The 72,089-nt window shown below is 42.6% G+C and overlaps 1 protein-coding gene and 1 pseudogene across 1 annotated transcript in view; both read right to left on the bottom strand.

Moving 5' to 3' along the window:
* LOC139417918 (serine/threonine-protein kinase DCLK1-like) overlaps positions 1-10,650 on the bottom strand; it is a 125,869-nt gene extending 115,219 nt beyond the window's left edge. Inside the window, exons 1-2 of the mRNA XM_071166909.1 lie at positions 10,586-10,650; positions 9,218-9,613 (exon numbers count right to left, since the gene is read on the bottom strand). Of these exons, the coding sequence (XP_071023010.1) occupies positions 9,218-9,578 (361 nt within the window). The 5' untranslated portion in view covers positions 9,579-9,613; positions 10,586-10,650. The remainder of the gene's footprint in view (positions 1-9,217; positions 9,614-10,585) is intronic.
* Positions 10,651-37,185: 26,535 nt separating this feature from the next.
* LOC139419792 (cyclin-A1-like) lies at positions 37,186-47,475 on the bottom strand (annotated as a pseudogene).
* Positions 47,476-72,089: the final 24,614 nt, after the last annotated feature.

Below are 72,089 nucleotides of genomic sequence, written 5' to 3'. Positions count from 1 at the left end.
TTCTGCTGTAACTTCTGTGATGCATACAAGGCCCTATCCCCGACCTCCTTTTGGCAAAAATCAACCATGACTCCATCTTGTATCTTCCCTTCCAATAGGCAGAAACTAAAACAGGAAACGCCCATGCTGGTCCGATCATGTAGACTGGAACATGTTCTGGATAGCCTCAGAGGATAACATTGACGTAAACGCTGACGTGGTGAGCGAGTTTATAAGGAAGTGTATGGGAGATGTTGTGCCCACTGTGACTATTAAAACCTTCCCTAACCAGAAACCGTGGATTGATGGCAGCATTTGTGAAAAACTAAAAGCACTTACTACCACATTTAATCACAGCAAGGCGACAGGAAACATGGCAAAATGCAAACAGTGTAGTTATTCCCTCCGTAAGGCAATCAAACAAGCAAAACGTAAGTACAGAGACCAAGTAGAGTCGCAATTCAACGGCTCAGACACGAGATGTATGTGGCAGGGTCTACAGTCAATCACGGATTACAAAAAGACAACCAGCCCCACCGTGGACAACAACGTCTTGCTTCCAGACAAATTAAACAACCTCTTTGAGTGTTTTGAGGACAATACAGTGCCACCAACGTGGCCCGCTTCCAAAGACTGTGGGCTTTCCTTCTCCATGGCCGACGTGAGTAAAACGTTTAAACGTGTTGCCGAGACGGCATCCCTAGCCACGTCCACAGAGCATGCGCAGACCAGCTGGCTGGTGTGTTTACGGACATATTCAATCAATCCTTATCCCTGTCTGCTGTTCCCACATGCTTCAAGATGGCCACCATTGTTCCTGTTCCCAAGAAAGCTAAGGTAACTGAACTCAATGAATAACACTAGTTCCTCTATGGAGATGGGAGAACCTTCCAGAAGGACAACCATCTCTGCAGCACTATACCAATCAGGCCTTAATGGTAGAGTGGATAGACGGAAGTCACTCCTCAGTAAATGGCACCTGACAGCCCGCTTGGAAAAAAGGCTCCTCAAGACTCTCAGACCATGAGAAACAAGATTATCTGGTCTGATGAAACCAAGATTGAACTCTTTGACCTGAAAGCCAAGTGTCAGGTCTGGAAGAATCCTGGCACCATCCCTATGGTGAAGTATTGTGGTGGCAGCATCATGCTGTGGGGATGTTTTTCAGCAGCAGGGACTGGAAGACTAGTCAGCATCGAGGCAAAGATGAAAAGAGCAAAGTACAGAGAGATCCTTGATGAAAACCTGCTCCAGAGCGCTTGGGACCTCAGACTGGGGTGAAGGTTCACCTTCCAACAGGACAACGACCCTAAGCACACAGCCAAGACAACACAGGAGTGGCTTCGGGACTAGTCTCTGAATGTTCTTGAGTGGCCCAGCAAGAGCCCGGACTTGAAACCGATCGAACAGCTCTGGAGAGACCTGAAAATAGCTGTGCAGCGACGCTCCCCATCCAACCTGACAGAGCTTGAAAGGATCTGCAGAGAGGAATGGGATAAATTCCCCAAATACAGGTGTGCCAAGCTTGTAGCATCAAACCCAAGAAGACTTGAGGCTGTAATCGCTGCCAAAGGTTCGTCAACAAAAGTAACAAAGTAAAGGGTCTGAATACTTATGTAAATGTGCAAAATTTTTATATAAACCTGTTTTTGCATTGTCATTATGGGGTATTGTGATGTCATTATGGGGTATTGTGATGTCATTATGGGGTATTGTGATGTCATTATGGGGTATTGTGTGTAGATTGATGAGGGGAAAAAAACATTTCAATCCATTTTAGAATAAGACTAACGTAACAAAATCTGGGAAGACACTATATAACAATGTGGACACTATATAACAATGTGGACACTATATAACAATGTGGACACTATATAACAATGTGGACACTATATAACAATGTGGACACTATATAACAATGTGGACACTATATAACAATGTGGACGCGGAAGTCGTCTAGTCACTCCTCTATGACAATGTGGATACGGCCCTAGTCTAGTCACCTCCTCTATGACAATGTGGATACGGCCCTAGTCTAGTCACCTCCTCTATAACAATGTGGATACGGCCCTAGTCTAGTCACCTCTTCTATGACAATGTGGATACGGCCCTAGTCTAGTCACCTCTATAACAATGTGGATACGGCCCTAGTCTAGTCACCTCCTCTATAACAATGTGGATACGGCCCTAGTCTAGTCACCTCCTCTATAACAATGTGGATACGGCCCTAGTCTAGTCACCTCCTCTATAACAATGTGGATACGGCCCTAGTCTAGTCACCTCTATAACAATGTGGATACGGCCCTAGTCTAGTCACCTCTATAACAATGTGGATACGGCCCTAGTCTAGTCACCTCTATAACAATGTGGATAAGGCCCTAGTCTAGTCACCTCTAAAACAATGTGGATACGGCCATAGTCTAGTCACCTCTTCTATGACAATGTGGATACGGCCCTAGTCTAGTCACCTCTTCTATGACAATGTGGATACGGCCCTAGTCTAGTCACCTCCTCTATAACAATGTGAAAACGGCCCTAGTCTAGTCACCCCCTCTATGACAATGTGGATACGGCCCTAGTCTAGTCACCTCTATAACAATGTGGATAAGGCCCTAGTCTAGTCACCTCTATAACAATGTAGATACGGCCCTAGTCTAGTCACCTCTATAACAATGTAGATACGGCCCTAGTCTAGTCACCTCTATAACAATGTGGACATGACCCTAGTCTAGTCACCTCCTCTATAACAATGTGGATACGGCCCTAGTCTAGACACCTCTATAACAATGTGGATACGGCCCTAGTCTAGTCAACTCCTCTATAACAATGTGGATACGGCCCTAGTCTAGTCACCTCTATAACAATGTGGATACGGCCCTAGTCTAGTCACCTCCTCTATAACAATGTGGATACGGCCCTAGTCTAGTCACCTCTTCTATGACAATGTGGATACGGCCCTAGTCTAGTCACCTCTATAACAATGTGGATACGGCCCTAGTCTAGTCACCTCCTCTATAACAATGTGGATACGGCCCTAGTCTAGTCACCTCCTCTATAACAATGTGGATACGGCCCTAGTCTAGTCACCTCCTCTATAACAATGTGGATACGGCCCTAGTCTAGTCACCTCTATAACAATGTGGATACGGCCCTAGTCTAGTCACCTCTATAACAATGTGGATACGGCCCTAGTCTAGTCACCTCTATAACAATGTGGATAAGGCCCTAGTCTAGTCACCTCTATAACAATGTGGATACGGCCATAGTCTAGTCACCTCTTCTATGACAATGTGGATACGGCCCTAGTCTAGTCACCTCTTCTATGACAATGTGGATACGGCCCTAGTCTAGTCACCTCCTCTATAACAATGTGAAAACGGCCCTAGTCTAGTCACCCCCTCTATGACAATGTGGATACGGCCCTAGTCTAGTCACCTCTATAACAATGTGGATAAGGCCCTAGTCTAGTCACCTCTATAACAATGTAGATACGGCCCTAGTCTAGTCACCTCTATAACAATGTAGATACGGCCCTAGTCTAGTCACCTCTATAACAATGTGGACATGACCCTAGTCTAGTCACCTCCTCTATAACAATGTGGATACGGCCCTAGTCTAGACACCTCTATAACAATGTGGATACGGCCCTAGTCTAGTCAACTCCTCTATAACAATGTGGATACGGCCCTAGTCTAGTCACCTCTATAACAATGTGGATACGGCCCTAGTCTAGTCACCTCCTCTATAACAATGTGGATACGGCCCTAGTCTAGTCACCTCCTCTATGGCAATGTGGATACGGCTCTAGTCTAGTCACCTCTTCTATAACAATGTGGATAAGGCCCTAGTCTAGTCACCTCCTCTATAACAATGTGGATATGGCCCTAGTCTAGTCACCTCCTCTATGGCAATGTGGATACGGCCCAAGTCTAGTCACCTCCTCTATAACAATGTGGATACGGCCCTAGTCTAGTCATCTCCTCTATAACAATGTGGATACGGCCCAAGTCTAGTCACCTCCTTTATAACAATGTGGATACGGCCCTAGTCTAGTCACCTCTATAACAATGTAGATACGGCCCTAGTCTAGTCACCTCCTCTATAACAATGTGGATACGGCCCTAGTCTAGTCACCTCCTCTATGCCAATGTGGATGCGGCCCTAGTCTAGTCACCTCCTCTATAACAATGTGGATACGGCCCTAGTCTAGTCACCTCCTCTATAACAATGTGGATACGGCCCTAGTCTAGTCACCTCCTCTATGGCAATGTGGATACGGCCCTAGTCTAGTCACCTCCTCTATGGCAATGTGGATACGGCCCTAGTCTAGTCACCTCCTCTATAACAATGTGGATACGGCCCTAGTCTAGTCGCCTCCTCTATAACAATGTGGATACGGCCCTAGTCTAGTCGCCTCCTCTATAACAATGTGGATACGGCCCTAGTGTAGTCACCTCCTCTATAACAATGTGGATACGGCCCTAGTCTAGTCACCTCCTCTATAACAATGTGGATACGGCCCTAGTCTAGTCACCTCCTCTATAACAATGTGGATACGGCCCTAGTCTAGTCACCTCCTCTATGGCAATGTGGATACGGCCATAGTCTAATCACCTCCTCTATAACAATGTGGATACGGCCCTAGTCTAGTCACCTCTATAACAATGTGGATACGGCCCTAGTCTAGTCACCTCTATAACAATGTGGATAAAGCCCTAGTCTAGTCACCTCTATAACAATGTGGATACGGCCCTAGTCTAGTCACCTCTATAACAATGTGGATACGGCCCTAGTCTAGTCACCTCTATAACAATGTGGATACGGCCCTAGTCTAGTCACCTCTATAACAATGTGGATAAGGCCCTAGTCTAGTCACCTCTATAACAATGTGGATACGGCCCTAGTTTAGTCACCTCCTCTATAACAATGTGGATAAGGCCCTAGTCTAGTCACCTCCTCTATAGCAATGTGGATACGGCCCTAGTCTAGTCACCCCCTCTATGACAATGTGGATACAGCCCTAGTCTAGTCACCTCCTCTATCACAATGTGGATACGGCCCTAGTCTAGTCACCCCCTCTATGACAATGTAGATACGGCCCTAGTCTAGTCACCTCTATAACAATGTGGATACGGCCCTAGTCTAGTCACCTCCTCTATAACAATGTGGATACGGCCCTAGTCTAGTCACCTCCTCTATAACAATGTGGATACGGCCCTAGTCTAGTCACCTCCTCTATAACAATGTGGATACGGCCCTAGTCTAGTCACTCCTCTATAACAATGTGGATACAGCCCTAGTCTAGTCACCTCCTCTATAACAATGTGGATACGGCCCTAGTCTAGTCACCTCCTCTATAACAATGTGGATATGGCCCTAGTCTAGTCACCTCCTCTATAACAATGTGGATACGGCCCTAGTCTAGTCACCTCTATGACAATGTGGATACGGCCCTAGTCTAGTCACCGCCTCTATAACAATGTGGATACGGCCCTAGTCTAGTCACCTCCTCTATAACAATGTGGATACGGCCCTAGTCTAGTCACCTCCTCTATAACAATGTGGATACGGCCCTAGTCTAGTCACCGCCTCTATAACAATGTGGATACGGCCCTAGTCTAGTCACCTCTATGACAATGTGGATACGGCCCTAGTCTAGTCAGCGCCTCTATAACAATGTGGATACGGCCCTAGTCTAGTCACCTCCTCTATAACAATGTGGATACGGCCCTAGTCTAGTCACCTCCTCTATAACAATGTGGATACGGCCCTAGTCTAGTCACCTCTATAACAATGTGGATACGGCCCTAGTCTAGTCACCTCTATAACAATGTGGATACGGCCCTAGTCTAGTCACCTCTATAACAATGTAGATACGGCCCTAGTCTAGTCACCTCTATAACAATGTGGATACGGCCCTAGTCTAGTCACCTCCTCTATAACAATGTGGATACGGCCCTAGTCTAGTCACCTCCTCTATAACAATGTGGATACGGCCCTAGTCTAGTCACCTCTATAACAATGTGGATACGGCCCTAGTCTAGTCACCTCCTCTATAACAATGTGGATACGGCCCTAGTCTAGTCACCTCCTCTATAACAATGTGGATACGGCCCTAGTCTAGTCACCTCCTCTATAACAATGTGGATACGGCCCTAGTCTAGTCACCTCCTCTATAACAATGTGGATACAGCCCTAGTCTAGTCACCTCCTCTATAACAATGTGGATACGGCCCTAGTCTAGTCACCTCCTCTATAACAATGTGGATACGGCCCTAGTCTAGTCACCTCCTCTATAACAATGTGGATACGGCCCTAGTCTAGTCACCTCCTCTATAACAATGTGGATACGGCCCTAGTCTAGTCATCTCTATAACAATGTGGATACGGCCCTAGTCTAGTCACCTCCTCTATAACAATGTGGATACGGCCATAGTCTAGTCACCTCCTCTATAACAATGTGGATACGGCCCTAGTCTAGTCACCGCCTCTATAACAATGTGGATACGGCCCTAGTCTAGTCACCTCTATGACAATGTGGATACGGCCCTAGTCTAGTCACCGCCTCTATAACAATGTGGATACGGCCCTAGTCTAGTCACCTCCTCTATAACAATGTGGATACAGCCCTAGTCTAGTCACCTCCTCTATAACAATGGGGATACGGCCCTAGTCTAGTCACCTCCTCTATAACAATGTGGATACGGCCCTAGTCTAGTCACCTCCTCTATAACAATGTGGATACGGCCCTAGTCTAGTCACCTCCTCTATAACAATGTGGATACGGCCCTAGTCTAGTCATCTCTATAACAATGTGGATACGGCCCTAGTCTAGTCACCTCCTCTATAACAATGTGGATACGGCCATAGTCTAGTCACCTCCTCTATAACAATGTGGATACGGCCCTAGTCTAGTCACCGCCTCTATAACAATGTGGATACGGCCCTAGTCTAGTCACCTCTATGACAATGTGGATACGGCCCTAGTCTAGTCACCGCCTCTATAACAATGTGGATACGGCCCTAGTCTAGTCACCTCCTCTATAACAATGTGGATACGGCCCTAGTCTAGTCACCTCCTCTATAACAATGTGGATACGGCCCTAGTCTAGTCACCTCTATAACAATGTGGATACGGCCCTAGTCTAGTCACCTCCTGTATAACAATGTGGATACGGCCCTAGTCTAGTCACCTCCTCTATGACAATGTGGATACGGCCCTAGTCTAGTCACCTCCTCTATAACAATGTGGATACGGCCCTAGTCTAGTCACCGCCTCTATAACAATGTGGATACGGCCCCAGTCTAGTCACCTCTATGACAATGTGGATACGGCCCTAGTCTAGTCACCGCCTCTATAACAATGTGGATACGGCCCTAGTCTAGTCACCTCCTCTATAACAATGTGGATACGGCCCTAGTCTAGTCACCTCCTCTATAACAATGTGGATACGGCCCTAGTCTAGTCACCTCCTCTATGACAATGTGGATACGGCCCTAGTCTAGTCACCTCCTCTATAACAATGTGGATATGGCCCTAGTCTAGTCACCTCCTGTATAACAATGTGGATACGGCCCTAGTCTAGTCACCTCCTCTATGACAATGTGGATACGGCCCTAGTCTAGTCACCTCCTCTATAACAATGTGGATACGGCCCTAGTCTAGTCACCTCCTCTATAACAATGTGGATACGGCCCTAGTCTAGTCACCTCCTCTTGTTGCTAAACGACCAACCCATCCGTTTTGTTGCTAAACAACCAACCCGTCTACACTGAGTGTACAAAACATTAGGAACACCTGCTCTTTCCATGACATAGACTGACCAGGTGAATCCAGGTGAAAGATATGATCCCTTATTGATGTCACCTGTTAAATCCACTTCAATCAGTGTAGATGAAGGGGAGGTGACACGTGGTTAAAGAATGATTTTTAAGCCTTGAGACAGTTGAGACATGGATTGTGTGTGTGTGTCATTCAGAGGGTGAATGGGCAAGACAAACTATTTAAGCGCCTTTGAACGGGGTATGGTAGTAGGTGCCAGGCGCTCCGGTTTGTGTCAAGAACTGCAACGCTGCTGGGTTTTTCCTCACTCAACAGTTTCCTGTGTGTATCAAGAATGGTCCAACACCCAAAGGACATCCAGCCAACTTGACACAACTGTAGGAAGCGTTGGAGTCAACATGGGCCAGTATCCCTGTTGACACAACTGTAGGAAGCGTTGGAGTCAACATGGGCCAGTATCCCTGTTGACACAACTGTAGGAAGCGTTGGAGTCAACATGGGCCAGTATCCCTGTTGACACAACTGTAGGAAGCGTCGCAGTCAACATGGGCCAGTATCCCTGTTGACACAACTGTAGGAAGCGTTGGAGTCAACATGGGCCAGTATCCCTGTTGACACAACTGTAGGAAGCGTTGGAGTCAACATGGGCCAGTATCCCTGTTGACACAACTGTAGGAAGCGTTGGAGTCAACATGGGCCAGTATCCCTGTTGACACAACTGTGGGAAGCGTTGGAGTCAACATGGGCCAGTATCCCTGTTGACACAACTGTAGGAAGCGTTGGAGTCAACATGGTCCAGTATCCCTGTTGACACAACTGTAGGAAGCGTTGGAGTCAACATGGGCCAGTATCCCTGTTGACACAACTGTGGGAAGCGTTGGAGTCAACATGGGCCAGTATCCCTGTTGACACAACTGTAGGAAGCGTCGGAGTCAACATGGGCCAGTATCCCTGTTGACACAACTGTAGGAAGTGTTGGAGTCAACATGGGCCAGTATCCCTGTTGACACAACTGTAGGAAGCGTTGGAGTCGACATGGGCCAGTAGTTGACACAATGGGAAGCGTTGGAGTCAACATGGGCCAGTATCCCTGTTGACACAACTGTGGGAAGCGTTGGAGTCAACATGGGCCAGTATCCCTGTTGACACAACTGTAGGAAGCGTTGGAGTCGACATGGGCCAGTATCCCTGTTGACACAACTGTGGGAAGCGTTGGAGTCAACATGGGCCAGTATCCCTGTTGACACAACTGTGGGAAGCGTTGGAGTCAACATGGGCCAGCATCCCTGTTGACACAACTCAATAATAGAAAGGTGTTCTTAATGTTTTGTTCACTCAGTGTATAGGCACTAATTTATCATCAACCATACTCTACCCAGATCCAATGAGAGAGAGCGAGACAGAGAGACAGCGAGAGAGAAACAGTTTTGCAAAGTAATTAAAGCATTATATTACCCTCCAACAGTTGATCGGTGCTGGTGATCTTTTTGGTTCCGTCCGCAGAGTAAATGGTCCTGACGCCCTGCGGCAGATTCACATTATCAGACAGCGTGCGGGTTAGGTCCGCCAGCAGCGCGTCAAACGACCGGAACCGCTCCACTGAGATGGCGTACACTATCCCGTTAAAGTAGCGGTCCCCGTTGCGGTAGAAGCGGACCTTCTTGGCCTTCTTCTCTGAGCTGAGGTTCTTGAGTGTCCGGGAACGGTAGAGGCTGCAGTGGGCGCTGTGTGTCGGACTGGTCACCCCGTTCAGCCTGCCCCCTCCTCGGCTGTTCCGTTGCGATTTATCCCGCTCGTCGAAATGCTCCAGCTCCATCTCACTGCCGAAGGTCACAAGCACAGCTACACTATCTAAATAAAGAAATAGATAATTAGGACGAAAAATGTAACCAACTAAACAAACATGTCCCGTGATAATCAGAGAGATATTCCGGATAAAATGTGTAAAAATGGTGTCCAAACAACACGCGTTTTAGTTTCAATTAACCGGTTTGTCCAGAAAGCCGCGGTCTATCTCTGTTAGCCAGGACTAGTGTCCGCGGTCTCAAAATAACTTGCTAATGACAGATTATGTATAGTAGGCTTGGCTAGGCATGGTATGTCATGGGGTTGCAAGGGAAGCAGAGAATTAGTGACTGGTCTTAGTCCGATAGCCATGTGCTTTCTGTTGCTTTATAAATATGTAAATGCTGCGCACAGAGACCAGAGCAGAGATACTGCAGGGAGTCTCCGCTTGAACACAATCACTACCTATCCAATTGTTTACGAAGCTCTTCGATTACAATTCAAACATATACAAAAACGTCAGACAAAAAAGATGAATGATAAACAAGATTAATATTACATCTAAAAAAAAATGGATTGTGAACAATTGACAACATAGAGGTTTCACATTGTCCAATAAGTGCAGGGAGACCACTTTCAACTGTTTCGAACAAACTGATCAACATTAGAGTCATATCAACGAATCAACAATGATTTTCTACCACAGTGACGGATTTGTGAATGACACACCTCTAATAATGGTGCGGCTGGTAGCCTAGTTACAGCGGTGGGCCAGTAACCCGAAACGTTGCTGGGTCGAATCCCCGAGCTGACAAGATAAACATCTGTTGTTCTTCCCCTGAACAAGGCACTTCCCCCGGTAGGCCGTCATTGTAAATACACATTTGCTGTTAAATGACTTGCCTAGTTTAATAAAGGTTACATTAAGTTAAAAATAACAGCTGCATAGAAAATGAGAGCGAAATGGATAGAAGCGATGCGTTTTTTTGTGTTGCTTATATCAATGCAATAAATGATTGTTTTTCATAGTTTGCTTACCTACGTGATTCACTAAGGATTCTGTCGCCTCCAGTCTTGCTGCGTGTATTTCCCCAGAAAACAGAATAATGGGTTTCAGTAAACAGTAGCCAGTAAAGTGTAGACTCGGGACCGTTGCCTCTTTCCTGACGGTTATCAGACACCGCAGCTGCCACAGAACAGAACAGCGCAGACAGGCACTTTTGTTTTTCCTTCTCCCCTCCACCACCATCACTACCAGTGAGATTGTGTGTGCATGGGCGTGAGAGAGAGAGAGAGAGTGCGTGCGTGGAGGCTGGGCACACCTCGGGCTAATGGCCCGCACCCGCTCAACCCCCTCATGCGCAGCACGCCCCCCCAGCCTCGAGCTGTCAGGGCAGCTTTAACTCCGTCATTATCAATAAAAGACGTCTGGACTAGAGCAGGATGGGGAGGAATGTGTACCGGCACCTCCTGCAATTAGCCTCCTGTACATTGACTTAGTACCTGTACCCTCTGTATATAACCTCCCGTACATCAGGAGCCTTCTGTAGATTGACTCAGTACTGGTACCTCCAGTATATAGCCTCCTGTACATTAACTCAGTACTGGTACCTCCAGTATAAAGCCTCCTGTATATTAACTCAGTACTGGTACCTCCAGTATATAGCCTCCTGTATATTAACTCAGTACTGGTACCTCCAGTATAAAGCCTCCTGTACATTAACTCAGTACTGGTACCTCCAGTATATAGCCTCCTGTACATTAACTCAGTACTGGTACCTCCAGTATAAAGCCTCCTGTACATTAACTCAGTACTGTGAAGGAGGAGTGTGTGTGTTGGGAAGGAGGAGTGTGTGTGTGGTGTGAAGGAGGTGTGTGTGTGTGGTGGGACAGAGGTGGGCTGTTTTAAATATTTTCATATGACCTGCCTCAATCCCAGCTGCAGTGAAGCAGTGAAGGGGGAGTGATGGGGGAGAGATGGAGGAGAGATGGAGAGAGAGATGGAGGAGAGATGGAGAGAGAGATGGAGAGAGAGATGGAGGAGAGATGGAGGAGAGATGGAGAGAGATGGAGAAGAGATGGAGGAGAACTGGAGAGAGAGATGGAGGAGAGATGGAGGAGAGATGGAGAGAGAGATGGAGGAGAGATGGAGAGAGAGATGGAGGAGAGATGGAGGAGAGATGGAGAGAGAGATGGAGGAGAGATGGAGAGAGAGATGGAGGAGAGATGGAGGAGAGATGGAGAGAGAGATGGAGGAGACGATGGAGAGAGAGATGGAGAGAGAGATGGAGGAGAGATGGAGAGAGAGATGGAGGAGAAATGGAGAGAGAGATGGAGAGAGAGATGGAGGAAAGATGGAGAGAGAGATGGAGGAGAAATGGAGAGAGAGATGGAGGAGAGATGGAGAAAGAGATGGAGGAGAGATGGAGATGAAATGGAGAGAGGGATGGAGAGGGAGATGGAGAGAGAGATGGAGGAGAGATGGAGGAGGAATGGAGAGAGAGATGAGGGAGAGATGGAGGAGAGATGGAGTGAGAAATGGAGGACGTAGGTTGGGCAATCTGACGGTAATGAAGTAGCTTCTACCCCCACCTATACCCCGAGCTATGTTAACAACCCACTGGTAGATTAGAGCCTACACACAGTCAATTATAGGCTGTTACAAGGCTATTATGCTTAAATCCTCTCTCTCTTTCTGTTGCTGTTCTGACCATCCCATCTTAACTCCTCTATCTCTCTTTCTTTCTGTTGCTGTTCTAACCATCCCGTCTTAAGTCCTCTCTCTTTCTGTTGCTGTTCTGACCATCCCATCTATGACTGATTCAAGTATTTTTAGCCAAATCCTAATTGGTATGTTGAAATTTATGTTCCTTTTGATGGCATAGAATGCCCTTCTTGCCTTGTCTCTCAGATAGTTCACAGCTTTGTGGAAGTTACCTGTGGCGCTGATGTTTAGGCCAAGGTATGTATAGTTTTTTGTGTGCTCTAGGGCAACAGTGTCTAGATGGAATTTCTGTGACATGTTTCTGTGGACATTATGGATATTATTTGGAATATACGTCTGCGTTGTTGTGACCGCTCTTTCCTGTGGATTTCTGAACATAACGCAACAAACAAACAGAGGTATTTTGGGTATAAAAATAATCTTTATGGAACAAAAGGAACATTTGTTGTGTAACTGGGAGTCTCGTGAGTGAAAACATCCGAAGATCATCAAAGGTAAACTATTTTTTTTGATTGCTTTTCTGATTTTCGTGACCTAGCTACTTAATGCTTAGTGTACATAATGTTATGCTATGCTATCGATAAACTTACACAAATGCTTGGATTGCTTTCGCTGTGAAGCATAATTTCAAAATCTGAGACGACAGGTGGATTAATAAAAGGCTAAGCTGTGTTTTCCTATATTGCACTTGTGATTTCATGAATATGAATATTTTTTAGTAATATTATTTGACTGTGGCGCTATGCTATTCAGCGGTTGCTGATGACAATTACCCCACTAAAGACTGTTGACATCTAGTGGAAGATAGTGAAATTGCAATCTGGGAGCCGGAATTACATAAAACCCATTATAAGAGCCTGGGACCTCAAACAAAAAAATGTCTGGTTGGTTTTTCTTTGGATTTTCGCCAAATGAATTATGTTATAGTTCAGATATTATGTTAACATTTTTAGAAACGTAAAAGTGTTTTCTATCCAATGCTACCAATTATATGCATATCCTGGCTTCTGGGCCTGAGCAACAGGCAGTTTACTTTGGGCACGTCAGTCAGGCAGAAATTCTGAAAAAAGGGGCCTAGCCCTAATGAGTTTTAAAGTATCGTCCTTTCTTAAACAAGCCATACAAACCTGGTTACAATTTCAGTTTGATATCCAGAAATGATAGAACAAGTATTACAACAAATGTTATGGTTAAACTAAAAAATATATACTGATTAATGGGGGGAAAAAAAATCTAAATTTGTATTATATTTATTAATGATATTATGAATAGAAATGGATGAGTGAATTTCACATATGCATCTATCAAAAATATGTCTGCTCAATCCAAAGCTACAACCAACTGATTGCAGCATTACTGCGGAGGTGGCAAGTGGAAGAGATAAAATACAGGGAACTTGTTCTTCTTAAAGACACAAAATATCTGAAAAGGATTGGCATAAATTGAAAAAAAATACCAGTTTCATTTGAGGACAAAAAATACCTCAACTTTCTTCTCCTCTCCTCTCCTCCCCTTCCCCACTCCTCCATACCTCAGCTCTCCTCTCCTCCCCTCCCTTCTCCACTCTCCTCTTCTCTCTTCTCCTCTCCTCTCCTCTCCTCCATACCTCAGCTCTCTTATCCTCTCCTCCTCTCCCCACTCCTCCATACCTCTCCTCCTCTCTCCTCCTCTCTCCTCCCCTCTCCTCTCCTCTTCTCTCCTCTTCTCTTCTCTTCTCCTCTCCTCTCCTCTCCTCTCCTCTCCTCTCCTCTCCTCTCCTCTCCTCTCTATACCTCAGCTCTACTCTCCTCTTCGTCCCCCTCTTTCTTCTTCACTTCCCTCTTTTCCCCCTCTTCTTCCTACCCTTCCTTTCTCTTAATCCTCATTTTCCTTATCCATCTTCCTCCTCTTCCCTTTCTTCCTCTTCCTTCTTTTCCTCCTCTTCCTCCACTTTCATCTCCTCTTCTTCCACTCCAATTTGGCTCCTCTTCTGTGTGCTGAATTTCAGAAAAGAGAGAGAGGGAACGAACGGATGGATTAATGGATGAATTAATTAATTAAACAAAATTGACATCAACGTAATAATTTGAAGATTTTATTAATGTTTATTTTTTAATCAACATAACTGCTGATGGTCTGCAGTGTTCAGGTAAATACAGTTGAAGTCGGAAGTTTACATACATCTTAGTGAAATACATTTAAACTCAGTTTTTCCACAATTCCTGACATTTAATCAGAGTAAAAAATGACCTGTCTTTGGTCAGTGAGGATCACCACTTTATTTGAAAGTCAGAATAATAGTAGAGAGAATTATTTATTTAAGCTTTTATGTCTAACATCACATTTCCAGTGGGTCAGAAGTTTACATTCACTCAATTAGTATTTGGTAGAATTGCCTTTAAATTGTTGAACTTGGGTCAAACGTCTCGGCTAGCCTTCCATAAACTTACCAGAATAAGTTGGGTGAATTTTGGCCCATTCCTCCTGACAGAGCTGGTGTAACTGAGTCAGGTTTGTAGGCCTCCTTGCTCACACACGCTTTTTCAATTCTGCCCACACATTATCTATGGGATTGAGGTCAGGGCTTTATGATGGCCACTCCAATACCTTGACTTTGTTGTCCTTAAGCCATTTTGCCACAACTTTGGAAGTATGCTTGGGGTCATTGTTCATTTGGAAGACTCACTTGCGACCAAGCTTTAACTTTCTGACTGATGTCTTGAGATGTTGCTTCAATATATGTACATAATTTTCCTGCCTCATGAAGCCATCTATTTTGTGAAGTGCACCAGTCCATCCTGCAGCAAAGTACCCCCACAACATGATGCTGCCACCCCCGTGCTTCACAGTTGGGATGGTGTTCTTTGGCTTGCAAGCCTCCCCCTTTTTCCTCCAAACATAACAATGGTCATTATGGCCAAACAGTTATATTTTTGCTTCATCAGACAAGAGGACATTTCTCCCAAAAGTACGATTTTTGTCCCCATGTGCAGTTGAAAACTATAGTCTGGCTTTTTTATGGCGGTTTTGGAGCAGTGGCTTCTTCCTTGCTGTGTGGCTTTTCAGGTTATGTCGATATAGGACTCGTTTTTACTGTGGATATAGATACGGTTGTACCTGTTTCCTCCAGCATCTTCATAAGGTCATTTGCTGTTGTTCTGGGATTGATTTGCACCTTTCTCACCCAAGCATGCTCATCTCTAGGAGACAGAACGCGTCTCCTTCCTGAGCGATATGACGGCTGCGTGGTCCCATGGTGTTTATACTTGCGTACTATTGTTTGTACAGATGAACGTGGTACCTTCAGGCATTTGGAAATTGCTCCCAAGGATGAACCAGACTTGTCTACAATATTTTTTCTGAGGTCTTGGCTGATTTCTTTTTATTTTCCCATGATGTCAAGCAAAGAGGCACTGAGTTTGAAGGTGGGCCTTGAAATATATTGACTGGTACACCTCCAATTGACTCAAATTATGTCAATTAGCCTATCAGAAGCTTCTAAAGCCGTGACATCATTTTCTGGAATTTTATAAGCTGTTTAAAGGCAGTCAACTTAGTGATGTCAATTAGCCTATCAGAAGCTTCCATTACATTTTTCTGAAATTTTCCAAGCTGTTTAAAGGCACAGTCAACTTATTGTATGTAAACTTCTGACCCACTGGAATTGTGATACAGTGAATTAAAAGTTAAATAATCTGTCTGTAAACAATTGTTGGAAAAGTTACTTGTGTCATGCACAAAGTAGATGTCCTTACCGACTTGCCAAAACTATAGTTTGTTAATTAACAAGAAATATGTGGAGTGGTTGAAAAACGAGTTTTAATGACTACAACATTTGGTATGTAATCTTCCAACTTCAACTGTACTACCTTGCATAATGAACTAACTAGTAAATACTACCTTACATAATGAATTAACTAGTAAATACTACCTTACATAATGAACTAACTAGTAAATACTACCTTACATAATGAAATAACCAGCATTGAAAAGTAGATTTTAATATGTATTCTGCCTTTGACAACTCAAGCCGGTTGCCTTTAGTGAGTTGTCAACTCAAAGTCAAGTTCCCAGTCATAGCTCCAATATGTGGCCTCTACTTTAGCACCAATATGTGGCCTCTACTTTAGCACCAATATGTGGAATCTACTTTAGCACCAATATGTGGCCTCTACTTTAGCTCCAATATGTGGCCTCTACTTTAGCACCAATATGTGGCCTCTGCTTTAGCTCCAATATGTGACCTCTACTTTAGCACCAATATGTGGCCTCTACTTTAGTACCAATATGTGGACTCTACTTTGGCACCAATATGTGGCCTCTACTTTAGCTCAAATATGTGGCCTCTACTTTAGTAACAATATGTGGCCTCTACTTTAGCACCAATATGTGGCCTCTACTTTAGCACCAATATGTGTCCTCTACTTTAGTACCAATATGTGGCCTCTGCTTTAGCTCCAATATGTGGCCTCTACTTTAGCACCAATATGTAGCCTCTACTTTAGCACCAATATGTGGCCTCTGCTTTAGCTCCAATATGTGGCCTCTACGTTAGCACTAAAACCAAGTAGTCATTGTGAACAGGTACTGTGTATTATAAATACTATGTACTACATGACAACAATGTGTGTCTATACTGTACTTACATTGAAACTATCATCCAATACTGAACAATTATGTATTGGAATATATTTCAATAAAATTAAAATGTATTGGGAAAATGTATTTATCAAATATATAAATAAGATACTCACACCTCACAACCTTCTCTACCCAATGATAATGTTGAGTCTCTTCATGATGTTCTTGGGTTCCCAAAATGGTGTTTTGCAAAAGTTGATTGAGTGATTGAGTTGAACAGTTGATACTGCAGCTATTGAGGTACATTGCCTTCAGGACGTATTCCCACTCCTTTAGTATTCCCACTCCTTAAGTATTCCCACTCCTTTAGTATTCCCACCTCCTTTAGTATTCCCACTCCTTTAGTATTCCCACTCCTTTAGTATTCCCATCTCCTTTAGTATTCCCACCTCCTTTAGTATTCACACTCCTTTAGTATTCACACTCCTTTAGTATTCACACCTCTTTAGTATTCCCACTCCTTTAGTATTCCCACCTCTTTAGTATTCCCACTCCTTTAGTATCCCCACTCCTTTAGTATTCCCACTCCTTTAGTATTCCCACTCCTTTAGTATTCCCACTCCTTTAGTATTCCCACCTCTTTAGTATCCCCACCCCTTTAGTATTCCCACTCCTTTAGTATCCCCACTCCTTTAGTATCCCCACTCCTTTAGTATTCCCACTCCTTTAGTATCCGCACTCCTTTTGTATTCCCACTCCTTTAGTATTCCCACTCCTTTAGTATTCCCACTCCTTTAGTATTCCCACTCCTTTAGTATTCCCACTCCTGTAGTATTCCCAACTCTTTAGTATTACCACTCCTTTAGTATTGCCACTCCTTTAGTATTCCCACTCCTTTAGTATTCCCACTCCTTTAGTATCCCCACTCCTTTAGTATTCCCACTCCTTTAGTATTCCAACCTCTTTAGTATTCCCACTCCTTTAGTATTCCCACCTCCTTTAGTATTCCCACCTCCTTTAGTATTCCCACTCCTTTAGTATTCCCACTCCTTTAGTATTCACACTCCTTTAGTATTCCAACTCCTTTAGTATTCCCACCTCTTTAGTATTCCCACTCCTTTAGTATTCCCACCTCTTTAGTATTCCCACTCCTTTAGTATCCCCACTCCTTTAGTATTCCCACTCCTTTAGTATTCCCACTCCTTTAGTATTCCCACTCCTTTAGTATTCCCACCTCTTTAGTATCCCCACCCCTTTAGTATTCCCACTCCTTTAGTATCCCCACTCCTTTAGTATCCCCACTCCTTTAGTATTCCCACTCCTTTAGTATCCCCACTTCTTTAGTATTCCCACTCCTTTAGTATTCCCACTCCTGTAGTATTCCCAACTCTTTAGTATTACCACTCCTTTAGTATTCCCACTCCTTTACTATTCCCACTCCTTTAGTATTCCCACTCCTTTAGTATTCCCACTCCTTTAGTATCCCCACTCCTTTAGTATTCCCACTCCTTTAGTATTCCTACCTCTTTAGTATTCCCACTCCTTTAGTATTCCCACTCCTTTAGTATTCCCACTCCTTTAGTATCCCCACTCCTTTAGTATCCCCACTCCTTTAGTATTCCAACTCCTTTAGTATTCCTACCTCTGTAGTATTCCCACTCCTTTAGTATTCCCACTCCTTTAGTATTCCCACTCCTTTAGTATTCCCACTCCTTTAGTATGCCCACTCCTTTAGTATGCCCACTCCTTTAGTATTCCCACTCCTTTAGTATTCCCACTCCTTTAGTATTCCAACTCCTTTAGTATTCCCACTCCTTTAGTATTCCCACTCCTTTAGTATTCCCACCCCTTTAGTATTCCCACTCCTTTAGTATTCCCATCCCTTTAGTATTCCCACTCCTTTAGTATTCCCACTCCTTTAGTATTCCCACCTCTTTACTATTCCCACTCCTTTAGTATCCCCACTCCTTTAGTATTCCCACTGCTTTAGTATTCCCATCCCTTTACTATTCCCACTCCTTTAGTATCCCCACTCCTTTAGTATTCCCACTGCTTTAGTATTCCCATCCCTTTAGTATTCCCACTCCTTTAGTATCCCCACTCCTTTAGTATCCCCACATACATTGCATACATTAGTAGTGGGTGCATACATTAGTAGTGGGTGCATATATTAGTAGTGGGTGCATATATTAGTAGTGGGTGCATATATTAGTAGTGGGTGTATCTATTAGTAGTGGGTGCATACATTAGTAGTTGGTGCATAGTTAGAGAATGTATCAATTCGTTTCCTCATCTGGCTCTCTGGTTCTCTGTGTGGCTGGACAGGGTACTGTTGGTGCTCTGTGTGGCTGGACATGGGGAATTGTTGGTGCTCTGTGTGGCTGGACGGGTACCGTTGGTTCTCTGTGTGGCTGGACGGGTACCGTTGGTTCTCTGTGTGGCTGGACGGGGTACCGTTGGTGCTCTGTGTGGTTGGACGGGGTACCGTTGGTGCTCTGTGTGGCTGGACAGTGTACTGTTGGTGCTCTGTGTGGCTGGATGGGGTACCGTTGGTTCTCTGTGTGGCTAGACGGGGTACCGTTGGTTCTCTGTGTGGCTGGACAGGGTACCGTTGGTGCTCTGTGTGGCTGGATGGGGGACCGTTGGTTCTCTGTGTGTCTGGACGGGTACCGTTGGTTCTCTGTGTGGCTGGACGGGGTACCGTTGGTGCTCTGTGTGGCTGGATGGGGTACTGTTGGTGCTCTGTGTGGCTGGATGGGGTACCGTTGGTGCTCTGTGTGGCTGGACGGGGTACTGTTGGTGCTCTGTGTGGCTGGACGGGGTACCGTTGGTGCTCTGTGTGGCTGGACGGGGTACTGTTGGTGCTCTGTGTGGCTGGACGGGGTACCGTTGGTGCTCTGTGTGGCTGGACGGGGTACTGTTGGTGCTCTGTGTGGCTGGACGGGGTACCGTTGGTGCTCTGTGTGGCTGGACGGGGTACTGTTGGTGCTCTGTTTGGCTGGACGGGGTACCGTTGGTGCTCAGTGTGGCTGGACGGGGTACTGTTGGTGCTCTGTGTGGCTGGACGGGGTACCGTTGGTGATCTGTGTGACTGGATGGGGTACTGTTTGCTCTCTGGCGCCTTCTCCCTTCTTGGCTAAACCTGGTACTGTCACCTGGTGGCATCTAGAGTTGATGACAACTGTGACAGACAGAAAGACCCCTGTATGTGAGTGAGTGTGAGTGTGAGTGTGTGCCCTATATTACAGTGTCTGTAGTAAAATAGACCAATGATGATGGTTGAGTCATCAAAAAAGTCAACACCCACCCTCTCCAACTACACAATGTTCTCTCTATATCTTTCATTGTGGCAGGTATTCATAGATCAGCAGTCAATAAGTGTGTGTATGTATGTATGTATCGTGTCAGCTCGGGGATATGAACTTGCAACCTTTCGGTTACTAGTCCAACGCTCTAACCACTAGACTACCCTGCCACCACATAAACAAACATACAGTCAATAACACAATAGAAAAAGTATATATACAGTGTGTGCAAATGAGGTAAGATAAGGGAGGTAAGGCAATAAGTAGGCCATAGTGGTGAAATAATTACAATTTAGCAATTAAAACACTGGAGTGATCGATGTGCAGAAGATGAATGTGCAAGTAGAGATACTGGGGTGGAAAAAAGCAAAAAATAAAATAATAAATCAATAACAGTATGGGGATGAGGTAGTTGGATGGGATATTTACAGATGGGCTGTGTGCAGGTCAAAATCAAATCAAATTTATTTGTCACATACACATGGTTAGCAGATGTTAATGTGAGTGTAGCGAAATACTTGTGCTTCTAGTTCCGACAATGCAGTAATAACCAACGAGTAATCTACCCTAACAATTCCAAAACTACTGTCTTATACACACAAGTGTAAAGGGATAAAGAATATGTACATAAAGATATATGAATGAGTGATGGTACAGAACGGCATAGGCAAGATGCAGTAGATGGTATCGAGTGCAGTATATACATATGAGATGAGTATGTAAACAAAGTGGCATAGTTTAAAGTGGCTAGTGATACATGTATTACATAAGGATGCAGTAGATGGTATAGAGTACAGTATATACATATGAGATGAGTAATGTAGGGTATGTAAACATTATATTAGGTAGCATTGTTTAAAGTGGCTAGTGATATATTTTACATCAATTCCCATTATTAAAGTGGCTGGAGTTGAGTCAGTGTGTTGGCAGCAGCCACTCAATGTTAGTGGTGGCTGTTTAACAGTCTGATGGCCTTGAGATAGAAGCTGTTTTTTAGTCTCTCGGTCCCTGCTTTGATGCACCTGTACTGACCTCGCCTTCTGGATGATAGTGGGGTGAACAGGCAGTGGCTCGGGTGGTTGTTGTCCTTGATGATCTTTATGGCCTTCCTGTGACATCGGGTGGTGTAGGTGTCCTGGAGGGCAGGTAGTTTGCCCCCGGTGATGCGTTGTGCAGACCTCACTACCCTCTGGAGAGCCTTACGGTTGTGGGCGGAGCAGTTGCCGTACCAGACGGTTATACAGCCCGATAGGAAGCTCTCGATTGTGGATCTGTAAAAGTTTGTGAGTGCTTTTGGTGACAAGCCGAATTTCTTCAGCCTCCTGAGGTTGAAGAGGCGCTGCTGTGCCTTCTTCACGATGCTGTCTGTGTGAGTGGACCAATTCAGTTTGTCTGTGATGTGTATGCCGAGGAACTTAAAACTTGCTACCCTCTCCACTACTGTTCCATCGATGTGGATAGGGGGGTGCTCCCTCTGCTGTTTCCTGAAGTCCACAATCATCTCCTTTGTTTTGTTGACATTGAGTGTGAGGTTATTTTCCTGACACCACACTCTGAGGGCCCTCACCTCCTCCCTGTAGGCCGTCTCGTCGTTGTTGGTAATCAAGCCTACCACTGTAGTGTTGTCCGCAAACTTGATGATTGAGTTGGAGGCGTGCATGGCCACGCAGTCGTGGGTGAACAGGGAGTACAGGAGAGGGCTCAGAACGCACCCTTGTGGGGCCCCAGTGTTGAGGATCAGCAGGGTGGAGATGTTGTTACCTACCCTCACCACCTGGGGGCGGCCCGTCAGGAAGTCCAGTACCCAGGTGCACAGGGCGGGGTCGAGACCCAGGGTCTCGAGCTTGATGACGAGTTTGGAGGGTACTATGGTGTTAAATGCTGAGCTGTAGTCGATGAACAGCATTCTCACATAGGTATTCCTCTTGTCCAGATGGGTTATGGGAGTGTGGTTGAGATTGCGTTGTCTGTGGACCTATTTTGGGCGGTAAGCAAATTGGAGTGGGTCTAGGGTGTCAGATAGGGTGGAGGTGATATGTTCCTTGACTAGTCTCTCAAAGCATTTCATGATGACGGAAGTGAGTGCTGAGTCATTTAGCTCAGTTAGCTTTCTTGGGAACAGGGACAATGGTAGCCCTCTTGAAGCATGTGGGAACAACAGACTGGGATAGGGATTGATTGAATATGTCCGTAAACACACCAGCCAGCTGGTCTGCGCATGCTCTGAGGACGCGGCCGGGGATGCCGTCTGGGCCTGCAGCCTTGCGAGGGTTAACACGTTTAAATGTTTTCCTCACGTCGCTGCAGTGAAGGAGAGTCCGCATGTTTTAGTTGCGGGCCGTGTCAGTGGCACTGTATTGTCCTCAAAGCGGGCAAAAAAGTTATTTAGTCTGCCTGGGAGCAAGACATCCTGGTCCGTCTTGGGGCTGGTTTTCTTTTTGTAATCCGTGATTGACTGTAGACCCTGCCACATACCTCTTGTGTCTGAGCCTTTGAATTGTGACTCTACTTTGTCTCTATACTGAGGCTTAGCTAGTTTGATTGCCAGTGATATGGTACAGTGATCTGTGAGCTGCTCTGACAGCTGATGGTTAAAGTTAGTGAGGGAGATATGAGTCTCCAACTTCAGTGATTTTTGCAGTTCGTTCCAGTCATTGGCAGCAGAGAACTGGAAGGAACGGCGGCCGAAAGAGGAACTGGCTTTGGGGATGACCAATATACCTGCTGGAGCGCGTGCTACGGGTTGGTGTTGCTATGGTGACCAGTGAGCTGAGATAAGGTGGGGTTTTATTCAGTCCCATTCAAAATCCTATTTTCCTTAACCCCTAACCCGTAACCTAACCTTAACCCTAAAACCTAACATTAACCTTAACCCTAGCTCCTAACCCTAAAAATTAACCTTACCCTAAAACCTAACCTAACCCTAAAACCTAACCTTAACCCTAGCTCCTAACCCTAAAACCTAACCTTAACCCTAAAACCTAATCTTAACCATAAAACCTAACCTTAACCCTAACCCTAAAACCTAACCTTAACCCTAAAACCTAACCTGAACCCTAACCCTAAAACCTAACCTTAACCCTAAAACCTAACCTTAACCTTAACCCTAGCTCCTAACCCTAAAACCTAACCTTAACTCTAAAACCTAACCTTAACCCAAAAACTAACCTTAACCCTAAAACCTAACCTTAACCCTAAAACCTAACCTTAAACCTAAAACCTAACCCTAAAACCTAACCTTAACCCTAACCCTAAAACCTAACCTTAACCCTAAAACCTAACCTTAACCCTAAAACCTAACCTTAACCTTAACCCTAGCTCCTAACCCTAAAACCTAACCTTAACCCTAAAACCTAACCTTAACCCTAAAACCTAACCTTAACCCTAAAACCTAACCCTAAAACCTAACCTTAACCCTAACCCTAAAACCTAACCCTAACCCTAAAACCTAACCTTAACCCGAAAACCTAACCTTAACCTTAACCCTAGCTCCTAACCCTAAAACCTAACCTTAACCCTAAAACCTAACCCTAAAACCTAACCTTACCCAAAACTTAACCTAACCCTAAAACCTAACCTTAACCCTAACCCTAAAACCTAACCCTAACCCTAAAACCTAACTCTAAAACCAACACTAACTCTAATCTTAGCCATTAACCTCCCCATGTGGGGACCAACAAAATGTCCCCGGTTGGTCAAAGTTTTGTTTGTTTACGTCCACACACACACACACACACACACACACACACACACACACACACACACACACACACACACACACACACACACACACACACACACACACACACACACACATACACACGCACACACACACACACACACACACACACACACACACAGTATACCACACACACACACACACACGCACACACGCACGCACACACGCACACACACACACACACACACACACACACACACACACACACACACACACACACACCACACACACACAGACACACACACACACACACACACACACACACACACACACACACACACACACACACACACACATACACACACAGACACACAGACACACATACACACACACACACACAAACACACACACACACATACACACACAGACGCACAGACACACACACACACACACACACACACACACAGACACACACACACACACACACGTCCACACACGCACGCAAGCGCACACACACACACACACACAGAGTCCTAACTGTTGCCCTATATAGCCAGAGACTAATCAGATGAACTGACGATATGTTGACGTGTGTGTGTGTGAGTGTGTGAGTGTGTGTGTGTGTGTGTGTGTGTGTGTGTGTGTGTGTGTGTGTGTGTGTGTGTGTGTGTGAGTCACCATTAGGCCTTTCAGGAGGTGATTATAGATTAGTGGGTGCTATAATACTGACCACTATTAGTCTTATTCTCATCAACGTGACACTGTTTTCTCAACAGAGAGAACAATAAACAAAGAAACAGATGGAGAAACAGTGCTGATGGTACTGAACAACACACTGACAGGGAGGAGAGGGAGGAGGGGGGAGAGGGGAGGGGAGGAGGGAGGGGGAGGGGGGAGAGGGGGAGGGAGGAAGAGGAGAGGGGGAAAGAGAGGGGGAGGGGGAGGGGGGGGAGGGGGGAGGGAGAGGGGAGGGAGGGGAGGGGGAGTGGGAGGTGGAGAGGGAGAGGGGGGAGGGGAGAGGGGGAGAGGGGGGTGAGGGAGGGGGGAGGGGGAGGGTGGAGAGGGAGGGGGGGAGGAGGAGAGGGGGGGAGAGAGGGAGAGAGGGAGGGGGGAGGGAGAGGGAGGGGGGAGGAGGAGAGAGAGGGAGAGGGGAGGGAGGGGAGGCGGAGTGGGAGGTGGAGTGGGAGAGGGGGGAGGGGAGAGGGGGAGAGGGGCTGAGGGGGGGAGAGGGATGGGGAGGAGGAGAGGGGGGGAGAGAGGAAGAGAGGGAGGGGGGAGGGGAGGGGGAGTGGGAGGTGGAGAGGGAGAGGGGGGAGGGGAGAGGGGGAGAGGGAGAAACACAGAGACAGACAGGGAGGAGAGGGGGAGTGGGAGAGGGAGGGGGAGGGGGAGAGGGGGAGAGAGGGGGGGAGAGAAGGAGAGGGGGATGAGGGGGAGGGGGGAGAGGGGGAGGAGAGGGAGAGGGGGAGGAGAGTGGGGGGAGGAGAGAGGGGGAGAGGGGGGAGGGGGGGGGAGAAACAGAGAGAGAAAGACAGACCTACCCTCCTGTTCGATCCTTAGTCTGCAGTCTGCAGCTGACCCCTGCAGCGCTGCCTTCTCATTGGTCAGAATGTTCAGCCTCTGTCTCAGTGCATCCTGGGAAATAGAGTCAGACACGCAATGACCACCATCTGAACAGGAACAACTCACAGTCCAGTTTTTAGATAGAACTAGACCTACAGGGCCCAGATAGAACTAGACCTTCAGGACCCAGATAGAACTAGACCTACAGTGCCCAGATAGAACTAGACCTACAGGACCCAGATAGAACTAGATCTTCAGGACCCAGATAGAACTAGACCTACAGGGCCCAGATAGAACTAGACCTACAGGACCCAGATAGAACTAGACTTACAGGGCCCAGATAGAACTAGACCTTCAGGACCTAGATAGAACTAGACTTACAGGGCCCAGATAGAACTAAACCTTCAGGACCCAGATAGAACTAGACTTACAGGGCCCAGATAGAACTAGACCTTCAGGACCCAGATAGAACTAGACCTACAGGGCCCAGATAGAACTAGACCTTCAGGACCTAGATAGAACTAGACTTACAGGGCCCAGATAGAACTAGACCTACAGGGCCCAGATAGAACTAGACCTTCAGGGCCCAGATAGAACTAGACCTACAGGGCCCAGATAGAACTAGACCTTCAGGGCCCAGATAGAACTAGACCTACAGGGCCCAGATAGAACTAGACCTTCAGCACTTATTTATAAAACCCTCTCAGGCCTCACTCCCCTCTTTCTGAGATACCTACTGCAGCCCTCATCCTCCACATACAACACCCGTTCTGCCAGTCACCTTCTGTTAAAGGTCCCCAAAGCACACACATCCCTGGGTCGCTCCTCTTTTCAGTTCGCTGCAGCTAGCGACTGGAACGTGCTGCAACAAACACTCAAACTGGACAGTTTTATCTCAATCTCTTCAAAAGACTCAATCATGGCCACTGTTACTGACACTGTTCTTAAACTGACTTGTGTAACAGTATAACTTTAGACTGAGGCTAGAGAACAGAATGAGGTCAGTGAGGATAGCTAGCATCGTGCTGCTAGGCTAGAGAACAGAATGAGGTCAGTGAGGATAGCTAGCATCGTGTTGCTAGGCTAGAGAACAGAATGAGGTCAGTGAGGATAGCTAGCATCGTGTTGCCAGGCTAGATAACAGAATGAGGGTCAGTGAGGATAGCTAGCATTGTGCTGCTAGGCTAGAGAACAGAATGAGGTCAGTGAGGATAGCTAGCATCGTGTTGCTAGGCTAGAGAACAGAATGAGGTCAGTGAGGATAGCTAGCATCGTGTTGCCAGGCTAGAGAACAGAATGAGGTCAGTGAGGATAGCTAGCATTGTGCTGCTAGGCTAGAGAACAGAATGAGGTCAGTGAGGATAGCTAGCATCGTGTTGGCTAGAGCACAGAATGAGGTCAGTGAGGCTAGACAGCAGAATGAGGTTAGTGAGGCTAGACAGCAGAATGAGGTCAGTGAGGCTAGACAGCAAAATGAGGTCAGTGAGGCTAGACAGCAGAATGAGATCAGTGAGGCTAGACAGCAGAATGAGGTCAGTGAGGCTAGACAGCAGAATGCGGTCAGTGAGGCTAGACAGCAGAATGAGGTCAGTGAGGCTAGACAACATAATTAGGTTAGTGAGGTTAGCTAGCATCGCACTGCTAGGCTAGAGAACAGAATGAAGTTAGCGAGGCTAGACAGCAGAAAGAGGTCGGTGAGGTTAGCTAGCATCGCACTGCTAGGCTAGAGAACACACAGCAGCCATTATGGTTTGGTCCCACTAAGATACTTAACCTTCTGTAGCTAGCCTAGTGCTAAATAGGAAACAACTGACTACATACAACAGGTAGAAAGAAAGCTTTCTCCTTCTCTCTCATTATATCCCTTCATCTCTAGGCTAGGGAAAACACAGCAACCGTTATGAGTACATAATAACAGATAGAATGTGAAATTCTCTCTCTTTACTAGTGAGCGTTAGCAGGCATTGCCTCTTACTCTCTCTGTCTCTCTCTCTCTCACACACACACACACACACACACACACACACACACACACACACACACACACACACACACACACACACACACACACACACACAGAGTAATCCGTGTATGGTTAAGCGTGTAATCCAGTGATTAGTATATCTGAAGAGTGTGAATGTTAAATCAGAGCATGTACAGACCAGCTGGCTGGAGTGTTTACGGACATATTCAAATCTCTCCCTACCCCCAGTCTGATGTCCCCACTTGCTTTATGTACGTTCACTATTGTTTCTCTACACGAGAAAGCTAAAGGTAACTGAACTAAATGACTCATGAAGTGCTTTGAGAGACTGGTCAAGGACCATATCAACTCCACCTTATCGGACACCCTAGACCCACTACAATTTGCATAATGCCCCAACAGAACCACGGACAATTGACCTCGCACTGCACACTGCCCTATCCCAGCTGGACAAGAGGAATACCTATGTAAGAATGCTGTTCATTGACTACAACTCAACTCGACTTCAACACCATAGTACCCTCCAAGCTCGTCACTAAGCTATGGCTATGCACGTCTCCAACTCAATCATCAAGTTTACGACACAACAGTGGTAGGCTTGATTTACAACAATGACAAGAGCCTACAGGTTAGGAGGTTAGAGCCATGGCGGAGTGTTGCCAGGAAAATAACCTCTCTCTCAACGTCAATGAAACGAAGGAGCTGATTGTGGACTACAGGAGACAGCAGAGGGAGTACGCCCCTATCCACATCGACGGGCTTCAGGTTCCTAAGCGTGTACATCACTGAGGACTTGTTCACACCACACCGCCTCTTCAACCTCAGGCGGCTGAAGAAATTCAACTTCTACCGATGCACTATTGAGACGATTCTGTTGGGCATCACCGCCGGCGACTGTACTGCCCTCAACAGCACGTCTCTCACCTGGAGCACGCTGCCTGTCCTCCAGGACATCTACAACACTCGTCGTCACAGGAAGGCCAAGAAGATCATCAAGGACCTCAGCCCCTCGAGCCACGGCCGGTTCACCCTGCTACCATCTAGAAGATCATCAAGGACCTCAGCCACCCGAGCCACGGCCGGTTCACTCTGCTACCATCTAGAAGATAATCAAGGACCTCAGCCACCCGAGCCACGGCCGGTTCACCCTGCTACCATCTAGAAGATAATCAAGGACCTGAGCCACCCGAGCCACGGCCGGTTCACTCTGCTACCATCTAGAATGAGGAAGTACAGGTGCATCAAAGCTGTAAAAAAGAGACTGAAAAACAGCTTCTATCTCCAGGCCATCAGAGGGTTAAAAAGATGAATAGCTAGCCAGTTCCTGCCTGGGACTCTGCCCTGCACCTTATTGGGGCAGTATTTACCTGGGACTCTACCATGTACCTTATGGAGGAAGTATTTAACTGGGACTCTACCATGTACCTTATGGGGGCAGTATTTAACTGGGACTCTACCATGTACCTTATGGGGGCAGTATTTACCTGGGACTCTACCATGTACCTTATGGGGGCAGTATTTACCTGGGACTCTACCATGTACCTTATGGGGGCAGTATTTACCTGGGACTCTACCATGTACCTTATGGGGGCAGTATTTACCTGGGACTCTACCATGTACCTTATGGGGGCAGTATTTACCTGGGACTCTACCATGTACCTTATGGGGGCAGTATTTACCTGGGACTCTACCATGTACCTTATGGGGGCAGTATTTACCTGGGACTCTACCATGTACCTTATGGGGGCAGTATTTACCTGGGACTCTACCATGTACCTTATGGGGGCAGTATTTACCTGGGACTCTACCATGTACCTTATGGGGGCAGTATTTACCTGGGACTCTACCATGTACCTTATGGGGACAGTATTTACCTGGGACTCTACCATGTACCTTATGGGGGCAGTATTTACCTGGGACTCTACCATGTACCTTATGGGGGCAGTATTTACCTGGGACTCTACCATGTACCTTATGGGGGCAGTATTTACCTGGGACTGTACCATGTACCTTATGGGGGCAGTATTTACCTGGGACTCTACCATGTACCTTATGGGGGCAGTATTTACCTGGGACTCTACCATGTACCTTATGGGGGCAGTATTTACCTGGGACTCTACCATGTACCTTATGGGGGCAGTTTGTACAAAAAGTGCTGTAATATATGGAGAAATTGCGAAATTTATGGAGAAGTGAAAGCAATTTTTGTAAATACTGCCCCCACAAAGTACATGGTAGAGTCCCAGGTAAATACTGCCCCCATAAGGTACATGGCCCTTTTTACATCAGCTCATATCTCAAAGTGCTGTACAGAAACCCAGCCTAAAACCTCAAACAGCAAGCAATGCAGGTGTAGAAGCACGGTGGCTAGGAAAAACAATCACTGACCCAACACCATATTTCACCGTGGGTATAAGGTGCCTCTCCTTGTATGCATCTCTGTTTCAACGCCAGACATGCCGATGCTGCATCTGATCAAAACGCTCAATTTTGGTCTCATCTGCCCAGAGCACCTTCGTCCAGTCATAATTGAAATGACGTTTGGGAAACTCCAAGCGCTTGCTTCTGTGTCTGGAGGTCAGAAAGGGCTTTCTTCTGGCAACCCTTCCAAAGAGCCTGTGGTTGTGGAGGTGGCGTCTGATGGTGCCATCCCCCTCCCTATCTTGGGGGGCAAAATGCATCAAAAGATCTTTTAATCTTTAGATTTTTTTAATAATTGTCCTGACATTGCTCAGTGGTATAGTCAATCGTTTGTGGATCTTCTTGAAGCCATTACCAGATTGATGAAGGTCTACGACCATCTGTCTCTTTTTCAACAGCCGGTTCTTTTGTTTTCTTCATGGTGTTGGATCACAGAGGGATGTTGCATGTGTGTTACCTCATTTTGATACCCTAGTGAAACAGGAAGTGATGTAATGGCTCAACATAGTTCCTTAAGACTTAGATAACCTTAAATAAGTGGAATTTAATTCCTGGTTTAATTTTGGTAGATGTTAATTACAATCATCTGTAAAGGTGCCATTAATTGTGGAACCCTGATTTTGGAGGACATTGATTTTAAATTAAATCAATAAATTATTTTGTTGGGTTCCATTGAAACATTAATAAAGTACAGTATTTATCACATGTTGGTATTTTGAGTTTATCTCTGTAATTATTTTGTTGGGTTCCATTGAAACACTAATAAAGTACAGTATTTATCACATGTTGGTATTGTGAGTTTATCTCTGTAATTATATTGTTTATATTTATTTTAAGTGTTTGTTCATTGCCAGTCAGAGGTGCCAGTAATGTTTGGAGCCCGCTGTACATACTTTACGTATTCTCATACATACCTATTGCTGTGTATCTACACCTTCTCCTTCTATCTATACTGCCTATACACTGGGTATACCAAACACACACACACACACACACACACACACACACACACACACACACACACACACACACACACACACACACACACGGTGGCAGGCTCTGGTCTACAGACATCACCTAATCTGGAACACAAGGGACATACTGAATACACTTATTGGAACTCATTCAATCCTTTGTTTGTTTTTTTATCCCAGAGAGTTAAACCAGATACTAACATACAGATGCCGTATCTTAATTTGATACAGTTTCACACAGCAGTAAATAATCCTACAGCAAGAGGACATGTTGCATTGTTATGTGGATTATAACTAACAGACATGTTTTTGTAAAGTGTTGATACGCTTTTTTAAAAAAAACTTTAAATACACTACACGTTTGCATTTACTGGTGTGCTGGGAAATTCCTGCAACAACAGGATGATCAAATTAAGATACAGCATGTGTAGGATTAAACAATCACTAGCTCCCTTTCTACTGTGGGCTAAACCTGGTGCTTGTTGGTTCCAGAGTTCCTAGAGTCCATGTCCATTGTGTTGTCCTAGGCCATAATAACAGGGTTTATCCAATATCTCTAGTCTAGACCAAGTGCTTAAGTTCCATGCAGAAGTTCCTGGGCTGAGATTATTGGGCTTCAAGCCCTAGTCGAAAAGGTATTGTGATGTGCTGTGTAGGTTGAGGAGAGCCAATAGAGCATACCCACCAGAGAAAGTTGGGTTGAGGGAGCCAATAGAAGCACTCGCCAGAGAAAGCTGGGTTGAGGGGAGCCAATAGAGCATACCCATCAGAGAAAGTTGGGTTGAGGGAGCCAATAGAGCACTCAATAGAGCCAGAGAAAGCTGGGTTGAGGGGAGCCAATAGAGCATACCCATCAGAGAAAGTTGGGTTGAGGGAGCCAATAGAGCATACCCACCAGAGAAAGTTGGGTTGAGGGGAGCCAATAGAGCATACCCACCAGAGAAAGTTGGGTTGAGGGGAGCCAATAGAGCATACCCACCAGAGAAAGTTGGGTTGAGGGGAGCCAATAAAGCATTCCCACCAGAGAAAGTTGGGTTGAGGAGAGCAAATAGAGCATTCCCACCAGAGAAAGTTGGGTTGAGGAGAGCCAATAGAGCATACCCACCAGAGAAAGTTGGGCTGAGATTATTGGGCTTCAAGCACTAGTCGAAAAGGTATTGTGATGTGCTATCTAGACCAAGTGCTTATGAAGTTCCAGGCTGAACGGCTTGGGCGGTATACCGTATACACTGTACTGAATCCCGGGGAATCTGGGAAATAACCACGGGATGGTTTTTCAAAATTATAAATACAGTTGAAACTATTTCTTTGAAGTTTTTCCGATACATTTGAATATTTGTAGCTACTTTTTAAGTAAATATATGCAGTCAGCGTGTGCAATACGTTAGGAGATAAAGCAGATGTCTTTGGCTGGATGTCCTTTGGATGGTGGAGTATTCTGGATACACGCAGGAAACTGTTGAGCATGAACAAACCCAGCAACGTTGCAGTTCTTGACACAAAGCGCTGCGCCTGGCACCTACTACCATAACCCCGTTCAAAAGGCGCTTAAATATTTTATCTTGTACATTCATCCTCGGAATGGCACACATACACAATCCATGTCTCAATTGTTTCAAGGCTTAAAAATCCTTCTTTAACCTGTCTACTCCCTTTCATCTACACTGATTGAAGTGGATTTAACAGGTGACATCAATAAGAGATCATAGCGTTCACCTGGATTCACCTGGTCAGTCTGTTATGGAAAGAGCAGGTGTTCTTAATGTTTTGGACACTCAGTGTATGATAAACAGAGGAGCACCAGCGTATGTGAATAGTGTGAAAGTGTCTGTGTGTGTGTGTTGGAGTGTGTGGTGTCAATATGAATGTGTGTGTCATTGTGTGTAGAGTGTGTGTGTGTGTTGGAGTGTCAGTGTAGTGTGTGTGAGTGTGTGGTGTCAATATGAATGTGTGTGTCATTGTGTGTAGAGTGTGTGTGTTGGAGTGTCTATGTGTGAGTGTGTGGTGTCAATATGAATGTGTGTGTCATTGTGTGTAGTGTGTGTGTGTTGGAGTGTCTATGTGTGAGTGTGTGAGTGTGTGGTGTCAATATGAATGTGTGTGTCATTGTGTGTAGAGTGTGTGTGTGTGTGTGTTGGAGTGTCAGTGTAGTGTTTGTGAGTGTGTGGTGTCAATATGAATGTGTGTGTCATTGTGTGTAGAGTGGGTGTGTGTGTGTTGGAGTGTCTATGTGTGAGTGTGTGGTGTCAATATGAATGTGTATGTCATTGTGTGTAGAGTGTGTGTGTGTGTGTTGGAGTGTCAGTGTAGTGTGTGAGTGTGTGGTGTCAATATGCATGTGTGTGTCATTGTGTGTAGAGTGTGTGTGTTGGAGAGTCAGTGTAGTGTGTGTGAGTGTGTGGGTAGAGTCCAGTGAGTGTACATAGAGCCAGTGCAAGAGAGTCAGTGTAGTGTGTGTGTGGGTAGAGTCCATTTTGAAGCCTTTTGATGAACTGTTCAGGAGTCTGATGGCTTAGGGGGGGGGCAGAAGCTGTTCAGCAGTCTGATGGCTTGGGGGCAGAAGCTGTTCAGGAGTCTGATGGCTTGGGGGGGGGGGGGGGGGGGGCAGAAGCTGTTCAGGAGTCTGATGGCTTGGGGATAGAAGCTGTTCAGGAGTCTGATGGCTTGGGGGCAGAAGCTGTTCAGGAGTCTGATGGCTTGGAGGTAGAAGCTGTTCAGCAATCTTAATGGCTTGGGAGTAGAAGCTGTTCAGCAGTCTGATGGTTTGGGGTAGAAGCTGTTCAGCAGTCTGATGGTTTGGGAACCTGACGGCCTAGGAACCTCCATCTCCTATCTATCCAAGTAGTAGTAGTTCTAATATAGAACACCAACCTCCATCTCCTATCTATCCAAGTAGTAGTAGGTCTAATATAGAACACCAACCTCCATCTCCTATCTATCCAAGTAGTAGTAGGTCTAATATAGGATACCAACCTCCATCTCCTATCTATCCAAGTAGTAGTAGGTCTAATATAGGATACCAACCTCCACCTATCTATCCAAGTAGTAGTAGGTCTAATATAGGATACCAACCTCCTATCTATCCAAGTAGTAGTAGGTCTAATATAGGATACCTAGTATCAGCTGGTGGAGATGACCTCAGTGAGGATGAGCTCTTACATGTGCTACATGGACACAGGAAGGTGTGCTCACTGCTCAGTGAAGATGCCCTCCACTGTTGTCCCCCACCATTCTCATCCAGCCACATCTGGACACACGAAGGTAGTGGACTAAACTCCACGGTGTAGGAAGCTCATCTGAGGAAGCTCCTCTGAGGAAGCTCATCTGAGGAAGCTCCTCTGAGGAAGCTCCTCTGAGGAAGCTCCTCTGAGGAAGCTCATCTGAGGAAGCTCATCTGAGGAAGCTCCTCTGAGGAAGCTCCTCTGAGGAAGCTCATCTGAGGAAGCTCCTCTGAGGAAGCTCATCTGAGGAAGCTCCTCTGAGGAAGCTCATCTGAGGAAGCTCCTCTGAGGAAGCTCATCTGAGGAAGCTCATCTGAGGAAGCTCCTCTGAGGAAGTTCATCATTTCAAGTCAAAGTCGAGTCCCGAGTCTTGAGGCTCCAGGTCCAAGTCTCAAGTTATCCAATCAAGTGACTCGAGTCCCCACCTAACTGGGTGTCTCTCCCATAGATACCCATGTAATAGCAGCTGGGTCTGGTCCACTGAGTTCACGGACTTTCATTGAACCAGAAAAAAGCAGCGTCTTCAGTCTTTGTGTTAAGTATGTAGGAGACTTTCCTTGATCATGTGACCCACCTGTCCTGGGCCCGTATCCATAAAGCAGGGATGGGCAACTACAGTTCTCGGGGGCCTGATTGGTGACACATTTTTTTGCCCCCAGCCCCTTGCTAACCCACCTGACTCCAATAATCAATGAATCATGATCTTCAGTTTAGAATACAATTAGTTGAATCAGTTGTGTTAGCGAGGGCTGGGGGGAAAAGTAAAACACCAATCAGGAGTTGCCCATCCCTGGCATAACGCTTCTGAGAGAAGGCCTAATCTAGGATCAGTTTAGACTTTTAAATCATAATGAATAATACAGGGGGACCTGATCCTAGATCAGCACTCCTACTGAGACGCTATGTGGATATGGCCCCAGGTAAAACTGCAGTTAGCATTCCCAGCCCAGCTAGTTGTACCGGTATATATCATTAGACCATCCAGCCTTGACACATTCCAGTGATCTGTAGACGACAGTAGCTAGCTGAGCAGGACCAGCAAGTTTCCATCCAAAACAACAGCAAAATGTTCAACTGTTTAGCTTCTAAAAACAACCATTCTGCTATTCAGGTGGTGAGAGAGAAACACACTACACCTGTAGGCCAATGTAGCGGACAAGAGTCCCATGGGGGACCCAGGTTCATAACCCGTCCATGACACCTACAAATCAAATCAAATGTATTCATGAAGCCCTTCGTACATCAGCTGATATCTCAAAGTGCTGTACAGAAACCCAGCCTAAAACCCCAAACAGCAAGCAATGCAGGTGTAGAAGCACGGTGGCTAGGAAAAACTCCCTAGAAATGCCAAAAGCGAGGAGGAAACCAAGAGAGGAACCAGGCTATGAGGGGTGGCCAGTCCTCTTCTGGCTGTGCCGGGTGGAGATTATAACAGAACATGGCCAAGATGTTCAAATGTTCATAGATGACCAGTCCTCTTCTGGCTGTGCCGGGTGGAGATAATAACAGAACATGGCCAAGATGTTCAAATGTTCATAAATGACCAGCATGGTCAAATAATAGATAATAATAATCACAGTGGTTGTCGAGGGTGCAACAGGTCAGCACGGCCAGGTGGACTGGGGACAGCAAGGAGTCATCATGCCAGGTCATGGTCCTAGGGCTCAGGTCATCTGAGCGAGAGAAAGAAAGAAAGAAAGAGAGAAAGAGAGAATTAGAGAGAGCATACTTAAATTCACACAAGACACCGGATAAGACAGGAGAAATACTCCAGATATAACAAACTGACCTTAGCCCCCCGACACACAAACTACTGCAGCATAAATACTGGAGGCTGAGACAGGAGGGGTCAGGAGACACTGTGGCCCCATCCGATGAATCCCCCGGCCAAACAGGCAGGATATAACCCCACCAACTTTGCCAAATCACAGCCCCCACACCACTAGAGGGATATCTTCAACCACCAACTTATCATCCTGAGACAAGGCCGAGTATAGCCCACATAGATCTCCGCCACGGCCCAACCCAAGGAGGGGGCGCCAACACAGACAGGAAGACCGCGTCAGTGACTCAACCCACTCAAGTGATGTACCCTCCTAGGGACAGCTTGGAAGTGCACCAGTAAGCCAGTGACTCAGCCCCTGTAAAAGGGGTAGAGGCAAAGAATCCCAGTGGAGAGAGGGGAACTGGCCAGGCTGAGACAGCAAGGGTGGTTCGTTGCTCCAGTGCCTTTCCATTCACCTTCACACTCCTGGGTCGGACAACACACATCATAGGACCTACTGAAGAGATGAGTCTTCATTAAAGGTAGAGACCGAGTCATCGTCTCTCACATGGGTAGGCAGACCATTCCATAAAAATGGAGCTCTATAGTAGAAGGCCCTGCATCCAGCTGTTCAAATTAGGAGGCCTGCATTTGAGTTGTGAGACTCTGCTGTAGTGCTCATCACTCCCCCTAACTGTGAGGGGGCCAGAGACAATTACTCGATGCCGACACATCTTTCTAGCTGATTTACACGCTGAAGCTATGTTGCGCTTGGTGACCTCTGACTGTTTCATTCTAACATCATTGGTGCAGATGTGGATAACAATATCTCTATACTCTCTACACTTGCCAGTTTTAGCTTTAGCCAGCACCATCTTCAGATTAGCCTTTACGTCGGTAGCCCTGCCCCCTGGTAAACAGTGTATGATCGCTGGATGATTCGTTTTAAGTCTAATACTGCAGGTAATGGAGTCGCCATTGACTAGAGTTTTCAATTTGTCAGAGCTAATGGAGTTAGTGTTCGGCAGTACAATGGCCCCCTTTCAGGCAGGGAGGGGTCCATGGTGGTGCCTGTAGCCCTGGCAGGGATGCTGTCTATGGGGGTAGCCCTGGGTGAGATGGAGCAGGGTGTTGGAGGAACTAGGCTGCAGCACCGGTGACACCAACGGCCCCAGGGTGGGTTAGAGGCACTGGGTAGAAAGATCCACCAGCGCCTCTCTGTTCCTCTGTCCCTTGCTGCCTCTCTGTTCCTCTGTCCCCTGCTGCCTCTCTGTTCCTCTGTCCCCTGCTGCCTCTCTGTTCCTCTGTCCCCTGCTGCCTCTCTGTTCCTCTGTCCCCTGCTGCCTCTCTGTCCTCTGCTGCCTCTCTGTCCCCTGCTGCCTCTCTGTTCCTCTGTCCCCTGCTGCCTCTATGTTAGCTAGCCAGGTGATGTTTGTCAGTCTCATCTTCTGCTGTAGCTGCCTGGCCGTGTCCCAGGGGGCTCCCTGGTGACGTGAACCCCAGGAAGGGACCTCCGGGCCCAGGGTAAGGTGCTGCCAGACCCTTCTGTACAGTTCTGTGGCCCCAATCCGGCCTGGTAGGCCACCAGACCCCTGGTCAGACATGACAACACACGGTCATACCGGTCCCTTATCTCGGCCAAAAGACATGTCTCAATGCAGGCTGGAGATCTAGACAGAGGAGAGAGAGATAAGAGGAGAGAGAGATAAGAGGAGAGAGAGATAAGAGGAGAGAGAGATAAGAGGAGATCTAGACAGAGGAGATTTAGACAGAGGAGAGAGAGATAAGAGGAGAGTTGAAGGGGAGAGGAGAGTTGAAGGAGAGTTGAAGGAGAGTTGAAGGGGTCAGAAGGAGAGTTGAAGGGGACAGAAGGAGAGTTGAAGGGAGGAGAAGGAGAGTTGAAGGAAAGTTGAAGGAGAGTATGAGAGTTGAAGAAGAGTTGAAGGGGAGGGAAGGAGAGTTGAAGGAGAGAGAAGGAGAGTTGAAGGAGAGTTGAAGGGGAGGGAAGGAGAGTTGAAGGAGAGAGAAGGAGAGTTGAAGGGGAGGGAAGGAGAGTTAAAGGAGAGTTGAAGGGGAGAGAAGGAGATTTGAAGGGGAGAGAAGGAGAGTTGAAGGAGAGTTGCAGGGGAGAGAAGGAGATTTGAAGGGGAGGGAAGGAGAGTTGAAGGAGAGGTTGAAGGGGAGGGAATGAGAGTTGAAGGAGAGTTGAAGGGGAGAGAAGGAGAGTTGAAGGGGAGGGAAGGAGAGTTGAAGGAGAGTTGAAGGGGAGAGAAGGAGGTTTGAAGGGGAGAGAAGGAGAGTTGAAGGAGAGTTGAAGGGGAGAGAAGGAGAGTTGAAGGGGAGAGAAGGAGAGTTGAAGGGGAGGGAAGGAGAGTTGAAGGGGAGTTGAAGGGGAGAGAAGGAGGTTTGAAGGGGAGAGAAGGAGAGTTGAAGGAGAGTTGAAGGGGAGAGAAGGAGAGTTGAAGGGGAGAGAAGGAGAGTTGAAGGGGAGGGAAGGAGAGTTGAAGGGGAGGGAAGGAGAGTTGAAGGGGAGGGAAGGAAAGTTGAAGGAGAGTTGAAGGGGAGAGAAGGAGGTTTGAAGGGGAGAGAAGGAGAGTTGAAGGGGAGAGAAGGAGAGTTGAAGGGGAGAGAAGGAGAGTTGAAGGGGAGGGAAGGAGAGTTGAAGGAGAGTTGAAGGGGAGTTGAAGGGGAGAGAAGGAGGTTTGAAGGGGAGAAGGGGAGAGTTGAAGGAGAGTTGAAGGGGAGTTGAAGGGGAGAGAAGGAGGTTTGAAGGGGAGAGAAGGAGAGTTGAAGGAGAGTTGAAGGGGAGAGAAGGAGAGTTGAAGGGGAGAGAAGGAGAGTTGAAGGGGAGGGAAGGAGAGTTGAAGGAGAGTTGAAGGGGAGAGAAGGAGAGTTGAAGGGGAGGGAAGGAGAGTTGAAGGAGAATTGAAGGGGAGAGAAGGAGAGTTGGAATCTCAGGGCCACCAAAAACACTAGAGCCCAAGTGAATGCTGAGGATTGAGAAGCAGGGTAAAGCAAGAGGCCAACCTCTAGGTAACTAGTTTCCTTTAAATCACATGATGCAAACATACACAGTTCAGCCGGAGGGTGATGATTTTATGGCTGTGAACAACAAACCAAAACAACTTGGTACAGTGAACAAAATGAATCCATACCGGTTTTAAAATGTCTTGTACAGACATGAGTCAAGTCATGAACTTAAACTAGCACTACTACATTTACAAGTATTCATTCAAGAGTTTGAAGTCGAGAAACAAGTTGCTATTATTTTGTTCATGTGATCGCTACTTACCTAGGAAGCGTCGTTTACAAGATTTAAAATGCATAAAAATAAAGTTATTTGTCCAGTGGGCGTCTACAGAGGAAGCTGAGCACTGTGTGTCATTTCCTAGCAGCTTCAAGTCTCAGGTGGACTTACGTTGCCAAACCTGAGGCGAGAGACCGTCAGCGACGTATTCATTAAGCCAATTCTGTTATAAAACGTTTCTTTAAAAAAATAAAAAACAAAAACAGAAACAAATATAAACTTGTGGACTAATGATTACACCCAAAGGTAGTAGTCATTAGTGCACACTGCATCAAAATGTTTTGCAATTGAAAACAATCTAATGAGTTTACATTTTCCAGCCACGACAGCATTATGGTTAGACACTATGGCAATATTTGAGGAATGATTGTAAAGAAAAAAGTACAAATTCCCAACTCACTTTGAGCTCTTGTACTTGATGAGGTACATCTTGTGGCGGTCCCTGAGGTAGGGTGTGACCTCTGCCAGGGTGTAACCTGTGAAGATGCACAATGCCTGAGGCCTGGATAACAGAAGCCACAATTAGCTGGGAGAGTCAGAAACCGGTCTAAAAAGCATACTGAAACAAATGGCGCCTAAGGGGAAATGTCACCGATTATCAGGAATGCGTTTCGTAAAATAGAGAAGAGGATAAGAGTCCATTAGAGAGACATTAGTATTCTTGATTTAAGTTCCCTGGTTGCAGTAAACAGTCAGCACAGGATGTCTAGAGTACAGCAGAAAGACAGGCTCGTCTTACCTAGAGAGCCATGTTGAGGGTACAGTTGGCCAGACCAAGGCTGCAGCCGCCACCATAGATGGGATGTACTGCTGAGCTCTGCCACATACTGAGAGTACAATTAGTCAACTAAAGACGCTAGGTGGTCAACTGGTGCAACAAAACACCACTGCACAATTAATGTTTGATTTGATAACAAAAATAAATACCAACCATTTAGCCAGTATGTTTAACCTTTTAATTTAACCAGGTCAGTTATTGTGGAACACATTTTACAATAATGGCTGTGGACCCCATTGAATGAGTACTTGGTATAGAGTACTTGGTATTCAGAGTACTTGGTATAGAGTACTTGGTATAGACTACTTGGTATAGAGTACTTGGTATTCAGATACTTGGTATAGAGTACTTGGTATAGAGTACTTGGTATAGAGTACTTGGTATTCAGAGTACTTGGTATAGAGTACTTGGTATTCAGAGTACTTGGTATAGAGTACTTGGTATAGAGTACTTGGTATTCAGAGTACTTGGTGTAGAGTACTTGGTATAGAGTACTTGGTATAGAGTACTTGGTATAGAGTACTTGGTATTCAGAGTACTTGGTATTCAGAGTACTTGGTATAGAGTACTTGGTATTCAGAGTACTTGGTATAGAGTACTTGGTATTCAGAGTACTTGGTATAGAGTACTTGGTATAGAGTACTTGGTATAGAGTACTTGGTATTCAGAGTACGTGGTGTAGAGTACTTGGTATAGAGTACTTGGTATAGAGTACTTGGTATTCAGAGTACTTGGTATAGAGTACTTGGTATTCAGAGTACTTGGTATAGAGTACTTGGTATAGAGTACTTGGTATAGAGTACTTGGTATTCAGAGTACTTGGTGTAGAGTACTTGGTATAGAGTACTTGGTATAGAGTACTTGGTATAGAGTACTTGGTATTCAGAGTACTTGGTATAGAGTACTTGGTATAGAGTACTTGGTATAGAGTACTTGGTATTCAGAGTACTTGGTATAGAGTACTTGGTATTCAGAGTACTTGGTATAGAGTACTTGGTATTCAGAGTACTTGGCATAGAGTACTTCAACGGATTGCCCTGACGCCATGCTGCTAGCCTACAGACAAATTACAAAGACAAGTGAACTGCAAATACATGAAATACACTCGTCATTCAAATCTAGCAGAGCAGTCCAACTACGCAAAAACGCCGTTAAACAACTAGTCCCACTACATAGCAGGGCGAGGCCCTCAGTCTTGAAACGGGCTTCATGGACGGGGAGGAAATGGTGGGGACGGTCATGTCGAAGGCCAGCACATTCAGCGCTGTTCCTCACGAAGCAGCTGCTTCTTGGTGTCGTCTGTGATGACCAGTCATCCACCTGTGGAGGGTAGATCTCCTCGTATTTACTACCACAAGAGAACAGGTAGGGTTAAAAAAAACAATCCTTTCCCTAAACAGCTGAAAGTGCATTATAGCTAGAGACCTACGGTTCTGCTGTATTGTCTGCCACAAGTGGTGCGATCAGACCTGATCAAAAGTCAGTTTAAAATGGACAACTTCCTCTAAATTTGTGAAGTTCCCACTTAGGCGGCCAACAGAAGGGCGGCAGTGCCCACCAGCTGCAACCCCGCAGTAGCGACATGCAGGAGAGGAAGCAGTCCATGTAGTTAACGACCAGGCAGATTGTCTCCCCACACAGCCAACCTCCACAAGTCAGTACACCAGGATGACATGCATGTCCGTCTGCTTCCGCATGTAGCCAGGCATCAGACGGTCTGGGGCAGAGAGGGATTTAAGACATTACAGCCTTCGGTTACTGATCCATTTCAAACCACCATGTCATTTTAGAGAATTCCATTCAACTGGTTGTGGGTGAGGCGAACAGAGGAATAACTTTTAAACAAAACCACAACTACAGTGCTAATGGTGTCTTGACCCAGAACTACCACATGGTGGCGATGAGTACAATCCATTACAGCATTTCAATTTAGTTGACGCCCTTTTCAAAAGTCTTCATAAAAATGCAAACGAGACATTTAAAGTATTGATTGCACACGTCGCTCTACCGTAAGTGTTTGTGGATGTCCTCTGCATTCTCTGCTAGACACATGACATCCTGAGGGCCGAAAGCTTCGTTGTCATCGATCGACTGAATAGACGTGTCCTTACATGACATCCTGAGGGCCGAAAGCTTCGTTGTCATCGATCGACTGAATAGACGTGTCCATACATGACATCCTGAGGGCCGAAAGCTTCGCTGTCATCGATCGACTGAATAGACGTGTCCTTACATGACATCCTGAGGGCCGAAAGCTTCGTTGTCATCGATCGACTGAATAGACGTGTCCTTACATGACATCCTGAGGGCCGAAAGCTTCGTTGTCATCGATCGACTGAATAGACGTGTCCATACATGACATCCTGAGGGCCGAAAGCTTTGCTGTCATCGATCGACTGAATAGACGTGTCCTTACATGACATCCTGAGGGCCGAAAGCTTCGTTGTCATCGATCGACTGAATAGACGTGTCCTTACATGACATCCTGAGGGCCGAAAGCTTCGTTGTCATCGATCGACTGAATAGACGTGTCCATACATGACCCTGCAAAACAAACAAAAGCTTAATGCATCAGTGAATATGGGCTGATAAAGGACGACAACAATTACAATACTGAGCCTTTGGTATGTGTAATGACACCATAGGCAGACCGCCTACCTGAGCCCAGGTCGAACAGCCTGAAATCTTTATGTTGCAGCTTCCTCATCCACCACCCAAGGATCTGCAGCCACCACCTCGCTAGAGGCTGGTAGGACGACCTTGCATGGCTCATCCACATACATCTCAAAGCTAGAACTGGAGGGACAACCCAGGAGAGAGAGAGTTGTCTGAAATGGATCCACGTTTGGACAAGTAAACTCCCTAAAACAAAAAAATGATTTGCCATTATGAACAAATGAAAGAGCGATTGACGTTAAAGTTCTAAAACCACCCACCTGACCAAAAGATGAGATCCGTTTTCAGTTCAAGACGCTGAGCACCTTCCTTTGTCTGTTTGACCCAGTTCATCCGGGATGAAGTCATCCTATTTGAGGCCAGAACGTTCTCCTGCTACGGCTGGCAAGACAGAACGTTCTCCTGCTACGGCTGGCAAGACAGAACATTCTCCTGCTACGGCTGGCAAGACAGAACGTTCTCCTGCTACGGCTGGCAAGACAGAACGTTCTCCTGCTACGGCTGGCAAGACAGAACATTCTCCTGCTATGGCTGGCAAGACAGAACGTTCTCCTGCTACGGCTGGCAAGACAGAACATTCTCCTGCTACAGCTGGCAAGACAGAACATTCTCCTGCTACGGCTGGCAAGACAGAACATTCTCCTGCTACGGCTGGCAAGACAGAACATTCTCCTGCTACGGCTGGCAAGACAGAACATTCTCCTGCTACGGCTGGCAAGACAGAACATTCTCCTGCTACGGCTGGCAAGACAGAACATTCTCCTGCTACGGCTGGCAAGACAGAACATTCTCCTGCTACGGCTGGCAAGACAGAACATTCTCCTGCTACGGCTGGGCAAGACAGAACGTTCTCCTGTTACGGCTGGCAAGACAGAACATTCTCCTGCTACGGCTGGCAAGACAGAACGTTCTCCTGCTACGGCTGGCAAGAGCGGCGCTGATATTTAGATATTACCCAATTTGCCAAGTGGAAACAAACCTGGCTGCCACGGTTACTGGCAGTGGAGGGGTTAACACGTTTGCTGGTCGCCTTGTTGAACTTCTTTAGCTTGCAAACCTAGCATCGCAAAGCTATGACAGACTTTCGAAAAACAAATCAATCAGTCCCTAGATGGGAGACCAGATGCTGCTGAAAGTGGTGTAGGAGGCACTCTTTCCGGTTTGGTCGGTAGGGATATCCTTGTCTCATCGCACACCAGCGACTCCTGTAGCGGGCCGGGTGCAGTGCGTGCTAACCAAAGTTGCCAGTGCACGGTGTATCCTCCGACACATTGGTGCGGCTAACTTCCGGGTTAGATGCGTGCTGTGTTAAGAAGCAGTGCGGCTTGGTTGTGTTGTGTATCGGAGGACGCATCACTTTCAACCTTCGTCTCTCCCGAGCCCGTACGGGAGTTGTAGCGACGAGACAAGATAGCAGCTACTAAACAATTGGAAACCACGAAATTGGGGAGAAAAAAGGGGTAAAATAAAAAGATATATATCAATTAAAAAATTTAAAAAATTGTAGCGGTGTTGCAGAGAGAAGGGTACATATAGGAAGTATCTCTGAGTGTTTGTGTTTTCAGAAAGTTGCAGTTGGTTTAGATTATTGATCAGGATTTGTAACTATTTGACTTTATGATGGGTACATGCTGTACTATCATCTGTCATAGGTTACAGAGCACTATAAATATTGCTGATCTCTCTGTCACTGTCCCCCCTATCCTGCTCTCTGTCTCTCTGTCTCTCTCTCTCTCTGTCTCCCTCTGTGTCTCCCTCTGTGTCTCTCTCTCTGTCTCTCTCTCTGTCTCTCTCTCTGTCTCTCTCTGTCTCCCTTTGTCTCTCTCTGTGTCTCTCTCTCTCTGTCTCTCTCTCTGTCTCTCTCTCTGTCTCTCTCTGTCTCCCTTTGTCTCTCTCTGTGTCTCCCTTTATTGGCATGGGAAACATATGTTAACATTGTTATCTATTTCACTTGCTTTGGCAAACAGAAGTGAAATAAACAATAAAAAAATGAATAGTAAACATTACACTCATAAAAGTTCCAAAGGTATAGAGACATTTCAAATGTCATATTATGTCTATATACAGTGTTGTAATGAAGTGCAAATAGTGAAAGTACAAAAGGGAAAATAAATAAACATAAATACGGGTTGTATTTACAATGGTGTTTGTTCTTCACTGGTTGACCTTTTCTTGTTGCAACAGGTCACAAATCTTGCTGCTGTGATGGCACACTGTGGAATTTCACCCAGTAGATATGAGACAAAATTAGATTTTGTTCTCTAATTCTTTGTGGATCTGTATAATCTGAGGGAAATATGTGTCTCTAATATGGTCATATATTTGGCAGGAGGTTAGGAAGTGCAGCTCAGTCTCCACCTCATTTTGTGGGCAGTGAGCACATAGCCTGTCTTCTCTTGAGAGCCATGTCTGCCTACGGCGGCCTTTCTCAATAGCAAGGCTATGCTCACTGAGTCTGTACATAGTCAAAGCTTTCCTTAATTTTGGGTCAGTCACAGTGGTCAGGTATTCTGCCGCTGTGTACTCTCTGTTTAGGGCCAAATAACTTTCTAGTTTGTTCTGTTTTTTTGTTAATTCTTTCCAATGCGTCAAGGAATTATCTTTTTGTTTTCTCATGATTTGGTTGGGTCTAATTGTGCTGCTGTCCTGGGGCTCTGTAGGGTGTGTTTGTGTTTGTGAACAGAGCCCCAGAACCAGCTTGCTTAGAGGACTCTTCTCCAGGTTCATCTCTCCGTATGTGATGGCTTTGTTATGGAAGGTTTGGGAATCACTTCCTTTTAGGTGGTTGTAGATTGTATTTATCATCATTAGTCATTTAGGTCAACATTGGATCATTCAGAGATCCTCACTGAACTTCTGGAGAGAGTTTGCAGCACTGAAAGTAAAGGGGCTGAGTAATTTTGCACGCCCAATTTTTCAGTTTTTGATTTGTTAAAAAAGTTTGAAATATCCAATAAATGTCGTTCCACTTCATGATTGTGTCCCACTTGTTGTTGACTCTTCACAAAAAAAATACAGTTTTATATCTTTATTTTTTGAAGCCTGAAATGTGGCAAAAGGTCGCAAAGTTCAAGGGGGCCGAATATTTTCGCAAGGCACTGTAGTTAGGCACGGAAGCACCAGATCATCAGCAAACAGTATACACCTGACTTCAGATTCAGTAGGGTGAATGACAGGGTGTTGTCCAAGGTCACGCCAAGGTTCTTTGCACTCTGGGAGGGGGACGCCGTTGAATTGTCAACTGTGATGGAGAGGTCTTGGAGCAGGCAGGCCTTACTGTCTGTTACTGTCTGGTACTGTCTGTTACCGTCTGTTACTGTCTGTTACCGTCTGGTACTGTCTGTTACCGTCTGGTACTGTCTGGTACTGTCTGTTACTGTCTGGTACTGTCTGGTACTGTCTGTTACTGTCTGTTACTGTCTGTTACTGTCTGTTACTGTCTGTTACTGTCTGTTACCGTCTGGTACTGTCTGGTACTGTCTGTTACTGTCTGTTACTGTCTGGTACTGTCTGTTACCGTCTGTTACTGTCTGTTACTGTCTGTTACCGTCTGGTACTGTCTGGTACTGTCTGTTACTGTCTGTTACTGTCTGTTACTGTCTGGTACTGTCTGTTACTGTCTGGTACTGTCTGTTACTGTCTGTTACTGTCTGTTACTGTCTGGTACTGTCTGTTACCGTCTGGTACTGTCTGGTACTGTCTGTTACTGTCTGTTACTGTCTGTTACTGTCTGGTACTGTCTGTTACTGTCTGGTACTGTCTGTTACTGTCTGTTACTGTCTGTTACTGTCTGTTACTGTCTGGTACTGTCTGTTACTGTCTGGTACTGTCTGTTACCGTCTGTTACTGTCTGTTACTGTCTGTTACCGTCTGGTACCGTCTGGTACTGTCTGGTACTGTCTGTTACTGTCTGTTACTGTCTGGTACTGTCTGGTACTGTCTGTTACTGTCTGTTACCGTCTGGTACTGTCTGGTACCGTCTGTTACTGTCTGTTACTGTCTGTTACTGTCTGGTACTGTCTGTTACTGTCTGGTACTGTCTGTTACTGTCTGGTACTGTCTGTTACCGTCTGTTACTGTCTGTTACAGTCTGTTACTGTCAGTTAGTGTTGGTTACTGTCTGTTACTGTCTGTTACCGTCTGTTACCGTCTGTTACTCTCTGCTATTTGTCAGATGTTGACTTTTGACATTCTTCCCTGTACATGTAACCATTGTAAAATATTTTTAAAGTTGTTTATTATTGTAATTATCTATGTTGTATGTTGTAATGTAAAGTTTGCAAACAAAAGAAAGTGTGTTTTTCATTGAATTCCTGACTGTGTTCCAGGACCCTGTCACCTCCCACTGGGGACAGACAATTCAACATCTATTCCGCGTTGGTTCCACATCATTTCATTGAACCAAAGTGGAAAAAACTCTGCTCTGAAACCTCATCTCGCTTTTCAAGTGACAAACAACAATTTTTTATCACACCAGGATTCCATAGTCAGTTGGGTGATTGAAACAGGTTAGTGTACTTCTGAGAGTGACTCATAATGCACAGTGGGAGATGCTTCTGTAAATGTGTGTGTGTGATTATGTGTGTGTGTGTGTGTGTGTGTGCGCGTGCGTGTGTGTGTGTGTGTGTGTGTGTGGGTGTGTGTGGGCAGTTCAGTGTGCTTGCAGATTAATGTGCGCATGTGCCTCTGCTGAACATGTATCTATTAAAGCCGAGTCTGATCTCAGAGAGACTCAGAGAGAGAGAGAGACAGAGAGACAGACAGACAAACAGAGAGAGACAGACAGACAGAGACAGAGAGAGAGACAGACAGAGAGACAGACAGAGAGACAGACAGAGAGACAGACAGACAAAGAGCCTGGGAGACAGACAAAGACAGACAGACAGCATGTCTCCCTCCCAGTCCTCCCTACTACTGCTACTGCTGATGGTCTCCTGCTCCTGGGCCTCCCACTTTTTAGGAGGAACCATGACCTTTAACCCCAGAGGGACCAACCCAGACGGAACCTACAGGGTGAGACCAATGAAGACCAATAAGACCAATGACAATGATGATGCTTCCTATTAAATATCCTGCCATTTCCTGGTTGCTACAATTCTAATAGTTTGCGTAATTTCAGTTTGTGACAAAACAAACATGTATAGTTTAGATGTATACCGCTGTGAAATATCTTTTCAATAACCAACAATATAGTATTTTCAGCTGTTTGAAGCTGGTGTACAAAACAGACAGTACAAGACACAAAAAGACAGATCTATAACTCACGTTTCTACGTATTGCAGCTTTAAGTGTTTTCTTCAAATGAGAGAATTTGTTTTGATTTGATTTGTTCTTGCTTTTCATCTTGAAAAATACGTTATTCTTGAGGCCGTAGGTTTACTGGTAACTTTGTAAATGTACAATACATTTTAATTTTTTAATTTATTTTATTTCACCTTTATTTAACCAGGTAGGCTAGTTGAGAACAAGTTCTCATTTGTTGGCTTTAGGGATGATCAGTGAGATACACCTGCGGGAGCGCGTGCTACGGGTGGGTGTTGCCATCGTGACCAGTGAACTGAGATAAGGCGGAGCTTTACCTAGCATGGACTTGTAGATGACCTGGAGCCAGTGGGTCTGGCGACGAATATGGAGAGAGGGCTGCAGTGGTGGGTGGTATAAGGTGCTTTAGTAACAAAATGGATGGCACTGTGATAAACTGCATGCAGTTTGCTGAGTAGAGTATTGGAAGCTATTTTGTAGATGACATCGCCGAAGTCGAGGATCGGTAGGATAGTCAGTTTTACTAGGGTAAGTTTGGCGGCGTGAGGGAAGGAGGCTTTGTTGTGGAATTGAAAGCCGACTCTAGATTTGATTTTAGATTGGAGATGTTTGATATGAGTCTGGAAGGAGAGTTTACAGTCTAGCCAGACACCTAGGTACTTATAGATGTCCACATATTCTAGGTCGGAACCATCCAGGGTGGTGATGCTAGTCAGGCGTGCGGGTGCAGGCAGCGAACGGTTGAAAAGCATGCATTTAGTTTTACTAGCGTTTAAGAGCAGTTGGAGGCCACGGAAGGAGTGTTGTATGGCATTGAAGCTCGTTTGGAGGTTAGATAGCACAGTGTCCAAGGACGGGCCGGAAGTATACAGAATGGTGTCGTCTGCGTAGAGGTGGATCAGGGAATCGCCTGCAGCAAGAGCAGCATCATTGATATATACAGAGAAAAGAGTCGGCCAGAGAATTGAACCCTGTGGCACCCCCATAGAGACTGCCAGAGGACCGGACAGCAGGCCTTCCGATTTGACACACTGAACTCTGTCTACAGAGTAGATGGTGAACCAGGCAAGGCAGTCATTAGAAAAACCAAGGCTACTGAGTCTGCCGATAATAATATGGTGATTGACAGAGTCGAAAGCCTTGGCAAGGTCGATGAAGACGGCTGCACAGTACTGTCTTTTATCGATGGCGGTTATGATATCATTTAGTACCTTGAGCGTGGCTGAGGTGCACCCGTGACCGGCTCGGAAACCAGATTGCACAGTGGAGAAGGTACGGTGGGATTCGAGATGGTCAGTGACCGGTTTGTGGACTTGGCTTTCGAAGACCTTAGATAGGCAGGGCAGGATGGATATAGGTCTGTAACAGTTTGGGTCCAGGGTGTCTCCCCCATTGAAGAGGGGGATGACTGCGGCAGCTTTCCAATCCTTGGGGATCTCAGACGATGTGAAAGAGAGGTTGAAGAGGCTGGTAATAGGGGTTGCGACAATGGCGGCGGATAGTTTCAGAAATAGAGGGTTCAGATTGTCTATCCCAGCTGATTTGTACGGGTCCAGGTTTTGCAGCTCTTTCAGAACATCTGCTATCTGGATTTGGGTAAAGGAGAAGCTGGGGAGGCTTGGGCGAGTAGCTGTGGGGGTGGTGTGGAGCTGTTGGCTGAGGTTGGAGTAGCCAGGAGGAAGGCATGGCCAGCTGTTGAGAAATGCTTGTTGAAGTTTTCGATAATCATTGATTTATCGGTGGTGACCGTGTTACCTAGCCTCAGTGCAGTGGGCAGCTGGGAGGAGGTGCTCTTGTTCTCCATGGACTTTACAGTGTCCCAGAACTTTTTGGAGTTAGAGCTACAGGATGCAAATTTCTGCCTGAAGAAGCTGGCCTTTGCTTTCCTGACTGACTGCGTGTATTGGTTCCTGACTTCCCTGAACAGTTGCATATCGCGGGGACTATTCGATGCTATTGCAGTCCGCCACAGGATGTTTTTGTGCTGGTCGAGGGCAGTCAGGTCTGGAGTGAACCAAGGGCTATATCTGTTCTTAGTTCTGCATTTTTTGAACGGAGCATGCTTATCTAAAATGGTGAGGAAGTTACTTTTAAAGAATGACCAGGCATCCTCAACTGACGGGATGAGGTCAATATCCTTCCAGGATACCCGGGCCAGGTTGTTTAGAAAGGCCTGCTCACAGAAGTGTTTTAGGGAGCGTTTGACAGTGATGAGGGGTGGTCGTTTGACTGCGGATCCGTAGCGGATACAGGCAATGAGGCAGTGATCGCTGAGATCCTGGTAGAAGACAGCGGAGGTGTATTTGGAGGGCCAGTTGGTCAGGATGACGTCTATGAGGGTGCCCTTGTTTACAGATTTAGGGTTGTACCTGGTGGGTTCCTTGATGATTAGTGTGAGATTGAGGGCATCTAGCTTAGATTGTAGGACTGCCGGAGTGTTAAATACTACCCATCCCGCATGCGGGAGCGTAACGTAGCCTCAAACGAATTAGCATAACGCAGCGGACATAAATCTTCCTAGAAAATGTTCCTATTCATGAAAATCACAAATGAAATATATTGAGACACAGCTTAGCCTTTTGTTAATCACACTGTCATCTCAGATTTTTAAAACATGCTTTACAGCCAACGCTAGACAAGCATTTGTGTAAGTTTATCATGGCATAATGCTATGCTAGGCTCTGCTGGCAGCAGGCAACATTTTCACAAAAATAAGAAAAGCAACCAAATTAAATAATTTACCTTTGAAGAACTTCAGATGTTTTCACTCAGGAGACTCCCAGTTAGATAGCAAATGTTCCAAAAATATTATTTTTTGTAGGCTAAATAGCTCCCATTTGTTCGTCAGGTTTGGCTGAGAAATCGATCTGAAAATGCAGTCACTACAACGCCAAACTTTTTTCCAAATTAGCTCCATAGTATCTACAGAAACATGGCAAACGTTGTTTAGAATCAATCCTCAAGGTGTTTTTAACATATATATTTGATAATATAGCCGTCGAGAATTTTGATTTCTCAAAAGAAGCGATTGGAAAATGGCTATCTCAGTATTTTACGCAAGATTTTCTGTGGGAGACACCATGTGACCACTTGCTAAATGTGGTCCCTTACGGCTATTCTTCAACATAAATGAGTAAAAAGACGTCACAATGCTGTAGACACCTTGGGGAATACGTAGAAAACGTAAGCTCATTCACAGCCATATAAGGAGTCATTGGCATGAGGCGTTTCAAAAAATGCGGCACTTCCTGATTGGATTTTTATCTGATTTTTATCTGGGTTTCGCCTGTAACATCAGTTATGTTGCACTCACAGACAATAACTTTGCAGTTTTGGAAACGCCAGAGAGTTTTCTATCCAAAGCTGTCAATTATATGCATAGTCAAGCATCTTTTCGTGACAAAATATCTTGTTTAAAACGGGACCGGGAACGTTTTTTATCCAAAAATGAAAATACTGCCCCCTAGTTAGAAAAGGTTATTAATTAAGCATATCCCATTTCCAGCTTCTACTTTTAAAAATCCACCTTTCCAGAAATAAGTCTCTCACTGTAGCCGCTTGTTATAGACCCCATCAGCTCCCAGCTCTGCCCTGGACACCATATGTGAATTGATTGCCCCCCATCTATCTTCAGAGTTCGTTCTGTTAGGTGACCTAAACTGGGATATGTTTAACACCCCGGCCGTCCTACAATCTAAACTAGATTCCCTCAATCTCACACAAATGATCAATGTCAATATATCCGTAAACAACCTCATAGATACCATCCTGACCATCCTGCCCTCTGAATACACCTCTACTGTCTTCAACCAGGATCTCAGCGATCACTGCCTCATTGCCTGCATCCGTAATGGGTCCAACGACCACCCCTCATCACTGTCAAACTCTCCCTAAAACACTTCAGCGAGCAGGCCTTTCTAATCGACCTGGAAGGATACTGACCTCATCCGGTCAGTAGAGGATGCCTGGTTGCTCTTTAAAAGTGCCTTCTTCACCATCTAAAATAAACATTCAAAACATTTTGATCTGAGAACAGATATAGCCCTTGGTTCACCACAGACTTGACTGCCCTTGACCAGCACAAAAACATCCTGTGGCGTACTGCACTAGCATCGAATAACCCCCGTGATGTGCAACTTTTATGGTAAGTCTGGAACCAATATACACAGGCAGTTAGCCGTCCTTTAGCCGTCTTTCCTTCCACTTCTCTGCTGCCAATGACTGGAACGAATTGCAAAAATCACTGAAGCTGAAGTCTCATATCTCCCTCACTAATTGTAATCATCAGCTGTCAGAGCAGCTTACCGATCATTGTACCTGTACCTGTACACAGTCAGTCTGTCAATAGCCCAATATCATCTGTAAATATATAGTATATAGCCCACCCAACTACCTCATCCCCCATATTGTTTGTTTTTCTTTCTCCTTTACACCCCAATATCTCTACTTGCACATCATCATCTGCACATTTATCACTCCAGTGTTAATGCTAAATTGTAATTATTTCACCACTATTGGCCTATTTATTGCCTTACCTCCTCATGCCATTCCTTACCTCATTTGTACACACTGTACATAGACTTTATTTTTTCTCTTGTGTTATTGACTGTACGTTTGTTTATTTCATGTGTAACTCTGTGTTGTTGTTTGTGTCGCACTGCTTTGCTTTATCTTGGCCAGGTCACAGATGTAAATGAGAACTTGTTCTCAACTGGGGTACCTGGTTAAATAAAGGTGTAATAAATATATATATATATATATATAAAAAAAGTGTTCAAAACCAAAAGTAAAAGACACAAAAATACAGATCTATATCTATATGTTTTTTCTTCAACTGAGAAAAATGCTTATTTGTTCCTGATGTCATCTTGAAAAATACGTTCTTCACAGGGTTTGAGTATTACTGGTAACTTTCTAAATGTACCAGTAAACTACCAGCATTTACCAGTTAACTACCAGCATTTACCAGTAAACTACCAGCATTTACCAGTAAACTACCAGAATTTACCATAAACATTCAAGGAGTTTCCAAACAGGGAAAAATATCAAATAATACAAGAATGTACATCACAAATCTTTAAAACAAAGCTGTAAAACATGATCCTTCATATTACCGATCAATTTGTAAATTAAGTACGTTTTGGAAACCTATTCTCAGCTCAACAGGCTTGTAAAATGGACTCTAGACGAGAGAATGGAACGCATGTTTCCCTTTTGGTCTGTGGTGCATGTTTGCTGCCTTCTAGTGGTCTTTGTCATGTATGGCTCTACTTTTCTAACTTCTTATACCAACTCCTATTCACTACTTATACCTGCTCCCATTCACTACTTATATCCACTACTATTCACTACATATTTCCACTCCCATTCACAGCATATACCCACTACTATTCACTACATACAGCCACTCCCATTCACTACTTATACCCACTCCTATGCACTACTTATACCCACTCCTATGCACTACTTATACCCACTCCTATTCACTACTTATGCCCACTCCTGTCCACTACTTATACCCACTCCTATTCACTGCTGATACCCACTCATATTCACTACTTTTACCCACTCCTATTCACTACTTATACCCACTACTTATACCCACTCACATTCACTACTTATACCCACTCATATTCACTACTTATACCCACTCATATCCACTACTTATACCCACTCCTATTCACTGCTGATACCCACTCCTATTCATTACTTTTACCCACTCATATTCACTACTTATACCCACTCCTATTCACTACATATACCCACGTCTATTCACTACTTATACCCACTACTATTCAAAACTTATACCCAATAGTTATACCCACTCCTATTCACTACTTATACCCACTACTATTCACTACTTATACCCACTCCTATTCACTACATATACCCACTACTATTCACTACTTATACCCACTCCTATTCACTACTTATACCCACTCCTGTCCACTACTTATACCCACTCCTATTCACTGCTGATACCCACTCATTCTCACTACTTTTACCCACTCCTATTCACTACTGATACCCACTCCTATTCACTACTTATACCCACTACTATTCACTACTTATACCCACTCCTATTCACTACTTATACCCACTCCTGTCCACTACTTATACCCACTCCTATTCACTGCTGATACCCACTCATTTCCACTACTTATACCCACTCCTATTCACTACTTATACCCACTACTTATACCCACTCATATTCACTACTTATACCCACTCATATTCACTACTTATACCCACTCATATCCACTACTTATACCCACTCCTATTCACTGCTGATACCCACTCCTATTCACTACGTTTACCCACTCCTATTCACTACTAATACCCACTCCTATTCACTACATATACCCACTACTATTCACTACTTACACCCGCTCCTATTCGCTACTTATACCCACTGCAATTCACCACTTATACCCACTTCTTATCCCCACTCCTATTGAATACTTATACCCACTACTATTCACTACTTATACCCAATACTTATACCCGCTCCTATTCACTACTTATACCCACTACTATTCACTGCTTATACCCACTCCTATTCACTACATATACCCACTACTATTCACTACTTATACCCACTCCTATTCACTACATATACCCACTACTATTCACTACTTATACCAGCTCTTATTCACTACTTACACCCACACCTATCTACTACTTATACCCGCTCCTATTCACTGCTGATAACCACTCCTATTCACTACTTATACCCACTCCTATTCACTACTTATACCCACTCCTATCTACTACTTATACCCGCTCCTATTCACTGCTTATACCCACTCCTATTCACTACATATACCCACTCCTATTCACTATGTATACCCGCTACTATTCACTTCTTATACCCTTCGCTATTCACCACGTATACCCACTTCTTATCCCCACTCCTATTCAATACTTATACCCACTACTATTCACTACTTATACCCAATACTTATACCCACTCCTATTCACTACTTATACCCACTAATATTCACTACTTATACCCACTCCTATTCACTACATATACCCACTACTATTCACTACTTATACAGCTCTTATTCACTACTTACACCCACTCCTATCTACTACTTATACCCGCTCCTATTCACTGCTGATAACCACTCCTATTCACTACTTATACCCACTCCTATTCACTACTTATACCCACTCCTATCTACTACTTAAACCCGCTCCTATTCACGGCTGATACCCACTCCTATTCACTATGTATACCCACTCCTATTCACTACTTATACCCACTCCTATTCACTGCTTATACCCACTCCTATCCACTACTTATTCCCACTCCTATTCACTGCTGATACCCACTCCTATTCACTACTTTTACCCACTCATATTCACTACTTATACCCACTCCTATCCACTACATATACCAACTACTATTCACTACTTTTACCCACTCCTATTCACTACCTATACCCACTCCTATCTACTACTTATTCCCGCTACTATTTACTGCTGATACCCACTCCTATTCACTACTTATATCCACTCCTATTCACTATGTATACCTACTCCTATTCACTACTTATACCCACTCCTATTCACTACTTATACCCACTCCTATCCACTACTTATACCCACTCCTATCCACTACTTATACCCACTCCTATTCACTGCTTATACCCACTCATATTCACTACTTATTCCCACTCCTATTCACTGCTGATACCCACTCCTATTCACTACTTATACCCACTCCTATCCACTACTTATACCCACTCCTATCCACTACTTATACCCACTCCTATCCACTACTTATACCCACTCCTATTCACTGCTTATACCCACTCATATTCACTACTTATACCCACTCCTATTCACTGCTGATACCCACTCCTATTCACTACTTTTACCCACTCTTATTCACTACTTTTACCCAATAGTTATACCCACTCCTATTCACTACTTATACCCACTACTATTCACTACTTATACCCACTCCTATCCACTACTTATACCCACTACTATTCACTACTTATACCCACTCCTATTCACTACTTATACCCACTCCTATTCAATACTTATTCCCACTCCGATTCACTGCTGCTACCAACTCCTATTCACTACTTATACCCACTCATATTCACTACTTATACCCACTCCTATTCGCTACTTATTCCTGCTACAATTCACTACTTATACCCACTCCTGTTCACTACTTATGCCCACTCCTCTCTACTACTTATGCCCACTCCTATTCACTACTTATACCCACTTCTATTCACTACTTATACCCACTCCTATTCTCTACTTATACCCACTCACTGCTGGTAACCACTAATATTCACTACTGATAACCACTCCTATTCACCACTTATACCCACTCATATTCACTACTTATACCCGCTCCTATTCACCACTTATACCCACTCCTATTCACTGCTGATACCCACTCCTATTCACTACTTTTACCCACTCCTATTCGCTACTTATACCCACTGCTATTCACTTATACCCACTCCTATCCACTACTTATACCCACTCCTATTCACTACTTATACCTGCTCCTATTCACTACCTATTTCCACTCCTATTCACTGCTGATACCCTCTCCTATTCACTACTTTTACCCACTTCTATTCACTACTTATACCCACTCCTATTCACCACTTATACCCACTCCTATTCACTGATGATACCCACTCCTATTCACTACTTATACCAACTCCTATTCACTACTTATATCCACTCCTATTCACGTATACCCACTCCTATCCACTACTTATACCCACTCCTATTCACTACTTATACCCACTCATATTCACTACTTATTCCCACTACTATTCACTGCTGATACCCACTCCTATTCACTACTTATATCCACTCCTATTCACGTATACCCACTCCTATCCACTACTTATACCCACTACTATTCACTACTTATACCCACTCCTATCCACTACTTATACCCACTCCTATTCACTGCTGATACCCACTCCTATTCACTACTTTTACCCACTTCTATTCACTACTTATACCCACTACTATTCACTGCTTATACACACTCCTATTCACTACTTATACCCACTCCTATTCACTACTTATACCCGCTCCTATTCACCACTTATACCCACTCCTATTCACTACTTATACCTGCTCCTATTCACTACTTATACCCACTGCTATTCACTACTTATGCCCACTCCTATTCACTACTTATACCCACTTCTATTCACTACTTATACCCACTCCTATTCACTACTTTTGCCCACTCCTATTCACTACTTATACCCACTCTTATTCACTACTTATACCCACTCCTATTCACTACTTATACCCTTTCCTATTCACTGCTGGTAACCGCTACTATTCGCTACTGATACCCACTCCTATTCACCACTTATACCCACTCATATTCACTACTTATACCCGCTCCTATTCACTATAGATACCCACTCCTATTCACCACTTATACCCACTCATATTCACTACTTTTACCCACTTCTATTCACTACTTATACCCACTACTATTCACTGCTGATACACACTCCTATTCACTGCTTATACACACTCCTATTCACTACTTATACCCACTACTATTCACTACTTATACCCACTCCTATTCACTGCTTATACCCACTCCTATTCACTACTTATACCCACTCCTATTCACTACTTATACCCACTCCTATTCACTACTTATACCTACTCCTATTCACTTATACCCACTCCTATTCACTTATACCCACTCCTATCCACTACTTATACCCACTTCTATTCACTACTTATACCCACTACTATTCACTGCTTATACACACTCCTATTCACTACTTATACCCACTCCTATCCACTACTTATACCCACTCCTATTCACTACTTATACCCACTCCTATTCACTACTTATACCCGCTCCTATTCACTACTTATACCCACTCCTATCCACTACTTATACCCACTCCTATTCACTACTTATACCCACTCCTATTCACTACTTATACCCGCTCCTATTCACTACTAATACCCACTCCCATTCACCACTTATAACCACTCATATTCACTACTTTTACCCACTTCTATTCACTACTTATACCCACTACTATTCACTGCTGATACACACTCCTATTCACTGCTTATACACACTCATATTCACTACTTATACCCACTCCTATTCACTGCTTATACCCACTACTATTCACTACTTATACCCACTCCTATTCACTGCTTATACCCACTCCTATTCACTACTTATACCCACTCCTATTCACTACTTATACCCACTCCTATTCACTACTTATACCCACTCCTATTCACTACTTATACCCACTCCTATTCACTACTTATACCCACTCCTATTCACTACTTATACCCATTCACTACTTATACCCACTCTTATTCACTACTTATACCTACTCACTACTTATACCCACTACTATTCACTACTTATACCCACTCTTATTCACTACTTATACCCACTCACTACTTATACCCACTACTATTCACTACTTATACCCACTCTTATTCACTACTTATACCCACTCACTACTGATACCCACTACTATTCAAGTCTTCTCAGTATTTCAGGCTTTAATTAGCATTATGACAATACAGTGCCTAGTGAGAGTCTACCCATTCTTCAAAACGTGCTGCTTCTAAATGACTTCTACAAGGGATCACCATTAGATTACCACCCCCCCAAGTCATCTAGTTTTTATGGTGTGATTTTTTTTATTAATCTGGAAATGCTTTTATCTTTCATTTTATAAATGCAAAGTGTGTAGATGAATAGGAATACAATCTCATTTCATCCATATTTAGATTTAATTTTAAGCCATCAAATTGTGCAAGGAGGGTGTGTAGAATTTCTCTAGGCATTATATATGTATTTCAACATTTGGAATTGATATTATCTATCTGTTGTTAATAACTAAGTGTTGTTATGAGTTGATATTATCTATTGTTGATAACTAAGTGTTGTTTTGAATTGATATTATCTATTGTTGATAACTAAGCATTGTCCACCAATGATTGTTGTGCCTAACCACTCCCTCTTCAGGCCTTGATGGAACATGGTTTGTTCTCTACAGAAGGCTTGTTGTATCATTGTAATCCCTGACAAAGGCTGAAATGAATCAGAGTTTAGAATGTTCTGTCCTATTGAACATACCATAATGATAAAGGCATTTAGCTATATGAAGAATGCCTTGATCCTGTTTGTTCTCTTTACCCTCCTTACCAAACAGAACATTTATCTAGGTTGCACACTTGTTAAAGACAGCCGTCTTGCAGTGTGTCTGAAGTGCTGGTTTAATGAAGTGTGTCGTTGCAGGTGGACCTCCGTTACAAGGCAGCCCTTCTGTCTCGCGGCTGTTTTTCTAATACCTGGTATTGTATCAGTGGTGACTGTGGGAATGAGATCAGTTTAGTGGTTAACATCGTGGACCAGGGGATATCTGAGGACTGGTGTCAGACAGAGGGAGTCATGACTAGACACGTCTCCAATAACACACAGACCTTTGATCTGCTGTGAGTGTTTCTTTTCTATTCAAATCTTCCATCCGTTACCGGTGTGTTTATGAACCTGATTTGTAGTAACAGGGAACAGCTCAGTTATTTTATCCTGGTTACCAAAGTAGTTATAGATAATATGTCCAACATGTCCCATTACATCAGAAAGGACAAAACACACATTAGTTAAAACACACAGTATTGTACATGATGAACATCATAACAACAGTGTTTAGGATGTGTTTTTGGAACTCACCTTTCACCTTTGTCTCTTTATCATTACAGATTGGATAGCGGAAACTGGATAGATAATGATAATTATGTTAGTGCTTGGAGGCTGTGGACTCATGTGGATCTTGGGGTCAGGTCTGACACGAAGACAGTCAACCGATCTCCACAGACCACTGTCATGCCTCTGATGCGGTAAATACTCCTACTTATCGGTGTTAAATTATTTAGTTTGACGAACAAGTGATTTTATCAATCTGTGTGTTGTATTCAGTCAATAGAAAACAGATCTGAAACACTGCAATTAATCTCTGTCTGTCTGTCTGTCTGTCTGTCTGTCTGTCTGTCTGTCTGTCTGTCTGTCTGTCTGTCTGTCTGTCTGTCTGTCTGTCTGTCTGTCTGTCTGTCTGTCTGTCTGTCTGTCTGTCTGTCTGTCTGTCTGTCTGTCTGTCTGTCTGTCTGTCTGTCTGTCTGTCTGTCTCTCTCTCTCTCTCTCTCTCTCTCTCTCTCTCTCTCTCTCTCTCTCTCTCTCTCTCTCTCTCTCTCTCTCTCTCTCTCTCTCTCTCTCTCTCTCTCTCTCTCTCTCTCTCTCTCTCTCTCTCTCTCTCTCTCTCTCTCTCTCTCTCTCTCTCTCTCTCTCTCTCTCTCTCTCTCTCTCTCTCTCTCTCTCTCTCTCTCTCTCTCTCTCTCTCTCTCTCTCTCTCTCTCTCTCTCTCTCTCTCTCTCTCTCTCTCTCTCTCTCTCTCTCTCTCTCTCTCTCTCTCTCTCTCTCTCTCTCTCTCTCTCTCTCTCTCTCTCTCTCTCTCTCTCTCTCTCTCTCTCTCTCTCTCTCTCTCTCTCTCTCTCTCTCTCTCTCTCTCTCTCAGTGTCCCTGCTAATTGTCCAAGAGATTTCAACCTGTTGTCGTTTGATCCAGACGGGGATGAGGTCAGATGCAGATATGCAGTACCAACGAATGAGTGTGTCACATCAAGTGACCTTCCTAATGACTTCACTCTAAGAGAGGTTAATATCCAAATAGAACAACACAAGCAACAATAGACTATGATGATGAAGGCAACAACCAGCTGGCCAAAGCAGGTTACTGTCATTGTAACAGAGCAGAGCAACAACCAGCTGGCCAAAGCAGGTTACTGTCATTCAACATGCCAAGGCAACAACCAGCTGGCCAAAGCAGGTTACTGTCATTGTAACAGAGCAGGGCAGCAACCAGCTGGCCAAAGCAGGTTAATGTCATTGTAACAGAGCAGGGCAGCAACAAGCTGGCCAAAGCAGGTTACTGTCATTGTAACAGAGCAGGGCAGCAACCAGCTGGCCAAAGCAGGTTACTGCCATTGTAACAGAGCAGGGCAGCAACCAGCTGGCCAAAGCAGGTTACTGTCATTGTAACAGAGCAGGGCAGCAACCAGCTGGCCAAAGCAGGTTACTGTCATTCAACATGCCAAGGCAACAACCAGCTGGCCAAAGCAGGTTACTGTCATTTAACAGTAAGTTAGAGTAACATAAATAGGACTTTCTGCATTACTAGATTATAACATAATATGGCCAAGATGTTCAAATGTTCATAAATGACCAGCATGGTCAAATAATAATAATCACAGTAGTTGTCGAGGGTGCAGCAAGTCAGCACCTCAGGAGTAAATGTCAGTTGGCAGTTGGCTTTTCATAGCCGATCATTAAGAGTATCTCTACCGCTCCTGCTGTCTCTAGAGAGTTGAAAACAGCAGGTCTGGGACAGGTAGCACGTCCGGTGATCAGGTCAGGATTCCATAGCCGCAGGCAGAACAGTTGAAACTGGAGCAGCAGCACGGCCAGGTGGACTGGGGACAGCAAGGAGTCATCATGCCAGGTAGTCCTGAGGCATGGCTCAGGTCCTCCGAGAGAGAGAAAGAAAGAGAGAATTAGAGAGAGCATACTTAAATTCACACAGGACACCGGATAAGACAGGAGAAGTACTCCAGATATAACAAACTGACCCTAGCCCCCCGACACATAAACTACTGCAGCATAAATACTGGAGGCTGAGACAGGAGGGGTCAGGAGACACTGTGGCCCCATCCGATGATACCCCCGGACAGGACCAAACAGGAAGGATATAACCCCACCCACTTTGCCAAAGTACAGCCCCTACACCACTAGAGGGATATCTTCAACCACCAACTTACCATCCTGAGACAAGAATGAGTATAGCCCACAAAGATATCCGCCACGGCACAACCCAAGGGGGGGGCACCAACCCAGACAGGAAGATCACGTCAGTGACTCAACCCACTCAAATGACACACCCCTGCTAGAGACGGCATGAAAGAGCACCAGTAAGCCAGTGACTCAGACCCTGTAATAGGGTTAGAGGCAGAGAATCCCATTGGAAAGACAGCAAGGGCGGTTCGTTGCTCCAGAGCCTTTCCGTTCACCTTCCCACTCCAGGGCCAGACTAGTCTCAATCATATGACCCACTGAAGAGATGAGTCTTCAGTAAGGACTTAAAGGTTGAGACCGAGTTTGCGTCTCTGACATGGGTAGGCAGATCATTCCATAAAAATGGAGCTCTATAGGAGAAATTCCTGCCTCCAGCTGTTTGCTTAGAAATTCTAGGGACAATTAGGAGGCCTGCGTCTTGTGACCGTAGCGTACGTGTAGGTATGTACGGCAGGACCAAATCAGATAGATAGGTAGGAGCAAGCCCATGTAATGCTTTGTAGGTTAGCAGTAAAACCTTGAAATCAGCCCTTGCTTTGACAGGAAGCCAGTGTAGGGAGGCTAGCACTGGAGTAATATGATCAAATTATTTGGTTGTAGTCAGGATTCTAGCAGCCGTATTTAGCACTAACTGAAGTTTATTTAGTGCTTTATCCGGGTAGCCGGAAAGTAGAGCATTGCAGTAGTCTAACCTAGAAGTAACAAAAGCATGGATTAATTTAGGGGTCTATATTTGGTTATTGATAAAAACTTTATTTCAGATGCAGATCAGGTTAGCTAGATACAGCTAGCAGCAGGCCCCATTCTGGTAGGAGAACCAGGTAGCAGCAGGCTCCTATTCTGATAGGAGAACCAAGGAGCAACAGGCTTTCATTCTGATAGGAGAACCAGGTAGCAGCAGGCCCCATTCTGATAGGAGAACCAGCTAGCAGCAGGCTTCCATTCTGATAGGAGAATCAGGTAGCAGCAGGCTCCCATTCTGATAGGAGAACCAGGTAGCAGCAGGGCCCCATTCTGATAGGAGAACCAGCTAGCAGCAGGCTTCCATTCTGATAGGAGAATCAGGTAGCAGAAGGCTCCCATTCTGATAGGATGACCAGGTAGCAGCAGGCCCCATTCTGATAGGAGAACCAGGTAGCAGCAGGCCCCATTCTGATAGGAGAACCAGCTAGCAGCAGGCTCCTATTCTGATAGGAGAACCAGGTATCTGCAGGCTCCCATTCTGATAGGAGAACCAGGTAGCAGCAGGCTTCCATTCTGATAGGAGAACCAGGTAGCAGCAGGCTTCCATTTGATAGGAGAACCAGGTAGCAGCAGGCCCCATTCTGATAAGAGAACCAGGTAGCAGCAGGCCCCATTCTGATAGGAGAACCAGGTAGCAGCAGGCCCCATTCTGATAGGAGAACCAGGTAGAAGCAGGCCCCATTCTGATAGGAGAACCAGGTAGCAGCAGGCTTCCATTCTGATAGGAGAGCCAGGTAGCAGCAGGCTTTCATTCTGATAGGAGAACCAGGTAGCAGCAGGCTTTAATTCTGATAGGAGAGCCAGGTAGCAGCAGGCTTTAATTCTGATAGGAGAACCAGCTAGCAGCAGGCTTCCATTCTGATAGGAGAACCAGGTAGCAGCAGGCTTCCATTCTGATAGGAGAACCTTGGATTACCTAGTGACTTTCCTGTAAATGTATTTTTACGACAGTTGAAATAAGATCATAAGGCATTATTAAGTTATATCCTTCAAGAATCTATAGGTTTATATAGTTGATTTAAAAGTCAAAAATGTATGTAGCCATAACACATTTAATCTTGTTTTTATCTTGTCTCCCTCAGAACTGCACCTTGTCATTTTGGGGCAACAGTAATACCACTAGAACATATGCAGTTCAGTTAGTGATGGAGGATTTCCCGACTCAGTCCATCTCTCTCTCCTATACTGACGGATCTCAATCTATCAGGACCTCAAACAACACACTCTGCAAACTACCTGTTCAGTTTGCAGTGAGAGGTACATATATATTCTATATAGTTTATCTTTATATCTAGGTTTATCTTTTATCTAGGTAGTTTATATCTAGGTAGTTTATCTGTATATCTAGGTTTATCTTTTATCTAGTTAGTTTATATCTAGGTAGTTTATATCAATATAGTTTATCTTTATATCTAGGTAGTTTATCTTTATATCTATGTAGTTTATATCTAGGTAGTTTATCTTTATATCTATGTAGTTTATATCTAGGTAGTTTATCTTTATATCTAGGTAGTTTATCTTTATATCTATGTAGTTTATATCTAGGTAGTTTATCTTTATATCTAGGTAGTTTATCTTTATATCTAGGTAGTTTATATCTAGGTAGTTTATCTTTATATCTAGGTAGTTTATCTTTATATCTAGGTAGTTTATCTTTATATCTAGGTAGTTTATCTTTATATCTAGGTAGTTTATCTTTATATCTAGGTAGTTTATATCTAGGTAGTTTATCTTTATATCTAGGTAGTTTATATCTAGGTAGTTTATCTTTATATCTCGGTAGTTTATCTTTATATCTAGGTAGTTTATCTTCATATCTAGGTAGTTTATCTTTATATCTAGGTAGTTTATCTTTATATCTAGGTAGTTTATCTTTATATCTAGGTAGTTTATCTTTATATCTAGGTAGTTTATATCTAGGTAGTTTATCTTTATATCTAGGTAGTTTATCTTTATATCTAGGTAGTTTATCTTTATATCTAGGTAGTTTATCTTTATATCTAGGTAGTTTATCTTTATATCTAGGTAGTTTATCTTTATATCTAGGTAGTTTATCTTTATATCTAGGTAGTTTATATCTAGGTAGTTTATCTTTATATCTAGGTAGTTTATATCTAGGTAGTTTATCTTTATATCTAGGTAGTTTATCTTCATATCTAGGTAGTTTATCTTTATATCTAGGTAGTTTATCTTTATATCTATATAGTTTATCTTTATATCTAGGTAGTTTATCTTTATATCTAGGTAGTTTATCTTTATATCTAGGTAGTTTATCTTTATATCTAGGTAGTTTATATCTAGGTAGTTTATATCTAGGTAGTTTATCTTTATATCTAGGTAGTTTATATCTAGGTAGTTTATATCTAGGTAGTTTATCTTTATATCTAGGTAGTTTATCTTTATATCTAGGTAGTTTATCTTTATATCTAGGTAGTTTATATCTAGGTAGTTTATATCTAGGTAGTTTATCTTTATATCTAGGTAGTTTATCTTTATATCTAGGTAGTTTATCTTTATATCTAGGTAGTTTATCTTTATATCTAGGTAGTTTATCTTTATATCTAGGTAGTTTATATCTAGGTAGTTTATCTTTATATCTAGGTAGTTTATCTTTATATCTAGGTAGTTTATCTTTATATCTAGGTAGTTTATCTTTATATCTAGGTAGTTTATATCTAGGTAGTTTATCTTTATATCTAGGTAGTTTATCTTTATATCTATATAGTTTATCTTTATATCTAGGTAGTTTATCTTTACATCTAGGTAGTTTATCTTTATATCTAGGTAGTTTATATCTAGGTAGTTTATCTTTATATCTAGGTAGTTTATCTTTACATCTAGGTAGTTTATCTTTATATCTAGGTAGTTTATATCTAGGTAGTTTATCTTTATATCTAGGTAGTTTATCTTTATATCTAGGTAGTTTATATCTAGGTAGTTTATCTTTATATCTAGGTAGTTTATCTTTATATCTAGGTAGTTTATATCTATATAGTTTATCTTTATATCTAGGTAGTTTATCTTTATATCTATATAGTTTATCTTTATATCCAGGTAGTTTATCTTTATATCTAGATAGTTTATCTTTATATCTAGGTAGTTTATCTTTATATCTATATAGTTTATCTTTATATCCAGGTAGTTTATCTTTATATCTAGGTAGTTTATCTTTATATCTAGGTAGTTTATCTTTATATCTAGGTAGTTTATCTTTATATCTAGGTAGTTTATCTTTATATCTAGGTAGTTTATCTTTATATCTAGGTAGTTTATCTTTATATCTATATAGTTTATCTTTATATCTAGGTAGTTTATATCTAGGTAGTTTATATCTAGGTAGTTTATATCTATATAGTTTATCTTTATATCTAGGTAGTTTATCTTTATATCCAGGTAGTTTATCTTTATATCTAGGTAGTTTATCTTTATATCTATATAGTTTATCTTTATATCCAGGTAGTTTATCTTTATATCTAGGTAGTTTATCTTTATATCTAGGTAGTTTATCTTTTTATCTAGGTAGTTTATCTTTATATCTAGGTAGTTTATCTTTATATCTAGGTAGTTTATCTTTATATCTAGGTAGTTTATCTTTATATCTATATAGTTTATCTTTATATCTAGGTAGTTTATATCTAGGTAGTTTATATCTAGGTAGTTTATATCTATATAGTTTATCTTTATATCTAGGTAGTTTATCTTTATATCCAGGTAGTTTATCTTTATATCTAGGTAGTTTATCTTTATATCTAGGTAGTTTATCTTTATATCTAGGTAGTTTATCTTTATATCCAGGTAGTTTATCTTTATATCTAGGTAGTTTATCTTTATATCTAGGTAGTTTATCTTTATATCTAGGTAGTTTATCTTTATATCTATATAGTTTATCTTTATATCTGGGTAGTTTATCTTTATATCTGGGTAGTTTATCTTTATATCTAGGTAGTTTATCTTTATATCTAGGTAGTTTATATTTATATCTAGGTAGTTTATCTTTATATCTAGGTAGTTTATCTTTATATCTAGGTAGTTTATCTTTATATCTAGGTAGTTTATCTTTATATCTAGGTAGTTTATCTTTATATCTATATAGTTTATCTTTATATCCAGGTAGTTTATCTTTATATCTAGGTAGTTTATCTTTATATCTAGGTAGTTTATCTTTATATCTATATAGTTTATCTTTATATCCAGGTAGTTTATCTTTATATCTAGGTAGTTTATCTTTATATCTAGGTAGTTTATCTTTATATCTAGGTAGTTTATCTTTATATCTAGGTAGTTTATCTTTATATCTAGGTAGTTTATCTTTATATCTAGGTAGTTTATCTTTATATCTATATAGTTTATCTTTATATCTAGGTAGTTTATATCTAGGTAGTTTATATCTAGGTAGTTTATATCTATATAGTTTATCTTTATATCTAGGTAGTTTATCTTTATATCCAGGTAGTTTATCTTTATATCTAGGTAGTTTATCTTTATATCTATATAGTTTATCTTTATATCCAGGTAGTTTATCTTTATATCTAGGTAGTTTATCTTTATATCTAGGTAGTTTATCTTTTTATCTAGGTAGTTTATCTTTATATCTAGGTAGTTTATCTTTATATCTAGGTAGTTTATCTTTATATCTAGGTAGTTTATCTTTATATCTATATAGTTTATCTTTATATCTAGGTAGTTTATATCTAGGTAGTTTATATCTAGGTAGTTTATATCTATATAGTTTATCTTTATATCTAGGTAGTTTATCTTTATATCCAGGTAGTTTATCTTTATATCTAGGTAGTTTATCTTTATATCTAGGTAGTTTATCTTTATATCTAGGTAGTTTATCTTTATATCCAGGTAGTTTATCTTTATATCTAGGTAGTTTATCTTTATATCTAGGTAGTTTATCTTTATATCTAGGTAGTTTATCTTTATATCTATATAGTTTATCTTTATATCTGGGTAGTTTATCTTTATATCTGGGTAGTTTATCTTTATATCTAGGTAGTTTATCTTTATATCTAGGTAGTTTATATTTATATCTAGGTAGTTTATCTTTATATCTAGGTAGTTTATCTTTATATCTAGGTAGTTTATCTTTATATCTAGGTAGTTTATCTTTATATCTAGGTAGTTTATCTTTATATCTAGGTAGTTTATCTTTATATCTAGGTAGTTTATCTTTATATCTGGGTAGTTTATCTTTATATCTAGGTAGTTTATATCTAGGTAGTTTATATCTAGGTAGTTTATCTTTATATCTAGGTAGTTTATATCTAGGTAGTTTATCTTTATATCTAGGTAGTTTATCTTTATATCTAGGTAGTTTATCTTTATATCTAGGTAGTTTATCTTTATATCTGGGTAGTTTATCTTTATATCTAGGTAGTTTATATCTAGGTAGTTTATATCTAGGTAGTTTATCTTTATATCTAGGTAGTTTATCTTTATATCCAGGTAGTTTATCTTTATATCTAGGTAGTTTATCTTTATATCTAGGTAGTTTATCTTTATATCTAGGTAGTTTATATCTAGGTAGTTTATCTTTATATCCAGGTAGTTTATCTTTATATCTAGGTAGTTTATCTTTATATCTAGGTAGTTTATCTTTATATCTAGGTAGTTTATCTTTACATCTAGGTAGTTTATCTTTATATCTAGGTAGTTTATATCTAGGTAGTTTATCTTTATATCTAGGTAGTTTATCTTTATATCTAGGTAGTTTATATCTAGGTAGTTTATCTTTATATCTAGGTAGTTTATATTTATATCTAGGTAGTTTATATCTATATAGTTTATCTTTATATCTAGGTAGTTTATCTTTATATCTATATAGTTTATCTTTATATCCAGGTAGTTTATCTTTATATCTAGGTAGTTTATCTTTATATCTAGGTAGTTTATCTTTATATCTATATAGTTTATCTTTATATCCAGGTAGTTTATCTTTATATCTAGGTAGTTTATCTTTATATCTAGGTAGTTTATCTTTATATCTAGGTAGTTTATCTTTATATCTAGGTAGTTTATCTTTATATCTAGGTAGTTTATCTTTATATCTAGGTAGTTTATCTTTATATCTATATAGTTTATCTTTATATCTAGGTAGTTTATATCTAGGTAGTTTATATCTAGGTAGTTTATATCTATATAGTTTATCTTTATATCTAGGTAGTTTATCTTTATATCCAGGTAGTTTATCTTTATATCTAGGTAGTTTATCTTTATATCTATATAGTTTATCTTTATATCCATGTAGTTTATCTTTATATCTAGGTAGTTTATCTTTATATCTAGGTAGTTTATCTTTTTATCTAGGTAGTTTATCTTTATATCTAGGTAGTTTATCTTTATATCTAGGTAGTTTATCTTTATATCTAGGTAGTTTATCTTTATATCTATATAGTTTATCTTTATATCTAGGTAGTTTATATCTAGGTAGTTTATATCTAGGTAGTTTATATCTATATAGTTTATCTTTATATCTAGGTAGTTTATCTTTATATCCAGGTAGTTTATCTTTATATCTAGGTAGTTTATCTTTATATCTAGGTAGTTTATCTTTATATCTAGGTAGTTTATCTTTATATCCAGGTAGTTTATCTTTATATCTAGGTAGTTTATCTTTATATCTAGGTAGTTTATCTTTATATCTAGGTAGTTTATCTTTATATCTATATAGTTTATCTTTATATCTGGGTAGTTTATCTTTATATCTGGGTAGTTTATCTTTATATCTAGGTAGTTTATATTTAGGTAGTTTATATCTAGGTAGTTTATCTTTATATCTAGGTAGTTTATATCTAGGTAGTTTATCTTTATATCTAGGTAGTTTATCTTTATATCTAGGTAGTTTATCTTTATATCTAGGTAGTTTATCTTTATATCTGGGTAGTTTATCTTTATATCTAGGTAGTTTATATCTAGGTAGTTTATATCTAGGTAGTTTATCTTTATATCTAGGTAGTTTATCTTTATATCCAGGTAGTTTATCTTTATATCTAGGTAGTTTATCTTTATATCTAGGTAGTTTATCTTTATATCTAGGTAGTTTATATCTAGGTAGTTTATCTTTATATCCAGGTAGTTTATCTTTATATCTAGGTAGTTTATCTTTATATCTAGGTAGTTTATCTTTATATCTAGGTAGTTTATCTTTATATCTAGGTAGTTTATCTTTATATCTAGGTAGTTTATCTTTATATCTAGGTAGTTTATCTTTATATCTAGGTAGTTTATCTTTATATCTAGGTAGTTTATCTTTATATCTAGGTAGTTTATATCTAGGTAGTTTATCTTTATATCTAGGTAGTTTATATCTAGGTAGTTTATCTTTATATCTAGGTAGTTTATATCTAGGTAGTTTTTTTTTATATCTAGGTAGTTTATCTTTATATCTAGGTAGTTTATCTTTATATCTGGGTAGTTTATCTTTATATCTCGGTAGTTTATCTTTATATCTAGGTAGTTTATCTTTATATCTAGGTAGTTTATCTTTATATCTAGGTAGTTTATCTTTATATCCAGGTAGTTTATCTTTATATCTAGGTAGTTTATCTTTATATCTAGGTAGTTTATCTTTATATCTAGGTAGTTTATATCTAGGTAGTTTATCTTTATATCCAGGTAGTTTATCTTTATATCTAGGTAGTTTATCTTTATATCTAGGTAGTTTATCTTTATATCTAGGTAGTTTATCTTTATATCTAGGTAGTTTATCTTTATATCTAGGTAGTTTATCTTTATATCTAGGTAGTTTATCTTTATATCTAGGTAGTTTATCTTTATATCTAGGTAGTTTATATCTAGGTAGTTTATCTTTATATCTAGGTAGTTTATATCTAGGTAGTTTATCTTTATATCTAGGTAGTTTATATCTAGGTAGTTTATCTTTATATCTAGGTAGTTTATCTTTATATCTAGGTAGTTTATCTTTATATCTGGGTAGTTTATCTTTATATCTCGGTAGTTTATCTTTATATCTAGGTAGTTTATCTTTATATCTAGGTAGTTTATCTTTATATCTAGGTAGTTTATCTTTATATCCAGGTAGTTTATCTTTATATCTAGGTAGTTTATCTTTATATCTAGGTAGTTTATCTTTATATCTAGGTAGTTTATATCTAGGTAGTTTATCTTTATATCCAGGTAGTTTATCTTTATATCTAGGTAGTTTATCTTTATATCTAGGTAGTTTATCTTTATATCTAGGTAGTTTATCTTTATATCTAGGTAGTTTATCTTTATATCTAGGTAGTTTATCTTTATATCTAGGTAGTTTATCTTTATATCTAGGTAGTTTATCTTTATATCTAGGTAGTTTATCTTTATATCTAGGTAGTTTATCTTTACATCTAGGTAGTTTATCTTTATATCTAGGTAGTTTATCTTTATATCTAGGTAGTTTATCTTTATATCTAGGTAGTTTATCTTTATATCTAGGTAGTTTATATCTAGGTAGTTTATATCTATATAGTTTATCTTTATATCTAGGTAGTTTATCTTTATATCTAGGTAGTTTATCTTTATATCTAGGTAGTTTATCTTTATATCTAGGTAGTTTATCTTTATATCTATGTAGTTTATCTTTATATCTAGGTAGTTTATATCTAGGTAGTTTATATCTATATAGTTTATCTTTATATCTAGGTAGTTTATCTTTATATCTAGGTAGTTTATCTTTATATCTAGGTAGTTTATCTTTATATCTAGGTAGTTTATCTTTATATCTAGGTAGTTTATCTTTATATCTAGGTAGTTTATATCTATGTAGTTTATCTTTATATCCAGGTAGTTTATCTTTATATCTAGGTAGTTTATCTTTATATCTAGGTAGTTTATATCTAGGTAGTTTATCTTTATATCTATATAGTTTATCTTTATATCTAGGTAGTTTATATCTAGGTAGTTTATCTTTATATCTATATAGTTTATCTTTATATCTAGGTAGTTTATCTTTATATCTAGGTAGTTTATATCCAGGTAGTTTATCTTTATATCTAGGTAGTTTATATCTATATAGTTTATCTTTATATCTAGGTAGTTTATCTTTATATCTAGGTAGTTTATATCCAGGTAGTTTATCTTTATATCTAGGTAGTTTATATCTATATAGTTTATCTTTATATCTAGGTAGTTTATATCCAGGTAGTTTATCTTTATATCTAGGTAGTTTATATCTATATAGTTTATCTTTATATCTAGGTAGTTTATATTTATATCTAGGTAGTTTATCTTTATATCTAGGTAGTTTATCTTTATATCTAGGTAGTTTATCTTTATATCTAGGTAGTTTATCTTTATATCTAGGTAGTTTATCTTTATATCTAGGTAGTTTATCTTTATATCTAGGTAGTTTATCTTTATATCTGGGTAGTTTATCTTTATATCTAGGTAGTTTATATCTAGGTAGTTTATATCTAGGTAGTTTATCTTTATATCTAGGTAGTTTATATCTAGGTAGTTTATCTTTATATCTAGGTAGTTCATCTTTATATCTAGGTAGTTTATCTTTATATCTAGGTAGTTTATCTTTATATCTGGGTAGTTTATCTTTATATCTAGGTAGTTTATATCTAGGTAGTTTATATCTAGGTAGTTTATCTTTATATCTAGGTAGTTTATCTTTATATCCAGGTAGTTTATCTTTATATCTAGGTAGTTTATCTTTATATCTAGG

Source organism: Oncorhynchus clarkii, chromosome 10 (assembly GCF_045791955.1).
Source record: "Oncorhynchus clarkii lewisi isolate Uvic-CL-2024 chromosome 10, UVic_Ocla_1.0, whole genome shotgun sequence".
Lineage (NCBI taxonomy): Eukaryota > Metazoa > Chordata > Actinopteri > Salmoniformes > Salmonidae > Oncorhynchus > Oncorhynchus clarkii.
Note: the sequence above shows the minus strand (reverse complement) of the source record. Positions and strands in the feature narration are given on the sequence as shown.